Below are 71,719 nucleotides of genomic sequence, written 5' to 3'. Positions count from 1 at the left end.
TGTGTTGCGAGTAATGGCGTAATTAATGACGAGAGTGTGAACGTAATCATTTATTCATCAGCACCTGTTTGTGTTATCGTTGTACCTGACGGCCACAATCACTGCCTTGTGATCGCTAAAGTGCACGGTCAAAGGGTCTTTGAGAAGCATACGCGCGTCACAGTTTCGCGTAAAGCAGTAATGGGAAGGTGCGCCGGACGAGGAGGGTACCGGTAGCCGAAACTCACGCTCATCGAAGGAACGCGCCCGTTGACCAGAGACTCGCGGCACGAGGCACACACCAGGTACGACCTGAACGGCGCCAGACGAGGGTTGTCGTCACAGACCGCGATGATGGCGTCACCGTTCTCATCACCTCCTCTTCCAAACTCGTTCCAAAGAACCCGAAGCGCCTTCAAACCACTAGACTCCTTCTTGATGTTCCCGAGCGCGTAACGCGTTCGGCATTACGCGCTCTTCGCTTCGCAGGCTTGTCTTCTTCTTCTTCTCCAACCGATGATGATGACGTGGAAGCAACTGCAGTGACGTCACCGCCAGGGAGAGGCGTAATGCTCACGTTGCATTGTGTGAACCCCCGACTAAGAAATGCATTCGAATTTACGACGACGACGACGACGAAGGCAGAACTGCGAGGCGCGCGCTCACGTGCGCTCGCGCTGGAGGAATGCAGGCGCACGCCGGCCAACGGAGCAAGACAACCCCCGGCTAATAAATGCATTCGCATTTAAAATTAAGAGGAGAGACCAAGGACCGAGACGTCCCGGTGTTGCGATGGTGGTTCTATTAACAAGATGGCGGATGGCGAAAGAAGAAGCAGCTCGAGCGAGAGCTGCTCACGAGAGATTACGGGCCCCGATGATGATATTCACATCGGTGCCGCGATGATGATTAGAAAGTTTCTACATGGACCATGCAGATGTTAAGCCCCCTTCTCCTATTGAGTGTTCTGCGATTGAAGAGGCTCAGGATCCCCAAGCAACAGGTGCTTTGTATTCGGCGGTTCTGGAGAGGCCTGACTGTTAAAAGCCCAGGCCTCGTAACGAAATTCTCCATGATCCCTAAAACTGGGCTGAGTCTGTTTTCGAAGATGATCACTTCGATGATCGCATAGAACGCCTGTGAAAACAGCTTGAAACGCTCCGCCAAAAAAAGTCACGCATGGGAGCTCTTTGTAGGGAACGCGTTGAAGTGCTGTCATTACAAGGCAGGCAAAGCTTGCCTGTACAAATGTGGCTCAACGCTCAAAAGACAACCCCTAGTGATCCAGCCATCTGGATGGTTGTACTTGAAGCCCTCTTCAAGATGATGCACTTGACAAACGCTCGAGTGTGCAATGGCAAAGTGCCCTTCAAATAATCAACCGGTCATTTAATTCAAATGATCAACCGCTCTGGAGTTCTAATACAGACTCCAGATGCATTTTAAACCGATTAAAATGGCTGAATACCAAAACCCGTTCCATAAACTTCATGCGTACGCTCTCTGCCCTTTCCCTTGCTTCCTTGATTACCTTGGTCCTTCCATTGTGGTTTAGCTGGATGGTGATGCACCTAGAAAAGAGACGATATGCATATAGTCATAAGTGCGCCACAAACTCCAATCAGTCTCCAGAAACGGTGCAACCGCCAAGACACTCCTTCCTGTGTTCTTTTTGTGAACCAGAGAAGTAGAAAGGAACCTCTAGCATTTCCAGATCCCAATGGCGTAACGTTTCATTAGCATTTTTATAATGCTCAGGTGTTACTGTGGCGCTAATACACTCTCATGTCAGCTGAATGCAAGCTACCCCACACTGTACTCATCACCATATTGCCCGTGCATGTGGTGCACAAGACACCATCACTCATCTTATATGCGATTGCCCTGAAGACCTATTTCCACAATACCCACTGGCAAGCCCTCGGAGGAAGCGCTGGTCAGCTCAGACCTGCAGACTCAGGAGAACCTAACGGAACGAGCAGCCGAGGTCACCGGCGGGCTGCAGCTGTCGGTCATCACACCTCGCTAACCCAGACTCTTCAGAAATCTCTCTCTCTCTCTCTCTCTCTCTCTCTCTCTCTCTCTCTCTCTCTCTCTCTCTCTCTCTCTCTCTCTCTCTCTCTCTCTCTCTCTCTCTCTCCCTCCCATGAGCCTCCCATGACTAATGAGACCACGAAGCTTCGTCACCCTGTTCAGCCACCGCAACCACCGATACAACGGTCCCTGTACCGATACAACTACACGGATACAACTGCGTGCTGCACACAGACGCAGCCCTTCTACTGCGGGGAGGACGAACCTCCTGCGCTAGTTCCACGCATCCGAGTTCCACGAATCCGAGTTCCACGCATCCGAGCTTCAAGTCAACGCTGATATGCGATCAACACCCAATACCCGATGCTACTGGAGTTACGGGCCTTGCATAACGCAATCAAAACCGCAAGCGCACTCCCTAAAATCGCAGGCAGGTGCACATATACACCGGCTCGAGCGATACTTTTAAGCACATGAAGAAAGTGAAGAAGGCACTCAAAACTTGCCGTAAGATACCCTGGCTTCACAAGACAGCACAGCATATGATACGCGCACGTTGGCAGCAGGGGCACGGTCAGAATATCGTGAACCAGTTTGTGTACCATATCTCCCACTGGCCTTCCTTGATTGATTGATTGATTAATTAATTAATAATTATTTGATTGATTGATTGATTGATTGATTGATTGATTGATTGATTGATTGATTGATTGATTGATTGATTGATTGATTGATTGATTGATTGATTGATTGTGGGGTTTAACGCGCCGACCCTATGCATGCCATGAGGTGCGCCGTAATGGAGGGTTCCGGATTAATTTTGACCACCTGGAGGGTATCTTTAACGTGCGCCGAAATCTCGTACACACGGGCATTTTTGCATTTCGCCTCCATCAGAAAAGCGGCCGCCACGGCCGGGAATAGAACCCGCGTCCTTGAGCTCAGCAGCACAGAGCCACAAAAGCCACCGCGGCGGGTATTCGCCTTCCTTACCTGTACCTTCCAGAGCCCCCTTCCTTGTGTTTCCCGCTCCCATTCTGACCCGAAAATCTCTCGTGAGACGGGACCCATGTGACCTAATTCCCCAGCGTATCTTCCCCTTCCCCTTAAAGGAGTACTGACACCAAATTTTGACGCCTAGAAAATGATATAATTGGCTTCAGTAGTTTGTACAGATGCCTCACAGAAATTTTCGCAGCGATCCGAGGCCGGAATCACATCTAAAATCGATTTTGATTGTCTAGGCCACGAGCTTCCACAAATCGGCAGCACTAGCGAAATCGCTTTCGGCGTGACGAAATATCGGCCTGCGTGTCTGGCCGGTTCAGGGTGACGTCATATAGTCGTTTTCGGAACCGGAAACGATATCCTGCGCTGCTGTTGTCGGTGGTATTCGTTTGGGCAGGAGACGTGGGCGTAGCTGTGTGAGCAATGCTTGTAAACGTTGCGTGTTCGACGACCTTGCTCTTCAGTTCGTGGCCGGCGCATGGTGTTCCCTTGCACTGGTGCCGAAAACTGCGCGGTGCCGGCACCGCGCGGTGCGCGATGTCGACGGGCACCGCGGCGACGCGGCGGTGCGCGTCGCCGAGCTCGCCCAAGTTGTGCTATGGCAAGCTCGCGGTATGCGAAGTACTGCTCGTGGAAGCCTGTCCGAGCAAATCGACGACGACGCCAAGATGCATTATTTTCCACTCGACGACATGCAGCGCTAAACGTGGACTGAGGTCGTGCGCGGCGGCGGCCGCAAGAACTGTCGCCCAAGCCAGCGGGCTCGGGGTTGCACGGGTCACCTTGGGTGTTGGGAACTTTACGCTTAGTATCGTGGCGACTATTTCATCGCTGGTATCTGTACAACTGCGAATGACCATCCTTTACACAACTTTTCACCGCACTATCATCCCCTTTTTTGCATATGGAGCTTTATTTTGGCAATAATTTCCGTTTCAGCGATTGGTGACCAAGACATCTGCCGCGGCCTGTTTTGCTTCTAGCGCGCAGGTGGCGCCATCTTTCGGCCGCTCGCCGCACCGCGGTGCCGGCAGTGCTGTGTTGGAGCGCCGAACCTCCGCTGCTGGTCAGCGTAGGCTTACCATCGCGGCACATATCTGAACGCCACTTTTAAATTCAGCGCTGATAACAACCCCTAGCACAATTTTTCAACACACTAGCATCTACTTTCTCGCATGTGGAACTTCTTTTTCGCGATCAGACTGATTAGAAGAGTGGCGACAAGCTGTTGCTATCACGGTCTGCGCCGCTTCGAGCCGCAGTGATTTTAAAAAATGGACGACGGCGAAGACATCGCCGGCCTAATCGCCTGGCCAAATAAAGTTGTTCTGTCTGTCGGGTGGCAGCGACTCATCCGAGTCTGACGACTCAGACCTGTCGACTGCGCGGGCGAGTGCGGACCATGTGCAATCGTAGCAGACGATGCGGCGAACGCATGGAGGAAAGAAAAACGTCCCTGACGTCACGTGTGAGACCGTGACGGCTGGCCTTCGAACAGCCATTTTCCCGCGCGGCCACCAAATTTGAAATTGGTTGCAATAAACGTGCTATAATTAATTCTGTGTTGGCGGCTGACGGCTTTCGGTTCAATTTTCGTAATTACTGGGCCAATAGGTATTCTTTACAGCATAAAAACTGAAAGCGAGAAATTTCGTGTCAGTACTCCTTTAAGCTTTCTCGGATAGAGAAAGTTTCTTTCCCAAGGCTTCACTCTGGGGTTGCAGTCACCTAGACTTGGGGACCTAACCACAAGATGCAGGCACCTGTCCCAAGGGTCCGGCTCCACTGGCTGAGGTTGATGCAAAGTATCTGCTGTGGATCTTCCTGCGTACAAAGACAGCTCGAGAGAAAGCAATCAGAACGTCTTGCCTCTGGTTGGATAACCCACATGGCCATGACCGCTAGGTGCCGGACAACACATACAAGTCACTACCAAAGTTTCACCCAAAGCTGGATTAATTGCCTTTATTGGACCCGCCTTCCCACACGACCGCTCTTCTTGCTTTCCTCAATATCTATAATTTTCCTTTCAGCTTACTTTCTACTTACTTTACTTTACTTTCTACCCTTACTTTCCTACTTCCTTCTTTTACATCTCGCTTCATATCCCGCATGGCAAAAGCAGGAAATAACAAATGTCTTCATTGTGAGTCTTGTACGCGAAAAATGGTTTCAAGCACAATTCGTCCGCCTTCTACACAGACGCATGCAGCAAGCCTTGTTAGAAATGCATTCTTAAGTTTCTCTATCGCATCTTCCTTATTTTCTTCACTGCGTGTTCCGTTGGGTGGTAGTGATTGCGCACTGACTGCAATGTTTCTTGTTGTATGTGCTCTAAAAGGCGACGACGAAGCCACCAGCAGCAAGTTTTGGTCAGCCTGACGGAAGGTAGCAATGACCTGCCTTGTCGTTATGGCAACCTTCTACCTTCTACTTATTCTTTTCTGTACGCTGTCTACAGTTTCCAGGATGCATCTGTCTGCCTCTTGGGGGGCGAGGGGGGGGGGGGGCGCTTCCCTGGATGTCGTTATGACTGAGGGTAGTAGCTCGGTTTCAACCAGCGTAGGTTAAAAGCACACGCGCCAACTGCTTCAAGGATCAACAGCAACAATAACAACAACAACCACTACCGCTAAAACAAGTTCGCTTCTGGTTACAGAGCTTAATTTGCATCCAGAGGTAAGACAGGAAGAGGATCTTCAATGTACACGCTTGCTCACATGGACACACATATATCTACAGGTATTATATAAACCGACACAAAAAAGTAAAAATGACAACGAGAGCCGATTATCTTTATAGGTGCTATTTTGTTCTGCGGAAGATAACTTCAGTTCAGATTTCATCATTTTTGTTAATAAAAGTACCCATAATTTTTTTATGTAAAAGTCCGAGAGTTCCGGAAGTTTGCCTTTTGATGTGCGGTAGCCGCAGCTAGCTTTTCCAAGGTGCTTCTTCCAAATTTAGTCCTTCCATGTCAATACATTCGGGTTCTTTTACCTAAATAGGCAAAGTGCGCTAGAAAGTTTCTATTATTTTTTATTTCTGTTTTATAGCTTAAATCGAAACGGTACGGCCAATGTTTTGTATTTTTTATAGCTGCGAGTTTATAAAATATCATAGTTAATGAATGATCGTGGGGAACTCTGTATTTCGTGGCATTTTCTTTCTTGTTGCACATGTATCCCTTATAAATTTTAATACTTGTGTTACATCTCACAAAACGACAGCAATTAATTTCAGAATAAACTAGTTGCATATACCAAGCTAAAGTCTGGTCACGAAATTATTTTCGTTAACATGCGTTCCCGTAACTACATTTGCCAATTTCAAAACAATGTGGTTAGCGCGCTTCTCCCAACTCCTGTTTACTGTGAATTATGCAGCAAGTGTCTTGAAGGCGTTAAGGTATGTCACCACCTTTTTCCATTTTTTTCTAAATTCCGCCCGGTAATGTTTATTTCCCATGGACGTTATAAAAGATCGTCGTTTATGATATTCAAAAGTTAAATATTGTGAAAATGTTATTATTCATGCTTGTTAAGTTGCTATTGACAAAAATGCCCCAAACTTGGCTGTTGTTAAGTTCGGGCTCCGCATGTAATTAATGAAGGCCGCCGGTGGCCCATGTATTGGCGTCGCCTCCGCTGGTAGCTACGATCCTGTGTCTCTTTCATGTAGCCGCACGGGCGCCAAGTTCGGAGCCGCGGAGAGCGTGTGTGGGGCCCGTCCTTTTGTGTGTCAAAGGACGGGGGTGTTTAGCCTGAGTACCTCTGTCGCGCCGGAGGTGGCTGGGTCATTCGGCATAACAAGCGACGGGAGGCCAGATTAACGTATCTCTTAGTGTTGAAAGCGCGCGCGGTGTAAGTTTGGAAAATATTCGACTCCGGCGGCGGGCGCTCTTCGTCGACGGGTCGTTCGCCTCGACGATGGTCGCCTCGGCTGGCGGCGTCTCTCCCCGTGGTCTGTTCAGGTGGGTGGCGGCGCCCCTTTAGTCTGGGAGGGAATTAGCAACCCTCATTGTCCCGCCGCGCGCGCAGACGCACGGCGTCGTGGGAGGCGTCGCGCGGAGGGAGGTCAGCCGCGCGGGGACCGCTCCGGGCCCTTGGCTTGGCTTTTGTGCAGATGCCGCCCGCCGAACGTAATGTGTGTCCACTTAGGCCACAGATGTCCTGTATTTGCTTGTCGGGTGCTATGGCGTTCGTGGGAAACGCACTATGAGTGTGTAAGAGATAGTGTTAGGTCACGTGACCGCAGGTGGGGACATGTGTGTGATTGGCTGGTTCCTGTGGCCAATCAATGGTTTGTAATAATTGTTTTGAAAGGTTTTTCTCTCTTTCTTGAACGCCCCCTTTTTGGAGGCGGGATTTTTGCTATCAAAACCGAAGTTTTGTTTTTGTCGAGGGTCGGTCGAGAGGGGATCTAGTTCAGTATAGACCTCGGCCGAACAGGCTGCTGCTGTCAGAGTGACAATGTAACCGTCACTCTGACCTGATGTAAACTTGGAGCAATGTAAATAGTGTAAATAAACCTAATATCCAGCAAGGAAGGCAGTCCTCATCCCTAACCCGCTCCAAGCATCGGTCGTCGGTCATCGGAGCGAGTCGAGATCGTCCTCTCGGCTCGCGCATCAAAAGAACATCACTATTTCGTCTCCATCAGTTCGCCAAGAAGATGGAGAGGCGGAATTTAACTGCTGTTACGCGAACATTCATAACTATTCGATGTTTTGCAGGAATTGCAAAATTTTTAGCACAGAGGTAGGCAACTAACCGTACTGTGCAACTACTAGGATCCTTGCATCGGATATTCGGGAATTGCGTTATAGTGAAAATACCAAAGACAACAAAAAATGTGTCGTTTTTGCCAGCTATCCTTCAATTAAATCGAGGTTACATCAAAACTTAACGTCAGTTTTTAAAAATACTGATTCATTGCACAGTATATTAAAAAACGAAGGCGCCGGGAAAATTTTATTGAAAAAGAATTAGTCATTTCGAAGTTACAACTATTCGCGCAAAAAAAAAGTGCAAGAAATCTTTTTGAGAGAAATAAGAATAAAGCATTTCGATTCGTGTACAAACCAGATGATGTTGCCCTGAAAAGTTAAAATTCACCAGGTTCATAGCTAGGGCCCTTCTTAGCTGCTGCGAGCTCTTTTTTGGCTTTTGTTGCTGTCCTTATTTTGTTGCGGAGATGTTTTGCCCCAGCCATTCATTGGCGCTTACCCCTCTTCACGCGCCACTGGTCACTGGTACAACATGTTACGGGAGTGTGGTGGCCGGGTCCGGTGTCTGCTTCCCTCAAAATATCAAATTATCTTCCGTACTTCTCTCGCTATCGTTGAGGCGTCACACGGCATAATATAAATAAAAATAGGACAGGCAGGCTCACGTGAACGTTTTTTGCAACCCAGGCCATTTGGGCAAAAAACGGATGGTAGAGCCCGAATACCTATACTCCACCTAACGTGCAGTAAAGGTTCTCGCAGCGGCACTTCATAATTTTTCTCCTCCAAGTTCCGAAGTTTTGCAGCACTCGCCGATATCTTCACGCCCACATGATCTTCGGTTGGAGTATTTACTGTGTACCGATTGTCACTAAACTTTCACTTCTGTCGTCTTTTTAGCCGGGAGTTGACTACGCCTTTTTAATAAAACGTCGGGCCTATATTAATACTGTTTCACCTAAGAATAGCACCTATAAAACTAACGAGCTCGGTTGCATGCACAGAGGGATCATAAAGCGCGCGCAAAGTAAACAATAGAGATTCTTGTGGGGTCATGCACTCCCTCACGTAAATTTAAGGCAGTGTTTAGGAAAAAGAAGCCTTACAAATGGTCTCTGAATAATCTTTTACGTATCAGACAAAGATACCAAAACGTTTTCAGTTTATGCTGTTGAGATTCGCTGCGCTGTCAGTTTCTGTTACTTCACCACTTAGGTTTCGGTTTGAGAACCATTCACCAGCTGTTAGAAAATTAGCTATAACTTTTGAACTGATTAATATAAAAACATGATTCTTTGTAAATAACATTTTCGAATTTTTGGGGATTCCCAAAATGTAAGAAAGAAAAAAATTGTATGTTTAAAAAATACGACTTTTCAAAGGTGGTGACATTCCTTTCACTATTTTTAATGTCGAGTGAGGCGTTTATAAATAATTACATTCTTCGCTTAAGGTTTTGAAGGCTGGCTTTAATTTTGGTGGTGTTAATTTTAAGAACGCTGAATTTTGTCCATTTGTAAATGTTACGGAGCGTGCTGTTTGCTTTTCTGAATAACTGAGTGACCGATGTAGCTCGGAATAATAAGGTCGTATATTCCGCGTATATAACAAACTTCGCTCCTCTGTGGTTAATGTGTCAATTTCGGAAAGCCTAGGATACTTTCTTACGGAACACTAAGAAGATTCGTTCCCTTTGTAATGAATGGTCAGTAAAACGTACATTTTGTAGACTAACCAAATATGATTTTATTAATAAGAGTTTTCTCTCGGGAACCATAACGCGAAATTCTTGTAGGAATAGCAGATGATTAATATTGTAACGGTGGAGGCTTGAGCGAGTTGCCATGGCATAACTGGACACCAATGCATTAGAGGAAGGAGGATACAAACAGGACACCAAATCAGCGTCTCTGTACTTTTCCCCTCCTGTTTTCGTCCGTTGGCAATGCTTTTACAGTTATGATTAATATAACTGAAAATTTTTGTAAAGCCTACATACGCCCCTAAAGATGGTTCTGCTTCTTTAAACGCGGTTAGAATGCGTTTAGAAATATGGCATGTTCGGTAGACTTGTACACCAGAAAGGCAAGATGTTAAGGATTCATAACTTTATACTCATTACACAAATGGGATAGCCATAAAAAAACGATATTTTCTGGACCTTTCGAGAAAACCGGTAATATTGATACCGGTCTTCAATTAGCAACATCGTATCTGGCCCCTTTTTGTGCAGCGCTGCAACTTTCGTTACTAACATGCGCTGAGAGAATACTTCATGCAATAAGGTTAAATATGCATGAGCAATTTACTCTCTGCATTTCCTTCTTTAATACAGAGCTCTCTCTCTCTCTCTCTCTCTCTCTCTCTCTCTCTCTCTCTCTCTCTCTCTCTCTCTCTCTCTCTCTCTCTCTCTCTCTCTCTCTCTCTCTACTGCAGTACTAGATATAGGACATTAAATAGGCGTAATCTTGACACCCTCTGCATCGCTGCTTTTGCTGTTGTTAAAGCGTAAAATTGGAGTTTTCACCTAAGTACGGGTCACACGGTTACAAAAACATCGTGACCACCATCTTGACACTGAATGACACAGTGACCACTTTCACCATCGCTTCACCAGCCAGATGCACTCATATCATCATCTTCGCCTTCATCTATGCACCCCTGACTTTCATCATCGCATCCCTTGTCTCGTGCGACCGCAATCATCAGCATGCGAGAGAGAAACCCCGCATGATCTTTTCAGGCATTCAGTGGCGACTGGGACCTGCACAGCACCAATAACTAGACGAGGGCGCTTTATAATTGGAACACAGAAACATATACTCTTGGACGAACACCATGAAAGCAAACACGTCAAGACTACATACGGCATAACACGGCGTTTATTCCGTTGGATACTCGATCGGGAAAGCCCGAATACACGCTGCTCTTACTTATCCCTGCTTCCCTCTCTCATTATCGTTACACCACTGTTTAAAACAAAATTAATGGCACATATCAAGCTCCTTCATGTCCATTCCAACCAACTATTAGTATCATTCCAAGCGAGAAAAAACTCGCTGTACAGGTCCCTTCGGCACTGTCTGTTTTGCGCCGTCTGTCCTCCTTTCCAAGCACACGCGCGCTCTCCTTCACCGCGCCTAATTGAGGGGGCGAAGCGCGGAGCAGCACGGCTCGATAGCTGCCCGGCGACGCGGGCATTCGCCGCGTGACCCCGCTATGCAAATGGGGCCCCCGGCTCCGTCGGGCGTGGAGAGGGGAAGCGAAAACGCGCAAGGAAGGGGAGTCGCGCAAGATGAGCAGCCACGGACATTCACGCAGGAGGCCGGATAGCACGTGCGCGCACTGGAGCGCGTGTTTTCCCGCACACAGCGGCGCCGGCCTCGCACTTGACCCCGATCCTCCGATCGCGATAACTTGGGGCTACCCGCGGACCCGCTGACGGCGGCACCCGCCTGCAGCGCTCACCGGCAGGCAGATATGGGGAGGTGAATTAATTGGATTATCTAACGGCACCGCGGGTTCTTGTACCGCTACTTAGCACATCAAGCGCTTGTTGCTGCCTCGCGAATCTCGATGCCACGGATCTTGGCTGTACGCGGATACGCCCCCTTTGTATGCATAAACAGATGCGCGGACAAAGTTGTGTGCATGGTTGTGTAATCTGCTCGTAAACAGAGCCTCGCGATAATTTTTTTTGTTGTTGTTTTCTATCGGCAGCGCGATGAAACCGGCCGACTCCGATGCAGGACAGTGTTGTGGAGAGAGTTAGAACTGAGCAGGTGCTAAGTCTTGCGCGCTGTGTCAGCGAAATTCTTTTACGTGTGCGACAACCAGGAAAGGCTCCGCAATGCGCTCCTGTTTATGAAATGAACGCTTATTAAAATGAGAGGTGAGCGTATTGTATACACCGAGCGAACAGGAAGAAAAGAGGTAAACGTAAAAAAGAATAAAGCCGTTCCACTCAATGTGAAAGCCGCCGGAAGTGCAGCGCACTGATTCGCCATAATGGGCTGCAGCGCCGTTATCCGCTCAATGCTGCCACCCAATGCATTTGAAATTTGCCGCCTTCGCAGTGTTTGCGCGCCCCTGCCAGAAACTGCGATAGCGGGGGCTCTGTTCTTTTCGTGCTTGCTTTAATTTCGTATGGTGGAGCTTTTAGCGTCCTTTCGAACGAGTAATTTTTTTTCTTGCGGGGCTGGGGCCTTTCTGCGGCATTTCGAACGCGCAAGTTTTTTCTTGCGTGGCCGCTTGTTTCGCTTACGGCGGTAAAAACCAACCCAACGAGCGTTCCTAACTAAATGAACGCGGACGCTGCCGGTTATAAACACAGATTTTGCCTGACATGTACCTGCAGATTTCTTTGCGTTAAACAACGGGGATATGTATGACAAGCGCTAGCGGTTCACGAGGTTGGAACGGATATGTCTACTTAAACCGCGTGGTTTTCGAAGCCTCAGCGTGACCCCCTGACGATGGTACACCAGGCTCTACTTGGGTCCGTTATCTCGCTGCGCCGCCTGATTCCGGCAGTCGCATCGACCGTTAGCGAGCTATGACGACAAGGCGAGCACATAAAGTGGTCTGCACTTAAAAGAAACACTCTTCTCATCAAGATGTGAATGATGAGCCAAGCTGAGGCCTTGACGGATGTCATTCAGAACGCCGTTGATATCTGTGCAATAATATGAAATTTTGGGTTTTAACGAGCCAAAGCTACACCTGTCCTATGAAACGCGCCGCAGTCGAGGCCTCCGGGTTAATTTTGACCACGTTTTACGTGCGCCGACATCTGTGCAATATTATTAATCATGATTTCATGTAGCGTGCAATAGGTAAACAGGGTTCAAAGAGAGAGAGACAGAACAACTTTATTGAAACGCCTGCGGAGCGGTTTAAAGTATACTTGTTCTTGTAGTCTTCTGTAACTGCAAAGTCAACGCATGTGTTAGTTTCGTAGAGGGCACGTTGACACCCGCGTTGAGCAAGTTGCCAAGCTATCCAGAGAACGAAGTAAAAAGCATTAATTTCCGCTTTACTTGGTGTGCACATTGAACTCTCCTAAAGCGTCGACACGCCTGTTACTGGCCACCCAGGAGTAAAATATGCACGACATTGAAACTTTCCTTTTTGTTGAGTAACTTTTCGTGATATGCGTGCACTTGCCAGGATCGATTTCAGCTTGCCTTCCCGTAGATGGCGGAACACTCTAGTCAGCGGGCGTGGTCGGCCGGATGTTTCCGAAAACGTACGCACACTTACGGAAGTGGAACCAGACGTTGCGATCACACTCCCAGATTGCATTATCCCGTTCGCAAAAATAGAACTCTTACGAATATTCCTTCGTTGGGGTGTCATCGAGGAAGAAATTACCGAATAGATCTGGGGATCAAACAATTACGGGGGATACTTAGAACACTTCATGAATGCGAAAGTGACAGCCTATAGTTAGACCTTCTGCCGAGCTGCTTCGAGCTTTGCCTTGAACTTTGCGGCCATTCCGATGCCCATTTGACCAGCCTTCTCGATGGCACCCTCTGAAGCTCGTTCCGCTCGTTGTCCATCGTCAAAATAAAGTCATTGAGAAATGAACCGTGAACACGAAAATATAAACCAGAACACATAAATAGCGCGATGTCTTTCCGTGCAGGTTAAATTACCGCGTCGCTTTATTACAGTAACAAATATTGACAATGCTCCTTTCCGAATGTACCACTAGCGAGTCATTATTTTATCTCCACTATCCATATTCTTTGACTTTGCGTCGTTTGCTTCATATTTTCGTGTTCTCATTTCATCAGTCCATGACTGTACATCCTTTTCACCCCCGTCGGTACCGTCACCTATCAAGCTAGATCGTATTGCACCTGCGGCAGTGGCCTACGTTCCTTCGGTTCTGCTGTTTCCCTTTCCCTGCCCGTGCTCCCCGGCTCGTGCATCTAATCCTTGTGCCTCAGATTTTCTGTACCTCGCAATGCGCGTGCTTGTAACATGGAGATCTGAGGCTTTCGCCTAAAAATTGTTTTGGGTGTGAGGTGACGGGCGATGTTCTTGGCGGCCTTTGGTAGGGCTTACGGCATGGGAGGAATAGGCAGAGTAGGCAGGTTTCAAAAGACCAGCCATTCGCTGCCGCTGTACCTAATTCGCCATTGCTGCTTGCCGATTTCACTGACTGCCGCTGATTCGTGTGAGCCGTCACCTCTGCCGCCGAATTTCCATGCCACTGACATTTTATTCGAACCCAAACAACAGATCACATGTCACTAGGGTGAATGTTCCGCATTGGGCACTGAGCAAGCACTTGCAGGGGTTGAAGTGGGCCTGAGCCTTTCGGAGCAGCTTAAGTGCAGGAATAATGCTGTTTTGGAGCAGCTTTTGAGCGCCAAAAGGCGATTTGAGTGATTAAATATCGATGGAGTATAAGATTTAACACGCCGATGCTACACAGGCGATTAGGCGAACCGTAGTGGAGGACTCAGGACTAAGTCTGACCACCTGGGGATCTTTACGTGAGCCCAAATCTCGAACACACGGGCGTTTCCGCTTTTCGCCTGCCTAAAGGCGACTTTTTGAGCAGTGCAAGTGTGTTTTGGAGCAGATTTCTATAGTCAAACATAATTTATTGGCAATTTTTCATTTCTGCTATTCACAAAAAAGACCCCCCCCCCCCCCCCAACCCCCTCCCGGGACCGCCACTGCATCCTGTTCGATTTCAAGTGGACTCGCAATAATATAAAATGGTGTGAGGGTCCGAGTGAAACGTAAAAACTTTTTTTTTTTTGCATTTTTCAGTCAGCCTGAAGATTCCAATGACTGCTAGTGACTACACATGCATTACGACGCAGCGCGGTGTGCGGGGAAGCTGCATTTAGGGGCAAATTCTGCGCTTTGATTCTCGTGGCCCGCACCGCAGATTCATTCCCAAGCATTGAATTCGCTCCTCCAGTTGGGCACCGGAACATTGTGACGAGTGATTCAGAGGGTTAGTTCTCTGGAGGGTCCACCGCATGCGCTGCACGTCACAAATTACAGTTTAGCTAATGAGCCCCTACTGCTCCCTGCGCAATGCGACTGTCACTGAACATCATCTAACAGTTGCCTCACATATTGCGGCACTGCTCGGGAGCAGCATAGGCGCAGTTCTGCCTTTTGCAGGATGGTGCAGAAAAAGCTGATTGGAGCAGAGTGGCGCAAATGGCGCAGCACTTCCACCCCTGACTTGTATTACCCACGCAAGTGCCTCTCCATTCAAAAGGAGGCCACCTATAAGCGTGGTGGTTGGTTATCATAGTCTCAAGTTCCCTCATTACCTTGCCTGTCTTTTTGTTCGCCCAGGTGCAATGACGTCTACTTTCATATCGTTTCTTTTTTCTTTGTTTGTCGTTTTATACTTGTTAGGTCAGCGGTAGTCCCTGTATTTCTTCCTACTGTCTTTGTTTCAGTGACGTTGCTTCCACTCAAGGGTACGAGTGGACACTCCATGAAACATTTCGCGTTTTCATTAAGGCTGGCACATACGACTCCCAAATCACCAAGCAAATCACCCACGATTTTTTCTGTGCACGTTATCTCACTCGTACTCCTACAATCTCGTACACGCTTGTTTCCTTCTGTCGCAAACCCTGTTGAAGGAACGTAATATGAACGAGGGGAATTGCTCTGCTAGCTTTTGTAGAAGCATAAACCTACAACGGAGGTGAATTTCGATGCGCCCTTTCGGAGGAACGTAACTTTACGGTGGACGATAATTGCGCTACGCCCTTTTGGCAGATCGTAACTGTAAGGTGGATGCGCCTTTCGATTCACCCTTTTGGAGCAGCGTAACTTTTCGGTGGAGGAAAAAAAAAACGCCCCTTCGTCTAACGACAATGATGGTTGAAACGCTCAGCTTTCTCGTGAGGGAACCGTTCGCTGTCGTTGGAGTCGTAGGGGTTCACAGAGTTTTCGGGACGGGACGGTCGCCATCAGTGAGACAACGAAAGCTTCGCTTTAAATTCAAACTGCTTCTACCGCGTCGTAATGGCGCAATCTGATAAGCGTCGGCTTCATAACGCGAAGGACCAAGGTTTCATTTAGATAAGCGTGTTTTTAAAAAACGATAGTCTTTCTTGGGCTACTTGAACGGGAAAATTTTGGTCTGTCTGTCTGTGTGTATGTCTGTCTGTCCGTCTATCACTCGATTCAGGCAGCCGGCCAAATTGAAACGTTACCGGCGCAATATTATTATATACTCACAGCCAAATTTAAACGTCTAAGTCTGGTTTATATGTCCATACTTGCCAACATTTTTTAACAAGATCAAGACATTAAACAAATGTAAGGCCGAAAATCAATACATTAGTTATATTTGCAGTGTTCGGTTATTAAAAAATTACGAATGCTTCCTTTTTGTGATAGCAAATAAAATAATACATCAACTGCAGAAAAACGTCGCCTGTTCTTGCCTGCGCTACCTGGCGGAACCCTCAGGTTGCACCTGATAGGTTTCGCGTTCCGCTTGGGACGCTCTTGGAGTGGGACAACGTGGTTAGTCGGGTGCCTCGATTCACGCACGTCTCCACCGTACGGCAGCGCTGGCACATCAAGGAACCCGACTGGGAGCAGTGGAACGCGGTAAATTTAAATTGACGTGAGTAAACGTCTAGCGTGTTATCTTAGAAGGAACGAGACGAGAGATGAACAGCATGAGAGGTGAGCGGGAAAGAGAAGGGACGCATTTACTTGCCAGGGGCGCCAGTCGACTATCGTCTTGCGTCGACATTTGCAACGAAAGGAGCAGATACGCGGCTTTTTTTTTTTTTTTTTTTATGTGCTTGATGTGCCTGATTTTGACGGTACGTTGCGCTTGCTGTGAACACAAAGACTTGCACGGGAAAAAAACATAGACTTTCACGGGAGGACGGCGCTGTCCTCTCGTCGTCTCTCTCGTCTCCCGTCCTCTCGTGAAAGTCTATGTTTTTTTCCCGTGCAAGTCTTTGTGTTCACAGCAAGCGCAACGTACCGTCAAAATCATGTTACACCAACTACCCCGACATCAAGCTTTACTGAACTTGATGTGCTTTCTCTTATCATCATCATCGTTTTCTGAAACCCATTGTGTGATGTTGTCTTTCTTGCAGTTCTTTTCTTGACGGGGTGGTCGCCATCAGTAAGGCCCAGAAAGTTTCTTTAATAAGCGCCCTTTTGGAGGGGCGTAACTCTACGGTAGAGGTGACTTTCGATGCGCTCTATCGGGGGCGCGTAACTCTACTTTGTCGGTGAACAGCGACTCAAGGTGACTTTTTCTAACCACGTTGCACATTCTCCATCCACAAAGATCCCGGCAGGCGGGTCCTAGAAAGAACAGCCAAAAAAGGAGCCAAAAAAGTCCTCATGCTTCACCAACCGGCGCCTCACGCATAAAAATGCAAGAGCAAATGCAAATACCGGCTTGGGAATAACGGACATCCTCACCCTATACTCCCTCTCACTCCGCTGTTCCGTTTCTCTTAAAAGGGGCCCGTGCCTTCTAAGAGCAATTGCCGCTTTTGCCGATTTCTCCGCACTATTTCCTTCCTTCGCGTATTCGCCCTTCCCTTGGCTCGGCTTGGCTTGGCTCACACGCGGCACGCTCGCTCAGTTTAGCTCTTTAAGTTCGGGGTCACGGAGCAGGCGAAACGGAACCGAACTCCCCAGGCAGCGTGAGTGTGCGCCAACGTTCTTGGCCCCAAAATAGAAACTAGCCTCTTCTTCATGGCTGTACCATTGTTATCGTTTTCGTAGTCCCTTTTCTTGTTCCTGTTTTTCTTTTTTCTTTTTTCACGCCCGAGTCAAAATCTTTTCTGCGCACTAAGCGCCCTGGCTGTCCCCTCATCCGTCCGTTTCCCGCCCTCAAAACGGCGCGTGCGCGTAGAGAACGCGCATACGTGTGCGCGTATTGAAGCATGACGGACAGCGCGCGGATGCGCGTGAGAGGCTTCGCGCCGGTTTACTGGGCGTGCGTCGACACTCATAGGCGCTGGAGGCCCTTTAAGGAGCGCTGAGGCCTAACGCCATCCGGACAAAAAATACACAGTAGAGAGATCGGCCAGCACCTCCCGTTTCCGAGATCCAACATTTGGGACACTAAATGACCCAGAGCCCCCACACTTCGGGGCTGGTAATGACAACCTATACATGTCACGTAAGAATTCCCTGGGCTCGCGCCGAGTGGAAGCTTTCAACGAGGGGGGAGCTCCGGCAAGAGGTTCTGCCAAGCTCAAGTTGTTAATTGTCTACTGCCAATTATAAAATTCCTGAAGCCATATAGCTCCTCTCTAGAGGCTCCTGTGACACTTATTTATTTCGTATATCCCTCTAACCACTTCCTTCTCTCTCTCTCTCTCTCTCTCTCTCTCTCTCTCTCTCTCTCTCTCTCTCTCTCTCTCTCTCTCTCTCTCTCTCTCTAACTCTGATTTCTTTTTTTTGTCTAGGCGCCAAAGAATGCCAAATGTACACTGTCGTGTATTTGAAACGTGACCTAACCATTTCCTTTTATCCCCATCGCCACATCACTATGCGCGAAGGGGGAGCGCCGCATTTATTTTAGAAAATATTGCAGTAGTCAACTTCCTTAAGTGCACGCACACACGCACACACACACTAATTTAAAAACAAAAAGCAGCCAACACCCTATTTTACGGCGAGAAATGGTTGGCTGCACGGAAAAGTTTCTAAATTCGTATTCATATTGTCTAAGCCCCTTTCAGTTTTCGTAAATCTTTTCCCTCAGGCTCAAGTGTGCGTAGCGCTAACGGAGTTTGAATAGAGGCGTGCTTACGCTGTCTTTCCACCACTTTGCAACAGCAGTACCAGCAAATGCACACAGCAAACGCGAGCTCTCCATGAGCGCCTTTTAAATATGCAGAGAAACGTACAGTGTACATCTGTATCTTCTGAAGTAGCAGGCCCTGCCGTTAGTGGGCTGACTTGTTCGCTATTCATACAAGCTGCCTTCTCCTCCTTTTTAAGTTTAAACAAAAAAATAATAATAGGCCGGTCAAATGAGTTCTCTCTCTCTTTTAGGCCTACAGCAGGGAATCTTAACCTCAGCAAGATCATAGCTGCCGCGACACACTCGCTTGTGTACGCAAACGAACTACCCACGTAGGTCGCGCCAGCGTCTACGCCCCATATCGGTCCTTGCCCTTCCAAAGTAAGTACACCGGCTGCCTAACGAGCCCACCAAATGTAGCACGGGCCCAATTACGCCGTCCCATTGTCTCGACCAGCGAGACGCGCGGGGACACAGAGGACGGAACGGTCTATCGCCGTTTTCTTTCGTGTTTCTCTCCCCCCCCCCCCCTGTTTTCTTTATCTTTTTTTTTTTTTTTTTTGCGGCCCCTGGTTCTTGCGTCATACACGACAGGTCCGGGTCACGCGCCGCATATAGCTAGGTATTCCCTCGTCCTCCTTACGATGTTTCTCCGTGAAATGCGCGTCTCCGCAGCCTGTTTTCTCTTTTACGGAACACTGCACAGATGAGTGGGCCAGCTCTCCTCCCTGCGAGTGGCTGTGTACGCAGCTTGCTGCAGCCAACATTACGCCACGTCTCTGCAATCTCCGTGCTCTTTCTCTATCTCTCTCTCTCTCTCTCTCTCTCTCTCTGGATCTCTCCCTTCAACAAGCGTAACAGTGCGCCCTGAGCATCGTCCGGTAGATTCTCGTCTTTGTGGCCCGGTCCCGTTTAAAAGGCGCCGGACTTTCCTACCTTCAAGACGCCTCCACTCGAGCAGCGCAGATATGAAGACAAGCGCGTCGAGCAGGAATAAATGAAATGCACAAAACACGGCGGCACAATGCGCAGTCGTGGGAAAAACCGGCGGTCGTTCCGGACCTCGGGCGGGCCCTGGCGGTTCCGAATCACTGGCAGGCCCAGTGGTGGCGGCCCCGCGGCAGATTGGGAAAAGTGGCACACGCTGCGATGACGTCATTGCACTTTTGAAGCGGCGTGTTTGGTGCGGGGAGGTAGAAAGGAGCGGGACGAGAAGTGTAACGGGAGTTTGTGTCGAGATTTGGCCCGCTTTTTGGGGTTTTTCTTGAGGGGGTTGGTGGAGACGCGTCGTGAACGACCCGGCGACGATGAATGCAACTGTTGCTGTCACCATTATATTTCGGGTATACACACAGACGGTCGATTCCACGGTGTCAAGAAACGGGGAAGACGATGCAATGCTCCTATAATACCGCATCACTTAACACTGTCACTGGCTTTACTGACAGTGGTTAAAGGAGTACTGACACGAAATTTCTCGCTTTCAGTTTTTATGCTGTAAAGAATACCTATTGGCCCAGTAATTACGAAAATCGAACCCAAAGCCGTCAGCCGCCAACACAGAATTAATTATAGCACGTTTATTGCAACCAATTTCAAATTTGGTCGCCGCGCGGGAAAATGGCCGTTCGAAGGCCAGCCTGCAAGCGGGCAGCCTTACGTCACGGTCTCACCCGTGACGTCAGGGACGTTTTTCTTTCCTCCATGCGTTCGCCGCATCGTCCGCTACGATTGTACATGGTCCGCGACTCGCCCGCGCAGTCGACATGTCGTCTGAATCTTCAGACTCGGATGAGTCACTGCCACCCGACAGACAGAACAACTTTATTTGGCCAGGCGATTAGGCCGGCGATGTCTTTGCCGTCGTCCGTTTTTTAATATCACTGCGGCTCGAACCGGCGCAGACCGTGATAGCAACAGCTTGTCGCCACTCTTCTCATCAATCTGATCACGAAAAAGAAGCTCTACATGCGAGAAACTAGATGTTAGTGATGTTGAAAATTGTGCTAGGAGTTGTTATCAGAGCTGAATTTAAAAGTGGCGTTCAGATATTTGCCGCGATGGGAAGCCTACGCTGACCGGAAGCGGAGGTTCGGCGCTCCGACCCAGCACTGTCGGCACCACGGTGCGGCGAGCAGCCGAAAGATGGCGCCACCTGCGCGATAGAATCAAAACAGGCCGCGGCAGATGTCTTGGTCACCGATCGCAGAAACGGAAATTATTGCCAAAATAAAGCTTCATATGCGAAAAAGGGGATGATAGTGTGGTGAAAAGTTGTGTAAGGGATGGTCATTCGCAGTTGTACAGATACCAGCGATCAAATAGTCGCCACGATACTAAGTTCCCAACACCCAAGGTGACCCGTGCAACCCCGAGCCCGCTGGCTTGGGCGACAGTTCTTGCGGCCGCCGGCGTGCACGAACTCCACGAAGTCCACATTTAGCGCTGCATGTCGTCGCGTGGAAAATAATGCATCTTGGCGTCGTCATCGATTTGCTCGGGCAGGCTTCCACGAGCAGTACTTCGCATACCGCGAGCTTGCCATAGCGCAACTTGGGCGAGCTCGGCGACGCGCACCGCCGCGTCGCCGCGGTGCCCGTCGACATCGCGCACCACGCCGTTTTCGGCACCAGTGTCGAACACCATGCGCCGGCAACGAACTGAAGAGCAAAGACGTCGAACACGCAACGTTTACAAGCATTGCTCACACAGCTACGCCCACGTCTCCTGCCCAAACGAATACCACCGACAACAGCAGCGCAGGATATCGTTTCCGGTTCTGAAAACGACTATATGACGTCACCCTGAACCGGCCAGACACGTAGGCCAATGTTTCGTCACGCCGAAAGCGATTGCGCTAGTGCTGCCGATTTGTGGGAGCTCGCGGCCTGGACAATCTAAATCGATTTTAGATGTGATTCCGGCCTCGGATCGCTGCAAAAATTTCTGTGAGGCATCTGTACAAACTACTGAAGCGAATTATATCATTTTTTAGGTATCAAAATTTGGTGTCAGTACTCCTTTAAACGGTAGAAAACCTGTGTGGTTTATATTACAAACCATTTTCTTCCTTTCTTCCTGGAACTGTATCATTCAGACATAGTTTGTAAGATTGAGCTTGGGTATAACACAAGAACGGACTGGAAAGAAGAGCACGAACACTTGCCGCAAAGACTGCACACGGACAACTCACGTCAATACGCAGCACGCATACATGTACACTTCAAAACACGCACCCTTGACTTTACGTCAAGTGTACATGTTCTGCTTTGTAGTCCGACTCTGTGTTCTACGAAAATGCAATCCTAGAAATATTATTCCAATAACTAGCCCGACACCAAGGTTTATTCAAATAATTTTTAGAAAACTGGTTTGCTCGATATTCTTTTAGCGATTAGAAAACACTTATTTGGAACAGCTTTCTCGGCTAACATTTACTCAGCTTACAGGATCGTCATCGTAATTTCGGCCCACATGAAACGCGAAAATTTGGTCTATTCACCCAGCATCAATATTGTCACGAAGCCAGAGACGACGCAGTTGTCTCCTAGGAAAACGAGTTTATTGTAGCGAACTTGTGCTCCCCTAACAACTCAAAGAATTCACAGGCGGTTATTAGAGATTTGTCTGGAACAGGAAGTGTCTAATAACAGCCTGTGCATTCTTTGAGTTGTTAGGGGAGCACAAGTTCGCTACAATAAACTTGTTTTCCTTGGAGACAACTGCGTCGTCTCTGGCTTCGTGACAATATTGATGCTGGGTGCATAGACCAAATTTTCGCGTTTCATGTGGGCCGAAATTACGATGGATGACGATCCTGTAAGCTGAGTAAATGTTAGCCAAAAAAGCTGTTCCAAATCCTACACTCACCAGCATGTCCCAATTGTCCCGAACCATATGCTAATTTAGAACACTGCATTTTCGCCTGCCCCATTGCAATTCAATCCCCACATTTTCCCCACCCACCTACTTCAACGTGGCGGACTTGGCTAGCCTCGGACCAGCTCTCGGACCAGTTGGCGTTGGTGAACCTGGCCCGGGACATTCTTGACGCTTAATGTTGCGTTTGAATAAAGTTTTTTCCTCCTCCTCCTCCTCCACAGGCTGCGAAACAGCAATAACAAAGTGACGTGCGAAGGCGAGCGTCGACGATTCGAATGCCACGGCGTCTGCTCGGCAGGCTTTTATCTTTCGGTGCGAGTGTTTCTGGAACCGTCGATTTACATCCAGAAAATTGTACATCAAAGAAGATTAGTCTGGGCTAGTGACGTTAGGGCGGAACAGTCTGCTTATCTGAATGAGATAGCCCGTTCGGCATAAAAATAAAGAATGGAAGACGCGCTTCGCTGGGGACACAGATAACAGGCCCGTGCGTGGCAGGGCAGTAAAAAGAAACAATAAATAAACAAACCCATACATGGTTCGTGGCAGTATCAACATCAAGCGCGTTGCAAAAGGGCAGTTACACGACGAAGTTACCATCCGAGGAACCACATGGACATATATTTACAACTTTACTGTATTCGGGACTGTATACGGGATTTATAGTGCCAGCAGTAAAGCAAGCGAAAAATTTCAAATATCCTCCGTCTAACAACGATGATGGTTGAAACGCTAAGCTTTCTTGCTTGCGAAAATAAAATGGCGAAGTGCCATCGTCGAAGCTGCTGCAATCAAAGTCCAAGCGTCAACGACCAAAGTGTAAACTGCGTGCCAGTCAAAATCCAAACTCAAAAGACAGCAAACGAATCCCTCACGAGAAAGCTTAGAGCCCCCCCCCCCCCCTCTAGTAAATTCGTTTTTAGTAAATTTAGTAAACGAATCTCTAGTAAATTCGTTTTTTTTTTTTTTTTTTTTTGGGGGGGGGGGATTTTGGACACATTGTAATCACTCTGGGCCGACTTTTTCCGCTAGGAGCGATGGAAACCAGGGGATCATAGTTCGAATTAACCGTTCTGGATACCGATGCGTTCGAATTATCGAGAGTTTTCCCCCATTGAAATATACAGGGCTGTGCCAGGACCAGGGCGTGAGTTGAAATTAACCGGAAGTTCGAATTAACCGAGTTCGAATTAACGAGCTTTTACTGTATAGCCTAAACAATGGCTCTGTAGGAGCCGTGTCTATTATAAAGCACAAAAGTCGGTCCTAATGCTGACAGCGCATACAGAGCGCATAGAGATAGAGAGAGTGAGAGGAGTGAATGCATAGTGTGCAAAAAGAGTGCCCTGACAGATCTACACAAAAGTATACAATAAGGAATGAAGCCCTTTGTATACGCGGCTCAGTACGGCCGCTCGGATTGCTTTGTGGTGGTCGCCGTAGACCATCGGGGCGGGATGCTTAACTCTGCCTCGGTCAGGAAGGTCTCCGTGGCGGTGGCCGAGCAGGTCGCCATCGCCTTGGCCATGAAGGACCCATCGCGTCCAAATCTCTTTACGGACTCGCGGGCTACGGTTCGGGCATTTGCCTCGGGATCGATCTCGCGGGAGGCTGTGGCAATCCTTGGTCGTGAGGGGGCCGCTGGACATCACACAATCAAATGGTTCACGGACCATATGGGGACCAACGTCCATCCCGACGTTCCCAACGCCAACGAGTTGGCCCATGACCGTGAGCGAGGATTACCTGACCGCAGCGGTCTCGGCGGATTCGCGGTGGAGGGGGGAGGGGGGGGCACTTTGAGAGGTTCAGGGATCCCCTTCTAACATTTCACGAGGTCGTAACTCCCTATCTTTTCTCTCGGAGGATCTACCCACCCCCTCATCCAACGCTTACTCGGTCTGAGTCGTCGGCCGTGAGAATGCTCCAGACGGGGTCCTTCCCTTCGCGGGGCAGCTTTAGTCATTTTGCGCCCAACATTGACCCGCACTGTCCTGACTGCGGAGAGGCGTATTGTTCATTAGATCACATGCTCTGGCAATTCCCTGCAATACGCGACGCTGTGTTTACGTACAAAGAGGATTGGGAGGAAGCCCTTAATAGCGGCGACCTCTCCGTCCAACTCCTGGCCGTCCAGAGGGCCTGCGACAGGGCGAAGGGCCACGGCCTTCCTGTCCCTACGTGGTAGCGGCCCACAACTACAACCCCACGTAGTTCCTCAGGACCAAAAATAAAAGTTCTTTGTCTGTCTGTCTGTCTGTCTGTCTGTCTGTCTGTCTGTCTGTCTGTCTGTCTGTCTGTCTGGCGACCAGACATAGACCACAGCTCATGGTCCTCCTCTACACTCGCCTTTGGCGTTTCCGAAATTCATCTCGTAAGTTTCAACTTCCCGAAACTTCAACGCCATCAACTGCCAACTAGAACACGCGCATGGTGTGACGACAAAACTATATTTTAATTCAAGGCAAAGTCGGCGAGCTAACAATAAACCATTTGGACCAGCAATCAAAGTGTTTCAGAACAATTAATTATTGAGGATGGTTTCCATTTGCATTGGCTGTGTTTTAGCTAACTTGTGTCGCAAGCTACGTATGCAGTACGTTGTACATATACCGTTTTGTTAAATTAAAAAAAACTATATTTTCAGTCAAGAGATGGCCTCAGAAAAGTTGATGAAGGACAGGAACAACTGACTATATTTTTACGCGCATGGAATAACTTTTGGGTGTTTAACCGACGTGAAATAAATTACCTCTTCGCCTAGTGATTATACAACTTCAGCATTTTCGAGATTCTGCAGAAATTATTTTAGATTACTGCTTTCAAATATGGTGCGAAACGTAGTTTAGCGCCAGAATAAATGGAATGAATGAAGCTAACGACCGTATTCAGGGGAAATAGGTCCTCAAATACGACCTGGCTGCATCATGTCAAGTGCAACAAGACACTGACGCCTTGAGCGCATACTTGCAGCGCGTTCTATTTGCAGGACGTTTTTCTTCTTCTTTTTTTAAAGTATATTTATGTGTCTTTTCAGCAGTTCATATTCATTTCATAGAGGTTTGGAAATAGAAGACACTCCTTGCATAGAAATCACATCTTGTTATCACCCATTTTCGGTATTGCTTTCGCTTAACGAAAGCTTTACAGTAAAGCTTGATGTCGTGCTAGTTGGTTTAACATGGTTTTGAAGGTACGTGGCGCTTGCTGTGAACACAGAGACGGGCACAGGGGAAAAAACGTAGACTTTACGAGAAGACGGCGCTGTCTTCTCGTGAAAGTCTACGTTTTTTTTTTTTTTCCGTGCCCGTCTCTGTGTTCACAGCAAGCGCCGCGCACCTTCAAAACGAAAGCTATACCAAAGAAAGAATATCTTGGTGTGATGCTCCATCCGCTGCCTTTACTTACGCTTGGTCGCACGCTTGTAGATCGCGGACAACGCACAAATAAAAGATCTGTTGTCACTCCGGAAATGGCGGGAACAAAATTGCATAAACTTCCAATTGGGAACTGCTAAATAAATGCTTTAGCCTCTTCGCCATACACCGAGTTCCTTTGTAATCAGCTTCACTACAACACACACGTGCGTTGCTGGAAATACATTTTCAGGCGCCGTAGAAGTCAGCGGATACCACAGTAAGAAGGCTCTGGGGCTCTAATTAAGGCTTCCATTAGACCGCATCTGTAGTCGTGTAACATTTTCTCTGGAGGAAGGGGCCAATATAAGGGGTCTTATAAAAATATATGAAGGCCCTGGGCTCGTATATTAAATATTAACTTCACAACACCCCATGTATCCGCAAAGAGCGCTACCCACCGAGCCCCTTTAAAGTCGGTTTTACTAGTTTACTCAAATTCGTTGCTGCGAGAACATTTTTATAGGGGCAAGGCAACAAATCTGATATCAAAAGAGATTGTACACGGACATTTTATTAAACATCTTCGCAACACATTATGTATCCCTATTAAGACGTATACCTTGAGTCATTTTACAGTGGGCTTCAGAAATATACACAAACACATTGCTGAGAACACATTTTTAGGGGCAGTATAGGTAATCTGAAATCAAGGTATGAACGCTATAGCGCCTTTTATTGTTAGCATTGTCGTATGAGAAGAAAGAGTGACGCATCTTGCATTATAGACAGACGGACAGACGTGTTTCCTTGTTTAGTCCCCGTAGAAATGCTTAGGAACCAAGGCTGAGAACCAAATTAATGCGGCAAAAGAGTGATGCATTCTGTCGACATTGACTTCGTAAACTGGCAAAGTTGGGGTTAGTGCACGAAATACCTGAACTCATTGCGGTGTTTTTGAGGTGCTTATGTATACGACAAAAACGCAATTAGACCACTACAAATAAAAATTAAAGCCGTTCCACTCAATGTGAAAGCTGCAGCAGAAGTGCAGAGCAGTGATTCGCCATAATGGGCTGCAGCGCCGTTATCCGCTCACTGCTGCCACCCAATGCAATCCAAATTTCCTGCCTTCTCAGCGCTCGCACGCCCCCTGCCTGAAACTGCGCCAGCGGCAGTACTGTTCTTTTTGGGCTTGCTTTACTTTCGTATGCTGGAGCCTTTCTGCACCATTTTGAACGCGCCATTTTTTTCTTGTGCGGCTGTAGCCTTTCTTCTTCGTTTCGGACGCGTTATTTTTTTCCTGTGCGGCCGCTTTGTCCACTTACTATCGTAAAAACCAACTCCACTGGCGTTCCTAACTAAGTGAACGCGGCGTCTGCCGGTTATACAAGCAGATTTTGCCTGAAATGTACTATCGGCGTCAAATGAAACGCGAACACGAAAGTATGAGCCAGAACGTGCAAAATTGAAAAATACTGTTCGTAGAGTTCATATAATGGCACGCTATTGGTATATTTGGAAATCTACATTTTACAACTTTGTTTTTGTAACTAAGCCACGCGTAATTTTGGCTTGCATGCCCTTACAAAAATGGATTTTGAGTTTCAATTCTTTTCCTGTTGAGTTTTAATTGAATCAACAGAAACTTAATTCAAACTCAATTGGCTATTGAGATGTGTCAGTAGAAACTCAAAAGGATTTGTATTGAGAAAACGCAATACAAAAGCAATTGACACCAGTCTATTGAAACTCTTTGGAGAACCAATTGACAAAACTCATCAGGCTGAAACATACACTTTGAAGGGCTATTTTTTTCAGCGCTGCCCACTGTGTCTGCTGAATTAAGACTACTAGGTTACTTTTATGTTTTTTTATTATACATTGACATTTCTATTGAGTGCAGTCAATAAAAAGTCAACAAGGTTTCAATGGACAAAACTCAACAGAATATCAAATGACTTCGTTTAATTGAAACTCAATAGAGTTTCTACTGACAAAAATCAAGTAAAATTGAGAGTCGAGCTAGTTGGTGCTACGTTGTTTAAATATATACCAGTGTCCTTCTTTTTTGTCCATGTTTTATGGTTCGAGCTTAATTTTCAAAGCTGATAAAACTCCTTAGGCCAGTAGCCTTTACCAGCAGCATCTTCGATTGATTGATTGATTGTAGGGTTTAACGCGCCGACGCAACGCAGACGATGAGGCGCGCCGTAGTGGAGGGCTCCGGATTAATTTTGACCACCTGGGGATCTTTAACGTGCGCCGAAATCTCGCACACACGGGCGTTTTTGCTTTTCACCTCCATCAGAAAAGCGGCCGCCGCGGCCGGGAATAGAACCCGCGACCTCGTGCTCAGCAGCGCAACGCCTGGCAGCATCTTCGCCCAAATAATAATTATACCTGCTAAGTGGGGAAATCAATTATATTGGACAATTTTTGACTGCATTTCCTCAAATACTGCCGCAACATGCTTTGCACAAAACTCTAGTGACTCATCTCTTCTGGCACGTGACTCCCGCGGAATCGTTTCCTTGCTATAGCAGCGCATTTTCTTCTTTATACCTTAGCACGCATTGACATAATAAGTGAGCAATCTCCACTACTGCTGCTAAGCTTCCGCTTTAGCGGCAGTGGACATATTCGAAGTCAGTCTTCCGGGAAAGTTGGAGCGGAATCATGAAGCATGCATATCTCGCCGGGAAAAAACGGAAAGGCGGGGGGGAGGAGGCTACACATCTCGGGTCCCAGTTCTGGGGACAAAAAAAAGTCGTCACTCCCCCTACCTCTTTTCACACATACAATGCTGTGATACCTTGTGTTCCGGGAAGGTAGGTGGGGAGGAGGTACATTTAAAACGCGATTCAATCTGCTACATCTACAAAAGGCATATGTGACATCGCATCCTAGTGCGATGATTCAGTGTTTTTCTGTGGAGGCGCGATACTAACAGCGCTGTTTTGCAGAAATGAATACTTATCTCACAAACCCAAACGCACAAGAATATTCCAGTGACGAAATTGTGCCTATAAATACTCAGAAAAAAAACAGCAAAACTTTGGTGTAAATCCCTAAACTTCGAAAAAAGAACAATTAAATTTTTGTACAAAGCGAACTTTTAAAACAAGCGAACGCAGGCTTGGCCTCATCGTCGTTCACTCGTGAACTTCATTACTCCAGTTATCACTCGCGCACCCCGCCGTGGTCTGAGCCCAAGGACGCGAGTTCTATTCCCCGTCATACATAACTTTCCTTGAGGATACCGTGAACTGTCTATGATAACAACAGTAGAACAGCAATGTGGAATGCAGAGAATTCCACAAGGAGCAAACGCGCATCTACGCTCTATTAAAGGGGTCCTGAAATGCCTTCCGCCGATGCATGGATGTACATGTAACCAAATAAAGCAATGTATTAGCAATCTCCTCCTGCAAGAATTTTGTTAAAGCGATGAGTATTAGCTGAGAAATCGTAAATCAAAAACCGCGAATTATCGTCGCGCCGTATTTCCTCCTCCTTTCAACTGTTTCTTCGCTGTTGGCCTCCCCTCCCATGATGCTCCGCTCCTCAGCGGTGACGTACTTCCGCTATTGCGCTCCCACAGACTGCCGTCTGCTACGGGCCAGCTCTTTCGGCTTTTTCATCTCTGTAGACACCATGGACACAGGCTGGAAAAGCGAACGAATGACCTGGCCGCATGTGTGCGGCCTGGCCTTGCCCTTTCGCGGGGTACGTAGCTGCAGTTGGTATCGGCGGCGAACTCGCAGCCGCGTGGGGAGAATCGTGCGCTCGTTCCCTTTGGTGCACCGCGCACTGTTTATCCAAAAAGCGCGGTCTCAGATGTGGCCCCGCTGGTGCCGGGTGTTATTTTGCGGAGGTTGTAATTCCTACTACCGGCGGCATGTGAAAAAAGACATTTTCAACCGACACAGAACCCGTGCACAAAACGCGCCGGATCGGATCGCTTTATCAGCGGCGATGAACGTGAAGGCGAAGAGCAAACCAACGCTGCACTCGATCAGCGAGAACCCGTGTTCTGACAAGCTGCACCCATGTGTTGCATTCAACACTGACGGGAAAGCGTTTGTTTGCACTTGTTTGGATAGTCGTAAAATGTCCAAACACTCCGGCACTCCGCTAGCAGATCAGCCAGCGAGACATTTCGGAAAACATTTGACAGATGGCGCCGTATGCATTAGTGTGTCGCTACGCAAAACTGATGAGACGCTCTACTAAAACTCCCATCGCGGTGTCACGTAGCGGGACGCAAAAATTTAGCGTTTAGCGTATGCAAAGGCCACAAACGCTGTACTAAAACTCTATTAGCAGCAAAATAGCGTGCGTATGTGAAACCGCTTGCGTTTACAAAGCTGCACGCCGAGCGCGTACGTTTCAAACCTAGTGACATCGTTTAAATACACTGGCAAGCACAGTGTAACGTAGTCAGATATCAACCGTATGCTCAGGTGACAAGCAAGATCTTGTTTTATGTGGGGCGGAGATTGCGCATAAAGGCCCGTTCGCACTTGCGACGAAAGCGAGTGAGAGCGGCAGGAATTCCGTCGCTTTGTCGCGCGACGATCGTTTTTGTCGAATGGTCGGGACAAATTTTGGTTGCGCGACAGAATTCCCGTCGCTTTCGCTCGCTTTCGTCGCAAGCGGGAATGGAAAGTTCTGCCGCTGCCGTCTGCTACGCAGCTCGGAGGTAACCGCGCGATCTGCTCGGGCCGGATGAACGCGCAAACTCCCGCACGGCAGCGCCCCAAGCGGCAGACGGCCGCGTACATCGCTCCCGGCGCCCGCCTGGAGCCCGCCCTCGGCACACTAGCCAGTATATTTCAGGCACTATAATGGAGGAACGATTTTTTGCTTCCGGTGAACCTAGTTATTTGCCCCTGTGTTTTTAAATACGTGAAGTGGTTAGCACGTCGTCCTCACGCAGCTCTGTATCGTCGTAGCATCGCTGATTGTCCGAACGAAGCTTGCAGCTAAGCCAATGCAGCGACCGAAGCTGTGTGTGTGTGTGTGCATCGCCTCCTGTGTGTTGTGGACGCGTTCATTTCGCGATGAAACGCGACATTGTACTTCTGCGGGTGGATAGTGCTTCCCATGGTCTGGATTATCTTTCTCGAACGACGTACCACTCAACCTCGCATGGGGTATGTGCAGTGTGCCTGGCTAAAAGCCTTCTCGCTTGCGCGCCAGAGTTGTGACTTGCTGCTCGTCCCCGCAAACCGGGTGTGAGGTGAGTGCCGAATTTACGACGGGCAGGAGGAGGCAACTCATCGTCTGTCAATCGCGGTTCAGACTTGCAACGCATGTTGTGACGTTGCGTTCGTTCGAAACGCATCTCTGGATTGTTTTGAAGTTGAATAAAATGTACGCGTCAAACCCGGGCATTCGGCTCAGGGCGTTCTCTGCGATTGCACCAAAGAAGTGCCACGGGACTTTCTTTATGGTACGTACTCACGTAAGATAAAATCCACATCGTGTTATGGCCGTGTTGCATTCAATACAAACGGTTAAGCGTTTGTTTACACTTGTTTCGTTTGTCGTAAAATGTCAAAGCACTCCGGCACTCCGCTGGGAGATCAGCCGGCGAGCCGACGCTGAGCAGACGACTCATCTCTTTGCCGGAAGTGCGTGAAAAAGCCGCCCAATAGCAGGATGTCTAGCTCATGACGAACATCTGGGAATCGATGATGTAGACATGTGAAGATGGCGGCGTCCAAAAACACGAAGGAAAGGGTGAGAAAAAAGCGACAAACTTTGCAACAAAAGTGTGAGCTTTCCGCTGCGCGTAAAAGAGTAATACTTGGCACAGGTGACGTTGGCGACCCAATCTAGCGATTGCGCTAGTTCATTTAGTGTGCTCAAAATGCCTTTCAGGGCCCCTTTAAAACAGGTGAAAACAGTTCTTTCACTGCAAAAGAACTCCGTACGCCAGTCCAAGGCGCCGCCGCTCACACGAACTGAACGAACGAACAAACGAAGAAAACAATGAAGAAAGACAAACTGAAGCGCTGATTAACAACTCATCTTTACTGCACAGGGTCACAAAAAGAAAGAACGAGCCTGACACTGCTTCACGCCACTACAAAAAAAAAAAAAAAAAAAGAAACCGAACAAATTAGTGGGCTGGCGTGCCGCTTGTTACACTCCGAACCGCTCTCTTGCTAACGATGTCAACACGTCCGCGGACTACGTTTCTCAAACACAAGCGCCTAGCAAATATCTTGCGCCCGCAAGCAGATCAAGAACTTTGAAGCTGTTTTCAAAGATTGGACTTTCCAGAATTCTTCCGTCCTCTCTCCTGCTGCAGTTCGCCGAAGCGGGCGCCCGGACACAAAAGACGTGCCATCCACCTCCACACCCGGCGATAACCAGTTCTTTTGGTTCCTCTGGCACCCTCCCATGCTAAGCTGAAGTGACCGCGCTGTCACGAATGTCTAGTACGCGGCGTTGCCACTGCCGCCAGTGGCGCTGACAGCCAACATTCGCGACCTCGGCGGAGTTCGGTTATCTGCAATATAATATTATTACTGCTGCTAGAGGGGTTGGTAATAATTCTATAAAAGATTATTGTAAATATTAACATAGGACTCACAAGCCGCCGTAGTTTTTTTTGATATCTCGTGTCAATGTTTTCACGCTCAGTTTTCACAAGAATGCGTAGCTGTGGCATAGCCATCGCAAACCGACTTGAAACCAAGCCAATGTCGCTTGGTCGCAATCCCGGATGTGCGGGGTCCGGCGTGGTGCGGTCGTGCGGTCGTTCTCGCTGTTCTGTGCAAATTTATAGCTTTCCTCGTGTTGTTGGCGATTTATGTGCCGTGTGCGAATCTTTTCAACCAGCATCGAAGGTCAGACATTGCAGTGCAGCTGGCGATACATCGAATTTATTGAAGGAAAAGCCATCGTATGCGCTCTTCTACCGCCGGTAAACATCCTTTGTGTGTCGTGTTGTGTTTGTGCGCTGTGATCGTACGGTGAAGAAGCTTGCGAAGTGAGGTGTTACCATCCCTGTTAGCCACGCTTTGGAATCCGTCAATTTCACCACGCTGGGAGCCCCGCTGGGAGCGACGTTGTTATAAGGTAAGTTCATTCTTTCCGAGCGCTCCTGTGCAGTGCGCGTCAGGCTTGTCAAGGGCAAGCAAGCACGCGGCTTCGGAGCATGCTGGCGACATCTGCTGATAGCTGCTGGGTTAGAGATAGCTTGCCTTTGCGCGTGCGTGGATTTCGGACAGGCCCTGGCCGGTCGTCGTTCAGCTTTGGCCTCTAAAATTTGGAGACACCACCACCCGCAACGGGTGCTTCTTTTCTTCGTGCCAGCCGTGAGCGGTGACGCCGGAGATCAGTGCGTAATTTGACGCGGTGCATTATCACCCCAGGGACTTACGTAATCGCACAACAGGTTCGACCGAAATCCCTGCAGTGAATTCTTGTTGCGTGCTTTCCGTTTGGTGCGCTTGAGATGCAGAAGATTGGCGCTCGTTGCTTTATGCGATTACGTAACTGCCTGCGATAAACGCGTCAAACGGCGCGTCTATCTGGCCTGTCACCGCTCATGGCTGGCACTAGGGAAGACCAGTGCCCCTCGTGGGTGGTGGCGTCTGCAAATAACAGTGGCCCTGGGAAATGACGACCGGCCCGACCCTGTCCGAGATCCGCGCACGCGCAATGGCAAGCTATCTCTAACCCAGCAGTTATCAGCAGATGTCGCCAGCACGCTCCGGAGCCGTGCGCTCGCTTGCCCTAGACAAGCCTGACGCACACTACATTTCATCATGACAAATGTTGTGCAGACCTTCCTGAATGGCGATACTCACGACTTGGTTATTTGTCGGTATATGAACAGTGTTTTTATTCCCGCCGTCTCCAGATCGACCTAAAGGGTATGATTTCACTTCAGCCTTGCAAAAATACTGTACGTAAGTGTAACAAATTGAAGGGGGAGGCTATTGTACCGGCACACAACATTTTGACATCAATCAGTGTTTTATTGTCTTCCGCGCTGCTGTATTGCTTTCGCGTGTTCTATATTTGTATGTATCTTAAGCTAAAGATCTAACAAAACCTTTGAAGGCAATTGACGAATGAATAAAATCCCAGATGCAGTGCCGCTACAGAACGGAGCAGCAGCCATGAATTACCTAGTACGAAGTGTCATAAAAAAAGAAAGAACACCATGATGAAGATAAATAAAATGTTTGACGAAGTTAACGAAAATGAAAAAAAAAATGAAAGAGGTTGAATCGAACAAGTGCCTGTCGGATCAATAACAAACGCACGAATACTGTGCCATGCAAGCACACCTGACAGCGCTAGGCTGAGAGGCAGATCTACCAGTCACAAACAGGATAGTGTGTTCAACCAGTTAGGAGACATGGCGGTAAAATATACTTGCAAGCTAAAGTGCTGGCAGCCAGCAATATATTTGCGTATTAATTTGAACGATTGCTTGGAGAAAGAGCATTCCCTGAGTGCAGAGCAGTGACAAATGTGGCCTAAACCGTACTTCATCCCAGCTAAAAAAATAATGCCCAAGAATATAACAAATTCATTGATTGCTTTTGGAAAATAGAGACTATGTATCCGCAGAAGGTAGGGTTTAAACCCAAAACATCTTTACACAAGTCTGATGTGTTACCTCGGCACCCTAAAGGCAAGCAGACACTTTGGCTTTAAAACCAATGCAGAAAAAAACCTGCTGCATTAGTAGTAGTTGGAAACAGACTGCACACTGTTGTCATATATTAGTCTTTTACCACTAAGTGCCAATTCTCTCCATGTATCTTTCCGTGAATTTCTCATTTGCCAATTTTTGTCACAGGTGCTAGGCAGCTTGCGCTAGAACATGCACAGGCGTCAAACTTTCAAACTGATGAATACCAGTTTTGACTTAAGCACTTGCTCGACTTGCTAGCGTAAATTGAAATTTGCCATTGCTTCTAATCACAACCTGATGACTGCCTTTCTCGGAGCAGTTTTGAATAAGTTGGGCTGAATGTGGTGTGAGTAATAGCAAAATCACTGAATAACATTTTGGCTGAATGTGGCATCAGACGTGCCACTGACTGATGCTACACCGGCATTGCGCGAGGGCTTAGTCAATCTGTTTTGACAGATGTTCTGCCTCTAGGAATTACCCAAATGATTGGTCGGCATGGTATCACTATACTGTTTTAGTGCTGCTAGTGTATAGAAAATCTCGCCAAGCAAAGGGATACAAGCTTTTAAATTATTTCTCATTTACAGAAACTGATGTTTTTCCCCTCACCAAACAAAACTGTTTCGTGTTCTCCTTGTGTGTAAACTGGCATTAGACGGCCTTGTTATACTGGTATACCCCTCTGGCATTGTTATGATGAAGGCAAAAATGTGGATATACCCATGTCTCATATGATCCCTTTAAGCTGCTGCTTAGTGCTACTTGTTTGGTAAACGTACTGCACACACCATACTGCACACACCAAACGTACTGCACACACCATACTTCAGCGTTACAAGAGTGTAAAAGACGTGAAATTCAAGTTATGTATTTTTCCTGTCACGTTCTTTTTGCCACGTTTTTTTTTCATCACGGTTCATGTATTTTTTTCCACTAGTCGGTAAGCACAAAGTATTATGTGCTCATCCATTCATAAAGCCATTTGCGATGATTGCCTGATGTAGTAACTTTAGATTACAGTACCATCTGATCCTAGTTTTTTTTAATCAAGGCTTGTTTTGTAAACAAGTTCATGCAAGTTGACAATTTTCTAATTTTGTTTTACGAGATTTCAAGCATTAAAATTTCAAAAAACAAAATCCACAGGTTGACGGGTATGCTTTTGCACAGGTTTGGGGTTTCTCCTGTCAGGTAGTGGCTCTACCAGTCTTTATAGGCCTATTTGGATTTCTTTTGGGCCTGAAAGATGTGGAAGACACGATTACGGACCCATGCGGGTGATTTTTTGGCTCCCTGCTGCCTTGAAACGTAGTCGTTCCTGTAGATTTCAGGCGCCTTAATGCGGAAGGCATTCAACTAAAGGCATTCCACTCCCTACCAATTGTAGAATTAATTGATGCGGCTAGCTTGGCTTACGGCATTAAAATCTGAGGAAAGCTTATACATTTGTTGAACTGCTATCTCCCTGCTTTCCAAACATACAAGCCAGGTAACTTTTAAAATAGCCAGGTACTTAAACCAGCATGCTTAATGAGAAGGGATGCAATCATCATTTCGTACTTGACTGGTGCAAACAAACAAGTCTGTTTCTCGTATTTTGCAGGCTACACAGTCAAGTAGGCAAGTGGACCCTGCGAGGCTCCAGCCCTCCCGTGATGCTTTCGTGAGCAATAAAGCAAGCTTTGCCATGCAACACCTCACTATTTCGCCTGCTCATTGGACACCTTGACGACAGTTTTTAGAATGTTTTTGCAATATTGAAGCATACTTAGTATATATTTAGTACAGTTAACTGAACTTTACTATGCAATTGTTGAAATAACTTGACAAAAAACTAACAGGAAATCAAACGGGCTGTCTTGAATATGCTCAGTAGGTTTTCATTTGACATTTCTCAACAGGAACTCAACAGGAGAATGAATAGAGAGTCAACACAGACTCAACTGGAACTCAACAGACTTTTCTCAATAGACTTTCAATTGACACGTCACAACAGGAACTCAACAAGAAAGTGTATTGAGACTCAACAGAAAGTCAATTGAAAATCAACAGACATGTTGAATATAGTCAATAGACTTTCAATTGAAACTCAGCGTTGAGTTTCAATTGAAACGCGGCGGCCAATTTTCAACGAGAACTCAATACAAAATTTCTATTCAAAGTCAATTGACTGTCAACACAATGTACTGAGTAAAGTCAATTGACTTTCAATTCAATCTCAATAACCATTTTTGTAAGGGTGGAATTAAATCGCGCTATTTGTGTGTTCAGGTTCATATTTTCGTGTTCGCGTTTCATTTGACGCCGATAGTACCTGCAGTTTTTGTTGCGCTAAACAACTGGGATATGTATGACAAGCGCTAGCGGTTCACGAGGTTGGAACGGATATGACTACTTAAACCGCGTGGTTTTCGAAGCCTCAGCGTGACCCCCTGACGATGGTACACCAGGCTCTACTTGGGTCCGTTATCTCGCTGCGCCGCCTGATTCAGGCAGTCGCTTGACATCGACCGTTAGCGAGCTACCACGACCAGGCGGTCCCATAGATTGCTCTGCACTTAAAAAATTCGATAAAACGGGTGGAATGTTATGTTCGTGGGGAGATGAATTTTTTCATGTTCTTCTCCTTTAAGGACTTGGAACTCTTCTTGCCTCGTCAATCCTCTCTTCTCGCGTGCAGTCGGACACACAAGTCTCCTGTACCGCCAACGATTCTGTGCTGGGCCAAAATGGAAGTGCTCGGCTCCACGGATAGCTGCGTACAGAAGCAGTCATTCGAGCGCGGAGGGGAACCGACTTCGCGAGAGAGCACAGCCTGGATGTATGTACACACGCGCGCGCGTCTCCATCCGTGTTTACTGACCCACATTGGAAAGTGTAGGCTTGCTCGGCGGACGTTTACATTTCCAAGCGCCCCCCTCCCCCCTTTGTTTTCATATTTCGATGCGCGCGCTTATAGTTCGGTAGCCACGCGCACGCGATCTTGCTGGTTCATCCATTGCCGCGGCGTGCATGGGCCTGCCAGCAACGTACAATCCACTCTCAAGGAAGGCTGACAAGCAACTTTGCGGAACGTCTATATTGGTTTAGAAGTGACCATCGTTTCAGGTTCCGCGCTGCTGCAGATGGAGCGCCGCTGCCGGTGGCAAAGACACGTCGAGATATGACCTCGTGGGCAGCGTGCGTGCTTCGGCGTCTGCTGTTTACACGCAGGTTGTGCGGGCTTTGCCTTACAAGGTGATTGCCTGTGTTGGCCTAAGTTGGGATGAGATGTGGCGATTGGATCGGTCGATGACTCGTGGTAGTGATGACTGTCTCACTGATCGACGACACTTGGCAGACGGTGGTGTACTCCAAAACAAGTAGAATATATTGTATATACGAGTGCTATTTATAACTCATAGCATAGAAGATCCGATGTCGGGTAGGGTTCACATCCTGCGGGCTCCCTCTCTCCATCTGAACACCGAACACCTCGGTTTTATTAGAAGAAAAAAAACTTTCCCAAGGGGGCTTCACAGCAGTGAGTGACAAGGGCTGTCAATTAATCCACACTAGTGCGATGACTGGCCACAAAAGCACAATCAATCGTACCCGCCGAGGGGGCTCAGTGGCTAAGGCGTTGCGCTGCTGAGCCCGAGGTCGCGGGTTCGAATCCCGGCCGTGGCGGCCGCTTTTCTGATGGAGGCGGAAAGCAAAAACACCTGTGTGTACGAGATTTTGGCGCACGTTAAAGATCCCCCGGTGGTCAAAATTAATCCGGAGCCCTCCACTACGGCGCGCCTCATCGCCTGCGTTGCGTCGGCGCGTTAAACCCTACAATCAATCAATAATCAACAATCAATCGTAGGTGTGTGCACAGCTAGTCACGTGACCTAACTCTCTCTCTCTCTCTCTCGCTCGCTCAAGTGTGAACGCAAAGGTGTTCATCGAACACACGGTAGCGACGAACGAGCCGAAACAACAGAAAACAAGTGACAAACTCTGTGCACTCAACAAAAAACTTAGGTCCGTTTTATGTGCCCCCTAGGAATTCAACACAGACAATCACATTCCGCACATAAGATCACCCTTTTTTGTTAGCGCTCCGCCGTTTTCTGTGAAACCACTCTAAGCCGCCTGAAAAAACGACCGCCCGTTAAACTGATGCAGCCCCGCCGCCGAGGCCACACATTCAAACGTGGAAGGAATGTGCATGGATCTTATCAGTTTGTGCGGTACAAGCACGCCTAACTCACTGCCGCGTTTTCCCATTCATACTTTCTGACCCCTACAGTGACCTCGCAGTTCCCGTCTCTCTACCGAGGGTCTCTAATTACCGTGACCCCTTCGTATGCTCACCAAATTATCGGCCCCTTCTGCCCGCAAGAAGACAATGGGGCCGCTCCGAAATGCAGTTGATGGCAACTATTTGCAAGACTGCACGCCCTATCGGCTACCCTATCTCTATCGGCTACACGCCCATCCATGCCTTCCAAGAAAACGACCAAAAGCGAAAAGTGTTCTTACGGCTGTAAATTGCAACTCTTGCACACTATGACGCACGGCCGACATAAAAACAACGAAACTCAACAACACTAAACGAGTTAAACAACATCGGTGAACAAGCTGCCGGCGGTCTCCATCAATTGAGTGAGTGAGAGAGTCTGTCTGTCTGTCTGTCTGTCTGTCTGTCTGTCTGTCTGTCTGTCTGTCTGTCTGTCTGTCTGTCTGTCTGTCTGTCTCTCTGTCTGTCTGTCGGTCTGTCTGTCATTCTATTCAACAGCACAGCCAAAATACAGGTGAAATAATGCTCAAACACGAGGCATATATAAAAAAATGAATAGGAAAAACTTTGTTAAAACGCAACTTTAAGCATCGTGGATGTTCCGGGCTAGGTTCACCGAAGCCAACTGGTCTGTCAACTAGTCCGAGGCTAGCCCAGCCGGCCAAGTTGATGGTGGAGTGTGCGGAAAATGTGGAGACTGAATTGCAACGAGGCAGGAAAAAATGCGGTGTTTTAAATTGCCGTATGGTTCGGGACAATTGGGGAGTGCTGGGGAGTGTCGGATACGGTAGAGAAAGGAACGAACAGGTGTAAGGAGGGTACTTAAGTGTATGCGTCGAAGAATGCGTAGTTGCGGGGTGGTTAGAGTTTCTCTGAAGTTCTTACATTGAAGATTTATTTCTTTTCTGCAACGAAGAGTAGTTCACCGAAGCTAAGCAGCATTGGGCTCGATCGGTACTTGGGAGTGAGGCGTGTATAGTGTTGGGTCCGTGAAGGCCGACCCGAGCCGAGCTCCGTCTCCTCCGACATACGTTTGGTAGCGTGGTGTGAAGCGAGCGGCCAGCCGCTGTTGCGCCGTGAAGAAGTCCAGAAGCCGTAGGCTAACGTAACTGTTTACTTCATAGCGAGAGGTGAGCCGAAGCCAAAGAACAACGCCCCGACGGGCGAGGTAATAGTACAGGACTAGAGCAGAGTGACAGCAATGATTCACTGCTCAAACAGGAATGGGTTACAGCGCTTGAGGGGCTCGTATTTATACACAAAAGCGCTAACGGTCAAAACAGCGTTCCCTCTAGATTGTGCACACGCCACGAATGACACAGACACACACCACACTCTTTCCCGAGTTCGCTAGCCGTCGGTAGTACCGGCGCACATTGAGTCCGAGAGAGGGGAGAGAGGAGGACTCCGCTGCGAACGCGGGGCTCTCGTGTCCTTGGGGCGCGTCTCGACGTGCCTCGCCCGCAACCACCGAAGTTTGAAGCGCGCCGAAAGCGAAGCGTCTGACCCAGGCTTGTCGAGACGTGACAACGTGAGTCACCGACACGGTGGCGCTTGTTTGAAAGGCGCACGTAGTGGAGGCTTCGCCGCACAGCCGAGGAGTATTAAAACGAAGCCCAGCGGCGATCTCAATCGTAACAATAGGCAAGACTTTTCCAAAGTGCTGGAATTGCTTCTGTGGTTTCTTCACGTCTACATTATTCGGCGCAAAGGAAACATCAATCATAAGGATGCACAACAAAAGTGTAAAGCTGGGAGCCCCGGCAATATGTCAGTTAATAATACACGTTGTCTTATTTGTGGCTTCTACGATAGCAAATAAAAAAGATCGCGTTAACAACGGCGTCCAAACGTGGCCAGATAAAAGCAAACACTAAAACAAAGCGTTTTGCTCAAGCTGCTGCAGACGACGCGAAAAAAAAAAAACAAATGGACGCGGACAGTGCGAACACGGGCAAATTCAACAGAATTGAACAAACGTTCATTGCATTCATCATAGAAGAAGCGAGAAGGAAGGAAAATAAAGCATGAGGGCTGGGAAAGGAGACAGGAGAGGGTGTTACGAGGAGGGGTGGCAAAGGTCTGTCTTCTTACGGTGACATTTGCAGCGAAGTGAGCGCATACGCAGACAATTTGTTTTATCGAATGTGCAATGGCTGCATCCCCCTACATCCCTGAACCATCTCGAAGAGGGGGAGAATATAACGTTTTTCAGAGTTTAGGGTTGTAAAAGAGTCTTATCCACTACATTAACTCCTGCGCTGCGCAGGAACTGCCGGTCGCAGCGAACCGCTTCTGCGGTCGAATTCGAGGTCACCCATTTGTGTGCTTATTGCGTAAACTACACGTGAATACGCGTTACGCCGTGAACACCTACTTTTTTATCCAAAAAGCGTTACGCATGCATATGCTTGACAGGAGCCGAAAGTGCGAAGAGTGAAGGACAGCCATGATGCAGTGAACGATCATTTGCTTCAAGGCAACGGTGTCGGTGGCCTCTGCTACGCCATTACTTTTTGTAAACCCCTGCAAAGTACCTTTGAGCTGTTTTGCTGGAAAGCGTCGGTTTAAAACGCGATCGGGGACAGATCGGAGCGATGTAACAGCTACAGTTAGTGAGACTTAGTCTGGTACAGGCAACAGGTACGTTTACACTCTACTTTACTACGATAATACGAACTCAGTCCCTGTTTTACACTTGTATTTAAGATCGGCCCTGGCACGTTTTATGTAACATTTAACAGCCGGGGTAACTTTTGTTTCTCGATGTAGACGAGTGCCTCCGGTGTCGGGAATGAAAAAGCTTTCATGGCAGCGTGTGACGCATACAGAGAATCATCGCCCCACGCATGCGTTGTTATGGCGGTGTGTCTAGTCACGCCATGACTTTCATCCTAATGCTTTGTGAAATTTCCGGCTGCCTCTGCCGACCAACGAGCGCTTCACTTGGTGAAGAATAAATTCTTGGTGAAGAATAAAATTAAGATCTAGTTGATTGATTGATCGATCGATCGATCGATCGATCGATCGATCGTCGATCGTCGATTGATTGATTGATTGATTGATTGATTGATTGATTGATTGATTGATTTATTGATTGATTGATTGATTGATTGATTGAGGGCACACGCAGACCCCCCGCTCCGTGCCTCTCCTTGTTATAGGTTTCCGCACCTCCACACGTAAACAAAAAAAAAATCGAGAGTCCTTCCACTTCTCTGAAGATGGAAGACCAGCGAAGCTGTATTGTGCAGGAGGGAATTGCACAATATTTGCAACTTCACTATAGACCAGCTAATCCGCCTCTTTCATTGCGGTGTGCTGCCACCTAGCGTGCCTAGCGGAAGTTGAAGCAGTAGGGTTTGCCGGCGCTTCCTCCGGCTGCGTTCTCGTTGTATGCACGGCAATCCCACATTACGGCGAGGAGCAGCCGAAGTTTTTCTTCTGTGTTGGTGTTATAACGCCTTAAGACGACAGCCCCTGGTCATCACATAATACCAGGCGGCTTCTTATCACTGAATGAGGGCTGGCAGAGAAATCTCGGACAGATCCGTGTGCCGTCCGAGTAGCAGAGCGAGCAGTACTTGTAGTCGTCTGGCATGAAGTGCGATCGCCAGCTCAACAAAGGCCGGCAGTTCGCTGGACACATGTACGATTGGTACACGCGATTCGCATGCGACTGATCGTTACGACTGTCGCCACTAGTCGTACGCGTGAATTTGAGACAGCCCGATGCGCGCATGAGATGCGTCGTCGGCGTCGCTCCGCCCACTGTTTTTGCTCCATGGTCAACTACGATGATCGATGAGCTGAATTTGTAGATTCTGCGCGTTTGTTCGCAAGAAATGGATAAAGCAAGCAATCGTGAAGCGTTTTCTGCCTTCGGAAACAGTCCGCGCACACGCCGGCCGCGCCTGCCAGCTCGGCACACTCAGCGGCTCGAACCGGCGCAGACCACGGTAGCAACGGTAGCAACCGCGCTTGTCGCTGCTCTTCTGAATCAATCTGATCGCTAAAAAGTTCTACATGCGAGAAAGTAGGTGTTCGTGTGGTGAAAAATTGTGCTAGGGATTGTTGTCAGGGCTTATTTTAAAAGCGGCGATCAGATATATCTGCTGCGATGCAAGCCTATACGCTGACCGGTCGCCGCGGCGCGCGGTGCGCCGAACGGCCGAGAGATGGCGATACCTGCGCGGAAGCATCGAAGCAGGCTGCGCAGATGTTTCGGTCACCGATCACTCAAACGGCAGTTATAACTTAGAGTTCCACATGCGAGAAAGGGGATGATAGTGTAGTGAAAAGTTGTGTTGCGGATTGTCATTCGCAGTTGCACAGATAGCAGCGATCAAATATCCGCCAGGATGCCGAGCCGACGCGAGCGACGCAAGCCGCCGTAGCCGATCGCGTGCGGCCGACGGGAAGCGATAGAAGCCGACACCGTTCCCTTTTCGGCACTCCGAGTTACAGCGGAACGCAGCAGAAGTTGCGGGCATTGTTCCGCGCACAACGAGCACACACAAAAAATCAAACGATGTAAATACAACCACGACCCCTTCCCGCTTGTGCGGGAGCTGTGGGGAATGTCGTCTGCTGCCCCTACTGGACTGCTTAGGGACTTGGCCGCTAGGGGATTGCGCATGCGCAGTGGGGTTGTGAAAGAGGCGGATTGGTAAAAGTAGATGAAACTCGGCCTAAAGGCCAACTGCACTCATATTTTCGAGAACGTAAAAATTCACCTAACAGCCCTTACAAAAATGGTTATTGAGATTGAATTGAAAGTCAATTGACTTTACTCAGAACATTGTGTTGACAGTCAATTGACTTTGAATAGAAATTTTGTATTGAGTTCTCGTTGAAAATTGGCCGCCGCGTTTCAATTGAAACTCAACGCTGAGTTTCAATTGAAAGTCTATTGACTATAGTCAACATGTCCGTTGATTTTCAATTGACTTTCTGTTGAGTCTCAATACACTTTTCCTGTTGAGTTCCTGTTGTGACGTGTCAATTGAAAGTCTATTGAGAAAAGTCTGTTGAGTTCCAGTTGAGTCTGTGTTGACTCTCTATTCATTCTCCTGTTGAGTTCCTGTTGAGAAATGTCAAATGAAAACCTACTGAGCATATTCAAGACAGCCCGTTTGATTTCCTGTTAGTTTTTTGTCAAGTTATTTCAACAATTGCATAGTAAAGTTCAGTTAACTGTACTAAATATATACTAAGTCTGCTTCAATATTGCAAAAACATTCTAAAAACTGTCGTCAAGGTGTCCAATGAGCAGGCGAAATAGTGAGGTGTTGCATGGCAAAGCTTGCTTTATTGCTCACGAAAGCATCACGGGAGGGCTGGAGCCTCGCAGGGTCCACTTGCCTACTTGACTGTGTAGCCTGCAAAATACAAGAAACAGACTTGTTTGTTTGCACCAGTCAAGTACGAAATGATGATTGCATCCCTTCTCATTAAGCATGCTGGTTTAAGTACCTGGCTATTTTAAAAGTTACCTGGCTTGTATGTTTGGAAAGCAGGGAGATAGCAGTTCAACAAATGTATAAGCTTTCCTCAGATTTTAATGCCGTAAGCCAAGCTAGCCGCATCAATTAATTCTACAATTGGTAGGGAGTGGAATGCCTTTAGTTGAATGCCTTCCGCATTAAGGCGCCTGAAATCTACAGGAACGACTATGTTTCAAGGCGGCAGGGAGCCAAAAAATCACCCGCATGGGTCCGTAATCGTGTCTTCCACATCTTTCAGGCCCAAAAGAAATCCAAATAGGCCTATAAAGACTGGTAGAGCCACTACCTGACAGGAGAAACCCCAAACCTGTGCAAAAGCATACCTGTCAACCTGTGGATTTTGTTTTTTGAAATTTTAATGCTTGAAATCTCGTAAAACAAAATTAGAAAATTGTCAACTTGCATGAACTTGTTTACAAAACAAGCCTTGATTTAAAAAAAACTAGGATCAGATGGTACTGTAATCTAAAGTTACTACATCAGGCAATCATCGCAAATGGCTTTATGAATGGATGAGCACATAATACTTTGTGCTTACCGACTAGTGGAAAAAAATACATGAACCGTGATGGAAAAAAAACGTGGCAAAAAGAACGTGACAGGAAAAATACATAACTTGAATTTCGCAGTCTTTTACACTCTTGTAACGCTGAAGTATGGTGTGTGCCTTGCAGTACGTTTACGAAACAAGTAGCACTAAGCAGCAGCTTAAAGGGATCATATGAGACATGGGTATATCCACATTTTTGCCTTCATCATAACAATGCCAGAGGGGTATACCAGTATAACAAGGCCGTCTAATGCCAGTTTACACACAAGGAGAACACGAAACAGTTTTGTTTGGTGAGGGGAAAAACATCAGTTTCTGTAAATGAGAAATAATTTAAAAGCTTGTATCCCTTTGCTTGGCGAGATTTTCTATACACTAGCAGCACTAAAACAGTATAGTGATACCATGCCGACCAATCATTTGGGTAATTCCTAGAGGCAGAACATCTGTCAAAACAGATTGACTAAGCCCTCGCGCAATGCCGGTGTAGCATCAGTCAGTGGCACGTCTGATGCCACATTCAGCCAAAATGTTATTCAGTGATTTTGCTATTACTCACACCACATTCAGCCCAACTTATTCAAAACTGCTCCGAGAAAGGCAGTCAGCAGGTTGTGATTAGAAGCAATGGCAAATTTCAATTTACGCTAGCAAGTCGAGCAAGTGCTTAAGTCAAAACTGGTATTCATCAGTTTGAAAGTTTGACGCCTGCGCATGTTCTAGCGCAAGCTGCCTAGCACCTGTGACAAAAATTGGCAAATGAGAAATTCACGGAAAGATACATGGAGAGAATTGGCACTTAGTGGTAAAAGACTAATATATGACAACAGTGTGCAGTCTGTTTCCAACTACTACTAACGCAGCAGGTTTTTTTCTGCATTGGTTTTAAAGCCAAAGTGTCTGCTTGCCTTTAGGGTGCCGAGGTAACACATCAGACTTGTGTAAAGATGTTTTGGGTTTAAACCCTACCTTCTGCGGATACATAGTCTCTATTTTCCAAAAGCAATCAATGAATTTGTTATATTCTTGGGCATTATTTTTTTAGCTGGGATGAAGTACGGTTTAGGCCACATTTGTCACTGCTCTGCACTCAGGGAACGCTCTTTCTCCAAGCAATCGTTCAAATTAATACTCAAATATATTGCTGGCTGCCAGCACTTTAGCTTGCAAGTATATTTTACCGCCATGTCTCCTAACTGGTTGAACACACTATCCTGTTTGTGACTGGTAGATCTGCCTCTCAGCCTAGCGCTGTCAGGTGTGCTTGCATGGCACAGTATTCGTGCGTTTGTTATTGATCCGACAGGCACTTGTTCGATTCAACCTCTTTCATTTTTTTTTTCATTTTCGTTAACTTCGTTCGTCAAACATTTTATTTATCTTCATCATGGTGTTCTTTCTTTTTTTATGACGCTTCGTACTAGGTAATTCATGGCTGCTGCTCCGTTCTGTAGCGGCACTGCATCTGGGATTTTATTCATTCGTCAATTGCCTTCAAAGGTTTTGTTAGATCTTTAGCTTAAGATACATACAAATATAGAACACGCGAAAGCAATACAGCAGCGCGGAAGACAATAAAACACTGATTGATGTCAAAATGTTGTGTGCCGGTACAATAGCCTCCCCCTTCAATTTGTTACACTTACGTACAGTATTTTTGCAAGGCTGAAGTGAAATCATACCCTTTAGGTCGATCTGGAGACGGCGGGAATAAAAACACTGTTCATATACCGACAAATAACCAAGTCGTGAGTATCGCCATTCAGGAAGGTCTGCACAACATTTGTCATGATGAAATGTACAGTGTGCGTCAGGCTTGTCTAGGGCAAGCGAGCGCACGGCTCCGGAGCGTGCTGGCGACATCTGCTGATAACTGCTGGGTTAGAGATAGCTTGCCATTGCGCGTGCGCGGATCTCGGACAGGGTCGGGCCGGTCGTCATTTCGCATGGGCCACTGTTATTTGCAGACGCCACCACCCACGAGGGGCACTGGTCTTCCCCAGTGCCAGCCATGAGCGGTGACAGGCCAGATAGACGCGCCGTTTGACGCGTTTATCGCAGGCAGTTACGTAATCGCATAAAGCAACGAGCGCCAATCTTCTGCATCTCAAGCGCACCAAACGGAAAGCACGCAACAAGAATTCACTGCAGGGATTTCGGTCGAACCTGTTGTGCGATTACGTAAGTCCCTGGGGTGATAATGCACCGCGTCAAATTACGCACTGATCTCCGGCGTCACAGCTCACGGCTGGCACGAAGAAAAGAAGCACCCGTTGCGGGTGGTGGTGTCTCCAAATTTTAGAGGCCAAAGCTGAACGACGACCGGCCAGGGCCTGTCCGAGATCCACGCACGCGCAATGGCAAGCTATCTCTAACCCAGCAGCTATCAGCAGATGTCGCCAGCATGCTCCGAAGCCGCGTGCTCGCTTGCCCTTGACAAGCCTGACGCGCACTGCACAGGAGCGCTCGGAAAGAATGAACTTACCTTATAACAACGTCGCTCCCAGCGGGGCTCCCAGCGTGGTGAAATTGACGGATTCCAAAGCGTGGCTAACAGGGATGGTAACACCTCACTTCGCAAGCTTCTTCACCGTACGATCACAGCGCACTAACACAACACGACACAACAAGGATGTTCACCGGCGGTAGAAGAGCGCATACGATGGCTTTTCCTTCAATAAATTCGATGTATCGCCAGCTGCACTGCAATGTCTGACCTTCGATGCTGGTTGAAAAGATTCGCACACGGCACATAAATCGCCAACAACACGAGGAAAGCTATAAATTTGCACAGAACAGCGAGAACGACCGCACGACCGCACCACGCCGGACCCCGCACATCCGGGATTGCGACCAAGCGACATTGGCTTGGTTTCAAGTCGGTTTGCGATGGCTATGCCACAGCTACGCATTCTTGTGAAAACTGAGCGTGAAAACATTGACACGAGATATCAAAAAAACCTACGGCGGCTTGTGAGTCCTATGTTAATATTTACAATAATTTTTTATAGAATTATTACCAACCCCTCTAGCAGCAGTAATAATATTATATTGCAGATAACCGAACTCCGCCGAGGTCGCAATGTTGGCTGTCAGCGCCACTGGCGGCAGTGGCAACGCCGCGTACTAGACATTCGTGACAGCGCGGTCACTTCAGCTTAGCGTGGGAGGGTGCCAGAGGAACCAAAAGAACTGGTTATAGCCGGGTGTGGAGGTGGATGGCGCGTCTTTTGTGTCCGGGCGCCCGCTTCGGCGAACTGCAGCAGGAGAGAGGACGGAAGAATTCTGGAAAGTCCAATCTTTGAAAACAGCTTCAAAGTTCTTGATCTGCTTGCGGGCGCAAGATATTTGCTAGGCGCTTGTGTTTGAGAAACGTAGTCCGCGGACGTGTTGACATCGTTAGCGAGAGAGCGGTTCGGAGTGTAACAAGCGGCACGCCAGCCCACTAATTTGTTCGGTTGCTCTCTTTTTTTTTTTTTTTGTTTTGTAGTGGCGTGAAGCAGTGTCAGGCTCGTTCTTTCTTTTTGTGACCCTGTGCAGTAAAGATGAGTTGTTAATCAGCGCTTCAGTTTGTCTTTCTTCATTGTTTTCTTCGTTTGTTCGTTCGTTCAGTTCGTGTGAGCGGCGGCGCCTTGGACTGGCGTACGGAGTTCTTTTGCAGTGAAAGAACTGTTTTCACCTGTTTTAATAGAGCGTAGATGCGCGTTTGCTCCTTGTGGAATTCTCTGCATTCCACATTGCTGTTCTACTGTTGTTATCATAGACAGTTCACGGTATCCTCAAGGAAAGTTATGTATGACGGGGAATAGAACTCGCGTCCTTGGGCTCAGACCACGGCGGGGTGCGCGAGTGATAACTGGAGTAATGAAGTTCACGAGTGAACGACGATGAGGCCAAGCCTGCGTTCGCTTGTTTTAAAAGTTCGCTGTGTACAAAAATTTAATTGTTCTTTTTTCGAAGTTTAGGCATTTACACCAAAGTTTTGCTGTTTTTTTTCTGAGTATTTATAGGCACAATTCGTCACTGGAATATTCTTGTGCGTTTGGGTTTGTGAGATAAGTATTCATTTCTGCAAAACAGCGCTGTTAGTATCGTGCCTCCACAGAAAAACACTGAATCATCGCACTAGGATGCGATGTCACATATGCCTTTTGTAGATGTAGCAGATTGAATCGCGTTTTAAATGTACCTTCCCGGAACACAAGGTATCACAGCATTGTATGTGTGAAAAGAGGTAGGGGGAGTGACGACTTTTTTTTGTCCCCAGAACTGGGACCCGAGATGTGTAGCCTCCCCCCCCCCCACCCGCCTTTCCGTTTTTTCCCGGCGAGATATGCATGCTTCATGATTCCGCTCCAACTTTCCCGGAAGACTGACTTCGAATATGTCCACTGCCGCTAAAGCGGAAGCTTAGCAGCAGTAGTGGAGATTGCTCACTCATTATGTCAATGCGTGCTAAGGTATAAAGAAGAAAATGCGCTGCTATAGCAAGGAAACGATTCCGCGGGAGTCACGTGCCAGAAGAGATGAGTCACTAGAGTTTTGTCAATGTTTATTTCCATTGTTTTGTGCAAAGCATGTTGCGGCAGTATTTGAGGAAATGCAGTCAAAAATTGTCCAATATAATTGATTTCCCCACTTAGCAGGTATAATTATTATTTGGGCGAAGATGCTGCCAGGCGTTGCGCTGCTGAGCACGAGGTCGCGGGTTCTATTCCCGGCCGCGGCGGCCGCTTTTCTGATGGAGGCGAAAAGCAAAAACGCCCGTGTGTGCGAGATTTCGGTGCACGTTAAAGATCCCCAGGTGGTCAAAATTAATCCGGAGCCCTCCACTACACTCTAATCCGGGTAACCCATAATGTAACTTCTAAACGGATGTAACCTATAAAATAAAGGTTACAATGGATTCATTTTGATGTTTTCTTTATCCCAGTCCGTTCTAAGGGTTACAAGCGTGAGGTTAAAAGTGATTTATAGGTTACAATAATGATTTATAGGTTACATCAACAAAATCTGACATGTAACCTCTACGTTGTAACCTATAAAACGCCCTGTAACCTCTAAGAGTGCTCGTCGCGCCTTCTCTCCCGGCGGCCGTTGATTTCTCCGTTGCATGACGGGATATAGAGTAATGGCGGCGCCGGCAGGCCCGGTGGCCGCGTTTTCGCGCCACTCGAGCCTTTTAACCGCTGTGATACCCCTACGATGAAGCGAGGATTGCTGTAACAAGACTTATTTGTCGGCGTGAGTCGCGGAGGCTGCGGCGAGCCCATTTGTGACTGGCAGCGCTTCACGGACCGTTCTTCTACGACCAGCATCAAGTTCGCATGTTGGACCAATGCCCCGGCGCCAGTGAAAGCGAACTCGGTGAGTATATTCCCGTGACGGTTTCGGTGTTTTCATTGGATGTATCTTTTCGCTGGGGGCTTTTCAATTTGAAATTGCAGCATTCGAGAGGAATTTTCGTTACCTGACTGGTTGCTTCGCTGGACGTTTTCTGTTGTCCGCGACGGCAATTGAATGAAATCACGGGCTTGCGTTCGTTGCGTCAGACTAGAGCGGACGATCGGGAAAGCACAGACAACGGCGCCCGTGACCTGCTTTCTGCTCTGTTTGCGCGCCTTTGTCATGTGTTGAGCGTTTTGTTTACGCTGTTCGCTGCATCGGGCGCACTTGACGAGTTATTGGACCATGTAATTGCCAGGTAGCTCTGTTTGAATAATTGAGTTTTTTCCCATTAAAGTCTTATATTATCGCGCTATTCTCTGAGTATTATCATTTTGTTTCAGTCGTCGGAAAGTGTTCATTTTTCTCGCTGCATATATTCGGAATGGTGTTCATTTTATTGGTCTTGTAGTAATATATCCGGATAAACACAAGGTGTGTGCTGCAGAAAAGTAGTCCACTAAATGCTGCCCGAAATTTCTAAACTCACTTTTGTCCAGCACAAGCCTATTTTTTGTGAAAGTTTGCCTTACGGCACAATAAAAAGTATTCGTATGTACAACAGTCCTCATTTTTTTCATTCTTTTCCTTGAGTGGGTAAATTTGGTGTTAGTCATTTTGAGACAGCGGGCCATTTCCACCATGTTAAGTGGTTTATTATTCTCATTCGCACAAATCAGTCGTTTATTTATTCGCGTGGTATTGCAGGGCAAATGATTGTCTCGCGTGATCCTAGTGTAGTGCAGTAAAGCGACTTTACAGAATGGTGGTATGTATGAGCCAGCATGCAGGCTGCTTGATTGTTTTTTGATGATACAGAAATTGTGACGAATTACACAGAGACAGGTGCAGGTGTAAAAATGGGTTCTGCACCCTCATCGGATCCTGGCTGTTCAAAAAGTGTGGTTGCATCTGGCTACCTATGCTATGACTTATCAGCACTACTGTTTTTTCTTACAGGCAGTGTTCCTTGAGCTGACAACCAGGACTCCCCTGCGTATGACACAAGTTGAAATGAAGTCTGATTTCAGCGGAAACAACGGTATGAAAATGCAATAACTAAAACACATTCATTAAAATATTCTTTGTAAAGATGGCAACCAGGCCTGCACAGACAAAAGTATGATTCACTTGTAAAAATGCGAGGCCTTTCTTCAAGTGTTATGATGTTATATTTCGTATCTTATTTTGCCTCATGTTTAGTGACTCTGTCTTTCAGTTCGTTACTACATGAATGTTATGAATTCACATAACGATTTCCTCAGTATGGAGCTTTGTAGTTTTTCAGCAACTCTAGCTATTCTATAGGATGCGTGGTTTTGCAGAGCCAACAAGAAGAACTCTTTTTCTAAAATAGCTCTGTAAGAAATCTCCAGTTGTTAGTGAGTGCTTGTGCTGTGTTCTTTTCTTCGTCTTGTCAAGTTTGAGGTGTTCTTTCATTATGAATGTATACCAACTGCCCAGCTCTAAAGCCTTTTACATTTTAACCCAAATAACCCTTCGAGTCATTACAGGTACAGACCTCCTGGGAATGCCACTTGAAGATCGGTGCAAGTTCTAGATGTATCCTCTCCCACAACACATCTGGACGAAGAAAAAATGTAAGTTGGCGATTCGTTTTTACTGATGGCCGAGGAAGAAACCACCGATAAGAACACTTTACTTAAATGAAAAACGTTTCGGCTTCCACGTGGGATCCTTGTTCAAAATGAAACTGCCAGTACGAGGGGGGGGAGGCGGAGGAGGATGTTTAAGTACAGCCAAAAATGTGACGCAGGTGGCGTCAGCATCGTGAAAGCACGTTTCCTGGGTTTAGTGCGACGTTCGCTCTGTTGCGTGTACGAGTGATTCCACATGAAGGCGCGGAAACGTTTTTGTTTTCTCTTTTGCAAATGTATGTCAGTTTATCTCGTAGCCCAAAGTTTCTGCCTGTTCTGGGTGAGCATGCAGAAACATTTCGCGAGATAAACTGGAACACGGCACGATTAAAATTTGGGAAGGTTGGCCGGTATGACTATAGTGGCTTCGCGTTGTTCTGAACAATGCGGCCAAATTACTCTGTGTAATGATTATATTAGGAAAGGCCGTAAATCACTCCTCTGGTGTGGCCTTTCATTTCATTCTCTGGTCTCCGTCTTCATTTCCGTGCAATATATTTTTCGTACTTCACATGCCTGTGGTTTGGTGTGAGGGGCTTATGGTTGCACTGGATTTTGCTCTTTTTCTGAAATTTTCTGTAGATGGCTCTTCAAGGTGGGGAAATCCAAGTGACGGCCCCTCACATATATACCTCCATCTGCGGCAGCAGGGAACAAGCAGGGAAATCTTCAACGTGCCCTGATTTTGTGCCTGCTTGTGTACTACGTAAATTGCGAAGCTTATCTCTGAATTTTTCCAAGCGCCTTTTTTCATGCAGGAAACTATAGATACCATTTAAAGTTTGTCCAAAAGACAGATTGCAATCGGCCTAGAAACTTGTTAGTGCTGCATAAAAAACGATAACTTGGCGAGGAATCACAACTCAGGTGGAACTGTAAAGAGGAACCTAAGAGGGAAGTGTAAAGATGGATTCGTAAAGACGAGTGAATTCCAAGTGTAATATTAGACTGAGTGAAACGGAGAATGTAGGGAACATAGCCATAAACACTGCTTTGTATGAAAAAGTGAATTTGTAATAAATGTTCTTTCTACTTTCCCACATTCTGCGTTTTTTCTGTGGGGAACCACGACAACAACGCTGTACTGGGAAAGTGCACCCCTGAGAACCATCTTATCAATGTACTTCAAACTCGAATTCGTCTGAAATTGTTCAATGGCAGTATCCAAACAATTCGGAATGCTTTGCATACATCCGTGCAAATATTGAGGTAAAGAATTTGTATATTTGGCCATGTTTGTGAACCTGTTCACGCAACATTTATTAAATAGGTTTAATAAGGATATATGAATAAACCGATTTTTACCTGGAAGTCTAAAGCAATATAGGAAACACCAATTCGCCCAGGAATCCGCACTCGTCTAATACTCATTAAGGAACGATAATAACGTTGGGGTGGTTCGCAGCTTTGCTTTTTAATAAATAGCCCACATGTGTTTCATAATAATAAATGTGAATGTTCAAAACTACCGATGCCAAACTTCTGGAAATGTGCTCCTGTTAAATGCGCAAATATGTGTGCATGTACTGCAATTCTCTTTTGATAATCATGGCCTTGGTTGTCAGACAATAATTTTTGGCTTAAGGCTATGTTATCATAACTTTGGCGTCCTTTTGAAGTATGCTATCAAGTGCATGTTTCCACTCAAGCTTGGTTTCACTAAAGCCTAATGTTGTTTAACTAAAGCTCAATTTAGCAAAAGACCTATCATGCATGTTTGATACTGGTTTCTTAAACGCCACAAAGCTGATGCAAACATCAAATTTAGTTATGCCTGTTTATAAGACTTAAGCGTCGCCAATACTCACGAAGATTTTTGGGTGACAGGGTAACAATTATCGAACAGGTAATGCAATGCATATATATTAAGAGAACATTTTCAAGCTTTTTGGCACTGCTGTTTTAGGAATTATAAAAGCAACTTCTCTTTTAGCCCCAGCCGTGTGGCCGGCAGTTTATTCAAGGGACGGAGAAAAGACACCCGACGCAAAAGTTTAGACGGCGCAATGGACAGCATGGTCGCACATATCTTCCACTAACGCAATGTTTGTTCACCACGCCGGAAAGGCGCCTTCGGAGTGTCGCCGCAGCGGCGCCGGCGAAAGCGCGCCTGGCGCGCAACATCGCACCTTCCAATTTGTATGGCCTTGGACGGCGGTAGATGTAACTTATATAAAGGTATACAAGCTGCAAAGGAACCCATAACGGCGTAACCCTTACGTGTATACGTATATAAAGGTTACGAAGATATAGGTTACATTTGTACCTTATAAATTATAGGTTACAAAAATTCGAAAATGTATACCTCTATTAAGGGTTACCCAGCTTAGAGTGTACGGCGCGCCTCATCGTCTGCGTTGCGTCGGCGCGTTAAACCCTACAATCAATCAATCAATCGAAGATGCTGCTGGTAAAGGCTACTGGCCTAAGGAGTTTTATCAGCTTTGAAAATTAAGCTCGAAACATAAAACATGGACAAAAAAGGACACTGGTATATATTTAAACAACGTAGCACCAACTAGCTCGACTCTCAATTTTACTTGATTTTTGTCAGTAGAAACTCTATTGAGTTTCAATTAAACGAAGTCATTTGATATTCTGTTGAGTTTTGTCCATTGAAACCTTGTTGACTTTTTATTGACTGCACTCAATAGAAATGTCAATGTATAATAAAAAAACATAAAAGTAACCTAGTAGTCTTAATTCAGCAGACACAGTGGGCAGCGCTGAAAAAAATAGCCCTTCAAAGTGTATGTTTCAGCCTGATGAGTTTTGTCAATTGGTTCTCCAAAGAGTTTCAATAGACTGGTGTCAATTGCTTTTGTATTGCGTTTGCTCAATACAAATCCTTTTGAGTTTTTACTGACACATCTCAATAGCCAATTGAGTTTGAATTAAGTTTCTGTTGATTCAATTAAAACTCAACAGGAAAAGAATTGAAACTCAAAATCCATTTTTGTAAGGGAGTACACATAAAAAGAGTGCGAAGTACAAAATACTACTTTTCAGACATGAACAAGAGCGACGCAAACGGCTCACGACATCGGCGTTTTCGGAACCGAAACTGAATAGATAACGCGGTCATCACCGGTGGCTGGACGTGACGTACGTGATAGAACGGAAGTGGCCGCGCTGGAACCGGCGGCCGCTCAGAGCCGCCTTCAAATGCGCGTGGTAGCGTCGCGTTTCGCACTGTTATTTCCACAGAAGAACTCCCACTAACGTTTGCTCATGATATTGGAGTTAGGCGCAATTCTGACGTCGCGTTGCTATCAAGCGAAATGAAGTAGACCGTAAGACAGTTATTGTTACATCAGAATAACTGCCGTTGTAGCAATCCTTGGCATTGCAAGTAAAGAAGCGGGCCCTGATTTACAAAGGTACTTACTCGTACGATATTGAAAAGCAGCCTTGGTTAGCCGGCGCCTCGGCTGTCACATATCACTCTCTTTGGAATAAACCGCAGGCGGGTGGGTGGAGATAAACCACTATTTTCATTATGTATTACGTGCAAACAGCTTCGTGAATGTCATATTAGTATTGATCGCCTTGCTGCTCATCGAGAATCGAATTATAAAAGAGATCTAAAACTATAAGCTAGCTTCAACAGCTAAATGATGCACTAAAACACGAAAAAAGTTACCTATCTACCGCTCTTTTCTACTTTCGCCAGAAACATGTGCTGTTAAAAACATTTTAATTTGAAGTAAACTAAATCTATCGCTCTACTAAAGTAAATACCTCATTTGGGAATTGAAAGAAATCAAGTTTATTGTTTATGAGAGGAGAAGTTTTGGTAGCTTTCGCCCTTCGCGAAGACGACGGCCGATATTTGTGAGGATGTATTTGTCACCACGAGCAAGGCTGATTTTGGTTCACTTAGCGAGTGAGGCAAAAGTCCCTCAAATGTTTACACCCGCGTGTACAACAACTCCAGTTAGGTCGTCAAATTTTTAGAAAGGTCTCACGGATCGGGGTGGCGTTGGGCCTGCTCAAATATGACAAATATTGGACGCGGAAGTGCACGTGGTCAACTATTTATAAAATAGCCGTTTCTTCTGTGGTAGATGCAATCGGAATGACAAATGTAAGGCAATTGTGTGTGTCGCGTTATTTTTTTAGTAGAAATATTTTCAAGTAAAAATAGTTTTGCTGGCTCCGGAACGTTCGCAAGCGTGTGAATATAGTATGTAGGCTTCTAATATTTTTTCTTGCGCTGAAAAAAAGGCGGATATTGCTACCTATGCTGTTAATTTGAAGAATGTGATGACGACGGCGGTACAGAGTGGTGCTGTAGCAGAGAAATCCCGGGCGAACACGTTCCTGCGCCCGGCGGAGCGCTGTGCAAATCGCCGGAGAAGCGCGAGTCCTACGGGACGACAGGTTCCCCAACCTCCGTCACAGGCCGCTCGGAAGTTGTTTCGGCGACTCTCCGCCACGTGCAAACATCGTCTGCACGGAGATACTTTGAACGACGGTACCTTGTGTTCTGTGCGCTTACAAAGTTTATGATTTCTCCATGGGGATTTTAAGAGCCTAGACTACTTATTTGGATCAAATTTGGACAAAGAAAAAATTGAGTTACAGTCACCGTTGAGGCCAATAGTCATATCATTTGTTTCGGGGTAGTTTTGATAAAACAAGAGTTACAACACTTTTCTCTAACCATACTCCCACAGTAGACAGCCATGTACTGACAGCATACGGGGTTCATTGACCTTGACAACTTCACTGAGAACTATAATTGTCACAAGTAAATGAAACTCGACGTGATGATCCAGTCGCCATAGTGGCCAATTTCAGTGGAATTTTTTTTTAAGATACCTATGTTAGAGCTACAGAGCATTTTACACTAGCTGTGAAGACAAAAATCCTTACTCTACGTGGCTCTGTCGACGGACGCAGGTTTGATCGGAACTTAGCCATACACAGCTTCGAGGACAGGAGGAGGAGATAGCCTGTATTACATTAGGAAGACTTCAGGCCAAGTGGGGGAAGTGGGTATAGAGGGTGGGATATTCGTAGCTTGGGACATCTTGAAAGCTCACGGCTCTCAACTGCTCGCGCTAGACCGCTTTCTAGAGAGTAGTGCGCAATTAAAGTCAGCGTGGAGGGTTCCAGTGTTCGAGGGTCGATGCATGAGGAGGAGGCATTTGGAGGAGGCTTGAAGTTTCTGTAACGCGTAAATTTCGGACAGTGCCAAATTAGGTGCTGGAGATTGGCGGGTGTGAGGGAGGCGCAGAAGGGACATCGAGGCGGCAGGGATGGGGTGTTCCATTTACGGAATGTCTCTGGGGTTAAGCTAGCATTTGCAAAATATTTGTTCATAAAAATTTCGGCTGATCTTGAGAGCGGGGGTAGAGCAGATAAAAAGCCGGTTGGAGTGAGGGTCTTGAGGCGGTCTTTTTTGTCTTTTTTGTACCGTAGAATCTGTATGGCTGGCGGTAATGACTCAGGAGGCGGAGGAGCCAAGTCGGGTAGCAGCGGAGGACTGGAGGTTATACACTCCGAGTGAGCTGCCTGGTTCCCCGGTGAAGACTACTCGTGTCCAGGCGACCAGTCGATGCGAAGATGGATGCCGCTAGATTTTAGGATGGAGATCTGATGCAGGATTTTGTTGGCAATGGGATTGGTGGATGTGGGACTTTGTAGTGTCTTTAGGGCTTCGAATGAGTCCGTCAGGATGCGTATTGTGAAGGGACGGAGGAGTGAAAGTCGAACATGAGGAAGTCGATGGCTTGAATGATGGCATGGAGTTCCGCTTCCAGAATGGTAGCACATGGAATATTAAGGGTTCGTTTGCCTTGGATGGAGGGGAGATCAGGTGATGTCCATGCGATGCCAACTACTGGATTAGCTATGCTTGCGTCGGTGTAAATGTCAATTTCTTGGGGGCGTTTACTGTTCCGGAGGGCGTTGATGCGGGCTGCGCGGACGGGGTGGGCGTTACGCGGGACGGGATGGGTGGCTGTAGAGTCCGTGACAGAAGGGCGGTTCCAGGGAGCCAAAGGCGGTGGGATGTCGTTGGGTTGTAACGGCTTCAGATTGTCCCAGGCGATGATCGAGACACCTTGATGAGTTAGTGAGCGTTTATGAAGGTATTGATGTACTTGCTCTTGAATGATATTTTCCAAAGGGGGAAGAGCAACTGCAGCTTGCAGGTTCTCAAGACGAGTATGTTTGGGTAGTCCACTGATGGTGCGAAGGGTGGCTCTGTGCAGATTTTGAAGTATTCTCATGTGCGTTTTGTTAAGGTCGTAGGATTGGGCTGCGTAAGTTATAGTACCAATGGCGACAGCTTGTGCTAATGTTTGGGTCGCCTTCTGGCTTGCTCCACCAAATTTGTTCGACAGGCGACGTATGGCATGTTGAATTGTTTTCCATTTAGGTTTGAGTTGTTGTAGCCATATTGACGGGCTATTTTTGTGTCCGATTGGGATTCCGAGTAATCGCATGGGTCGGAAACGAGCGGTTATAGGGGTACCGGCGAGAAGAAGAGTTAGAGGATTATAGTGCGGAGGGGGTTTGTGGCCAAATACGGGTACGAATTCGGTTTTTTCAGGGGCCAATTCGAGACCAAGAGTGGCCAAGGAGCATTCAAGGCTATTTACTGCGGCTTGGAGTTCGGTTTGCATGTCTTCCGGGCATAAAAAGTCGGCTGATTCAGTCCATATGGTTACGTCATCAGCATATATTGCGAAGCGGGCAGCAGAGTCACGCTCGAGATTTCGAGTTACCACTTATTTCATCGTGCATGTGTACGTGACGCACATTTCCCGAAGGGAGGCCACATCGGCCGCTATCTCTTGACGTCACACGCCGTGTAAGGTTTCAAAGCCGGCTTTCCGTGACATCAATCCCACTGTCGCCATCTGTCGACGCCCGCGGCGTAACTGTACCGATTTTCCGCGCAAGGTTGCTCAGAGACCTGAGTGCCTTTCAGTGTGGCGGGAATCTGTGCGCCTTGAAGAGGATACAAAGCCATAGCCAGAGCGCCTATGGCTTTGGCTAACCGTCAGGATTCGCTGCTATGCTATCACGCAGTAGTTCCTGAAGGTTCCAGGGATACTATAAAAAAAGTTTTATAGTCTCTTTCGCGTGCGGGTTCAGTAGGAAGGACTTTACAATCAAACTTTCAGCTGTGTGAGCGCCTAGTAAAAAATGAAAATCCAAAGGCGATTCCGCCCTTTAAATGTGGATAACTGGCGGATCGCAAATGTCGCGGTAAGAAAACGTGTTGTAGGCCCTCCATTCCACCACTCACTGTCGCTAATAAGAAACGACGGCCACAGTGGCTTCGTTGCCGCTATGATATCCGCTGGTCAGCACACTCGCACCTACGGACACATTCTTGCATAATGTCAAATCGATGCACGAACGCCGCTGGGTGGTCGGTTGGACGAAATCGCGAGCCAAATCTCTCCGGCAAGAAACGCGCTCTCGCCGTTCCCTTTCCGGTTCCCACAGAGCCGCATTGGAATCACCGACGACGGGCACATGGGTAGTGTCATTGCAGCCAACCCACATTCCCAAAACAATCAGAGGACACCCAAACACGTCTTAAGGGGGACTCACCTTAGTACATTTCTTTGGGGCTTGCTAATTCATGACCTACGGTCTTAAAAGCCATCGTGTACTGATACAAAAGGTTTTACAAATTCATATAAATGTCCCTAACGGCCTAGTTTGCTTATTTTAGAAATATATAACTTTTTTACTTAGATCAAAAATAAACAGGAAACGCATTTTAGTTTATCCAGTTTTGACTTGATGGATCTGGCTATCTAGCAAGCAAGAGGTTAATTTTTTTTATTTGAGACTCTTTGCTTCCGGCCCGCGTTCTCCAAGGATTTCGTTTTCTCGCCACTTAAGACGATTTGTTTCGCGATCCGTTTCCGCCTCGCGCTTTCGAATGGCTTCCATCTGCTTCCTAAGCGTTGCGCCACTGCTCTTTCCTTTTCGCTATTGCCGAGTTAAAGCGCGTGCTATGAAACTCTGGTCGCTTGAAACAGACGCACAGCCGCTCGTCTGTTTTGATGAAGGAACATCGAAAAATGCGTGGAGATCTAGTCCAATACAGCTTTGCTGTGCGACACCTTCCGGAGAACAAACATTTCACACTACGGCGTTACAGTACCCCAAACGGTAAAACCTTCTTCGGTTTCGTCATGGCGCTAAATGTATTTACATGTTGGCAAGGCTGCGTGGAATAAATCTGCGTTTAGTGAAATATTGCGCGAACCTGCTCAACCATTGTGGGCCTGCCTATCATTAACTGAACACGCTCACCCCCCCTTTGCAATACCAATTCAGTGTCCTGAGAGGCACCGTATTCGCAGCTCCGCTCCGTGTCGCCATTTCTGTTTGGTAGCTTTCGCGTGAACTTTTTTTCTATTATCCACGAGCTGTCGACAAAAAATGTCGTGTGGTTTCGAGATTCCGTTATATACGCAAAACAATTCAACTTCGTAGCTTTCGCCCGAACTTTTTGTTGCAAACTAGCTGTCGACAAAAAACGACGTGTGTTCTTGAAATTCTGTTATATACGCAAAACAATACAACTGAATATTTCTCTTCACCTTAAACTTCTTCATTGATGAAAAATCAAGCTGGTTATGTCAATGACCTTCATGTAACCATCTCAACGCTAAAGACGTTGATGGCCACCAGCAAGAGATATTTTGGGACAATAAGCATAAAGGAACACCTTACATACGCCCATTTCTCGCAAGCGACCAACATTTTTCAAATTTGGAATCATATAATGTCCACAGAGCAAATTCCGACTTACCTGTCTGGCGGGGTCTGTCTGGTAGTATACGTGTTAGAAATTATACTGGAAAGATGCGATTTTTGGGGGAGGAAACTTACCCTTATGGTGTCCGGCTTGCGCACATACAAGTTTCGTGATCGTTAGAGTAAATGTAGGAGCTCCTTTTGTGTACATTGTGATCAAGCTGTTGCCTTTAATTTCGTGTCACGATCTCTAAAGAGCTTTATTCTACCGCTGGGCATGGTGGGCCTCCCTTTGGTTTCAACCATTGCGGATTGGATTTCATTATCCACCTCTGTCTTCACATTACAGTCACTTAGCGATTTTTGAACACTCCTGTTGTCTGTACTGTGAAATTCACTGAATGTTTCTTGTGCCCTTATACACTTTATTCTGTAATATGTTGCTAGTTACACTTTAAATTGTCTTGAAGATCTGGTTAACCATGTTGGAGGTCCGCCTCACAGCTCTGTACAAGTTGCTAACTTTTTTCTTATGTTTGTGCACGCGTATTGTCCTTTAATGTTATCCCGCTGGCGTTTGTTTACTAAAAGAATTTGTACCTCTCCTGCTTGGTCTTTTCACAAAATAAATAAATAAACCGCACCAAAATGAAAGTAAACGAAACTTAAGCTATGCAAACCCTCCATACGTTTGGGCTTACTTATTTTTTGAATGGCGAGTTCCACTTTTGGCGCTGTGTGGTTCAGAGTATACCTTGGTGCAGCGTAGATTTCCGGGTGATTCGTTGTTATGCGGATCATACGAGCTAGCCTCGTTTGTTGCTGTCTGCAGCTTGTTGAGGGACAGAGTACAGGACTGCTGGGCTAGATGCAGCGCTATGGTTGCAGAAGCTGAAAAACGAGCCCGTCGAATTCATAACGTAGGTCTTAAGTGCCTAAACCAAGCCAGCCACAGTCACTGTGTACTCACTTTTAATTGCTACAAGAGACGAAACAGGAACAACAACGACAGCAACAAAACAAACACGCGACTCACACATGTTCGCGAGCAAGATGTGCTCGCAAAAGGGCAAATAAATAACTTTTTTTCTTCGTTTGTTTTTATGCGAGAATAAAACAGAAAGTAAAACACGTACGAGTTTCTAAACGGAAATACAAAATGTCATTGAGATACGAGATTGAAGGCGAAATTGAACACAAGAAGACAAAGCGAAGAATCGCCTGCGACACGAGACGCCGTGAAACTGAGCTGGAACGTCGGCAAGAGCGTGTATTTCCTTTTAATAATGCTCCGGTGCCGGTTGTATGTCTGTGCTTGCTGCACCAAGGAAGAGCTTAGTCATAAATTACTGAGCACGCGCACAGCGCAGACATTAAAGGAAATGCAGGAGGGAGATGTGGCACGGGACATTGACAGGCGAGCAAAACCAGTTTGCCCTGAGATTTGGGAGTTCGTGGATGAGAAAGGAAGATGATGGGGGAGGAAGAGGAGGGCAAGGGAGGAGTAATGGTTGCAGAAGTAAACAAGAACGAACACTTCACGAACACACTTGTGACCAGCACAGACAAGCGACGAGAAAAGTGAGGCTCCAGCACAACAGGGAGGTCGCTGGGAGGCTAGTCGGTCTTGAGGTGGATGAAGTTGGCGTCGCGGTGGACGCAGCGGTTAGTCTCTCGGAAAGTCACGGTCGTCGTCTCGAACAGGAACTGCAAAAATGTAAAAAAGGCGGTGGAGCGGGAGGATGAGAAGAACTTTACCATCCTTCCGTAAAGAAAGTTGAAAGAAGCGTGAAAGCTTCTAACATAAAAACTGCACCAAAAGTGCGTCAAAACCTTCTCTAGAAGTGCGCCCAATCGATCGTCAAACTGTCAAAGACCCAAAACGCATACGGAGAATCGAACCCATGGGACAATTTTTCGCGCACTATGTAAACGCATCTACGAACGATCTTCGATGCGTGGTTTATGAGCTAAAGGTATAGTATTACACTCCTTCTTTGTGGTCGATGTGTGGTATTGTCTCATCTACAATCGTTCCTTTTTCGCGATTTCAACGTAACCGTTTTGACACAGTGCAAGCCCGCTTTCACGCGCGCGCCGTGTGTCCAAAGCTCTCATCAGCCCTTTTCGGTCGACCAACCGGTTTGTGGGGAAATGCGTGAGTTTTCTGACAGGACGCCACCGGTCCCACTGGGAAAGGTTTCGCTTAAACAAAAATACATCCATGTAGAGGACCTTCCGCACGGCAATCAATTAACTTTGGCGCATGCGGTGCCCGCTCGTGCTGCCCCAGTGTACCACCAGTGCTGAGTCATTGCAGCAACAGTGCAAGGGCAGCGACCAAAGAGAAATCAGTAGGGCAAACGCTGATTTGTCGTCTCTATATTCTTCGTATCTTTGGCTTTTCTCACACTCTGTTTTTGCACGTGCCAACCACGCCTTCTGAGAATTGTGAAAACTTGTCATAGCAAGGCAACGAAGCGTTCACAGGAGGAATTAAACGGCCCCAACAGTTTTCGGGTGTTATCATTTTCTTAGTTTGGTGACGGCTGAAGGATAAAAACAGGACGTAGTTTTTTGTAGCTGTTTTAAGCGGCCATTCGAGAACAAGCCGCATTTTATTGTGTGTTTTTTTTAATAATTCAGGCTTTATTTTCATCAATCAGCAATTACTATTCAGCAGTAATCTCTTGAGAACGGAAAAAAAATATTTGACGTGCGCGAACCTCATCAAGGAGCTGGTACACAGTGGGAAAAATGGACATCCTCCTACTGGAGCCACCTCTGTTGGCATTCTACACAGGTCGCTGTCGTAGTCAGGCTACGACACCGGAAGTCGTAATGAGGAATAACATCAGTGGTGTAATTCCTCTAGGCTTATGAGCTCGTGCCCACTAGTTTTGTTTCGAGTTCACTTGCTGTGGTTGTTCTTCACAACCATCTGAAGGCAAGAGAAGGGCGTCTTGATTTAGGTTTGCGAAGGCCTCCAAAGAAACAAACAAAATTGTCATCGTCAGTCATTCGCGGCGATATTCTACGTCGAGGTTAGGAATAATTCTTTTGCATTAGGCGCGTTTTATATTTCTTAGGGTCAGAACAATTGAGTTTCACGCAAAAGCACTATTAGCGGGCAGTAATTGCTGATGGCGAGGGTTCATTTGTCTGGGGGACAACTTGGTTTTGCCTGATATGTTATAAAAGCCTTTCGGAAGGGAGGGGGGGGGGGGGGTTGTGATCGGGTGTTACCCGAAAATGAAGGACACCTGCGAGGCAATCACCGACCTGTCAGAAGGACCACCACACTACCAGAGAGCAAACAGCGCTTGTTCCACCCCCTCCCCCCCTCATTTTTTTTTTTAATTGAGCTTTCGTACAACAATATATGCGCAAAGTCTCGAGGCCCCTCGCTCCGCGGGCTTCAGGGTCGGGGAGGGGAGCTTCCGTTAGTGACTCAACTTCATCCCGAGGTCAAGGGTTCGATAACCGTCCCTGTGAATACGAGAGGGACAATGTTCGCTCCACACGTGACCGCGGAGTTTTCGCAAGATGTTTCAGGTATCTCAGTTCAAGATTTTTTGTTTCTAATCCAGCTTCTTCCTGGAGGATTGCACGAGGTGCGCCCGGAATTCCCGACTGAATGGATCAGCAAAGCTTCGAATTCTTATTCCTCATACTACTGCCGAAAGACAAAAAAAAAAAAAAAGAACTTTCAAAAGAAATACGCTGCCCGCGCGAACCAGGATTAGATGTCTCGGTCTAACAGGATCCGCTTTTCGGCTTTGCATTCGGCTTGCGCGAACAGGGATATCGCGAGACGAAACCTGAAGGCACAACTGCAATCCAGCGCGCTCATCGGGAGCAGCGTTTCACCGAGCGCCCTAGTTTCCCCGGCGTTACAAGCCCGTGTAAGCGGTGATTCCGATATCCGCAAATCGGGAGCCGACTCTGCGATGAAAGCTTCTACTGCCTCCGCCTCCCAAGCCCCCATTCCGGCGGAAAACGAGGAGAGGAGGGGGATGGATCTGGGTCACCCGGAGCCGTCGACCGGTGGCCCTGACCGAGACCGGCGCGCGGCGCCCCACTTGCAAAGGAGGCCCCGAGGCGAACGCCAAGGTCAAGGGCGGCGACGGCCCCTGTCTGCCGACGCCGCCGACGCCTAGGGGGCGACACCGTCGGCGCTCTGCCGCCTCTCTCGACCGCCGTTTCCTGGATGCCGCCGCACCGGTGCAATCGCGGCGCGCGTACTTGCCCGGCTCTGTGCGCGTGCGTGCGTGCGTACGTGCGTGCGTACACGAGTACAACGCCCCCTGACCCGGACGCAGGGCCGTCGTCAGCGCCTCGGGGTTTCTTCTTATTTTCTTCCTGGCCACCCCGGTTTTGGCGCCTTGCACCGGCGTGCCCCGTTTAATTACTCGCTCGTTTGACTCGCCTTGCCCTGCCAAGGAATTCGACCTGCAATCGGCTCTGGTTGAGGACCTTTGGAGACACCCTGCGCCGGCGTGTGTCGTGCATTCCATCTTGCTGTTTTATTGTGCACAGGTAACTTGGACAGCATCAGCTACATTTTCAGCCGGCCGGCATCCAGATCCCTACAGTTGCTTCACGGCCTCGCACTTCCTTAATAAAATAAATTACCGGGCAGTGAGTCGCAGCTTCATCTGTAGTTACTGGAGAATAAAATTCACTGATTGGTTGATTCGTCTGATAATTTCTTAATTGATTGAAAGCCTAGCGACTTCCCTTACATCTGCTGCCGCTGCAAAATAAAATTGTGTTTTGCTTCATCACCGCACTTCGGCAGTCGCGCTTTTTCTTTATTTTGTTTTGAAGCTGGCTTTTGTGCAGAGCACCTGTGCGCTGCTAGGTAGCCTGGTGCAGAAGTGTGAAAAACGCGGGAGAGTAGACTGCCGGACGTCTGAGACGGGAATAAAATATATCTTGTGCCCCCCGACGTGCCTCGACTTTCCCCCGCACGCGCAGCAGTGAAGAGGTACAAATCAGGTAAAAATACATGGAAAAATCAAGGCTGCTTTCTTAAAAGAAAGCTGGTTAAAAATGAGAAGCTTTCTCCAACGCAAAGTCAGAGTCAAAGTCAGAGTCTAAAATCAGAACTGCTTCGACCGTGTTGGAATGACGCAGTCGGTTAGGAGTCGCCTTCATATAACGCAAGGAAACCCGGTTCGATTCCCACCCCACGAAGCGTATTTTTTTTTTCTTGAGGCGCTTGATGTGCCTTCGCTTATCATCATCATCATCGTTCGCGAAACCGTTTGCCTAAAGTTGGCTTTCCGGCAGTGCGTTATGTAGCAACATCACAGGCCACTAGTCAGGCATAGCAAGCTTCGCTTTAATATAAAAGGCAATAAAAGAGAAACATGCGGTTGTAGCAATGACCAGCTATTTTGTCAGAACAGTAACTCCGCTGTTGTGTACTGCCAAATAAGGCTTACCCCCCGCCCTCCCCGAAGAAATGAACGCCATGCGACTACATGTAACCTTGCTGTTCGCTGTAAGAGAACAAACAGTACAAGTTTGCAACCAAAGGAAGGAGAAGGTACAGTCTTCGTCAAAATTTTCTGGGCCACGTCGAAAGTCCACAGGACGCAAAAATTCAATGTACAAGCTTACGCCCCGACCGAGGCTGAAACGTTTTATGCCGGAAAGCTAGAGAAGGCAGCTTTTTTTTCTTACTGTAATAAAATAATTTTGTCGTACTTAAAGATTAGGCTTTTTCTTTGAATTTTTTGTTGACCAGATGGCTTAAGTTTGGCCTAGAAAATTTTGACAAAGGCTGTACATGAACATAATAAGAAAGAAAGAAAAAAAGCCAAAGCAGCCCACTGATAAAAACGGCTGCTCACAAACAAAGAAATAGGAATGGTCTATACGTTGTGAAACGATTGTGCCGGCGTACACTAAGTACTACAGCAAAAGCCTCAGTCGTAAATGTATCGGAGACAGTAAAACCAACCGCAACTGAGAACGCGAGAGGATGCCTGTAGCTCGCTGCACCGTGACGCGGACGCGAGTTTCAGGTAAAGGCTGTTCTCTCACAGCACGTTGCATGGGTGGCAGATGTTCGCGGTGTCCGTGGGAACTCGCATGAGAACTGGGTGACCCTCTTTGCGGCACTGCCTTGCACGTGACGGGCTGCACTGGACTCTGGGTGCTTGTAATCCTCTTAGCTGTCGTCTCCTTCTTAGAGTGCTTAGGCAAGAAAATTCCGCTTAACGTTCAAACCGACACAGAGGATGACCGTTGCAAACCCCGTGCTCTAAAGCAAGGGGAACGCTGCATTTGCCCGACTTAGAAAGAAGGGGGGAAAAAACGCCGTCGCAAGTCAAGTTTTACGCGTCCTGGAACGAGATCTATAGGGTGACATTCTCGAACGCGGTGACTGATTCTGTGACGCGTATAGTCCAAGAGAGCGCGTGGAAAAGTGAAATATCCTCAGCTCACCTGTACACGACGTAGAGTTTGGCAGCGTCCTATTTACAAGAGGTGGCGGTGGTGGCGGTGGTGGCGGTGGGTGAGGGCGTCCTCAGTTGCTGTTCTTGGTGGCGTACTTTTTCTCGCCCTGCTCGATGGCCTTGGTGACGCGGTCGAGGACGTCGGCGAGTCCGTCCAGGATGGCCGGGTTGATGGAGGGCAGGCTGAAGGTGCGCTTCTGGCCCTCGCGGAAGAACAGGCTCACGCCCAGCAGCGGCAACAGCAGGCCGCCCAGGCCCAGCATAAGCAGCATGGGCACCGCGTTGGTCAGCATGGACGGCAGCGAGGTCACCAGGCCGGACATCAGGCCGGACAGGCCCTGCACGCAAAAAGGGGAGAATGTTTCGGTCACCGCACGCAGGAAAGTGGCCAATGCCAGGAGGCATTTAAGTGTCTGTCAGGGTGTCACCCCATGCACTTACGGAGGTGTCCTTTGGATGCACCGGTTGGAGGGCCGACAATGGGCAATTCACGGCGCCAACTCCGGCCGCAAGGTTTTGATACACGAGTTGCTAGCCGCATGTATTTGGATTGCGTGGGTTTATTTGGGTTGCGTGGGTTTTTAGGAAATACGGTTGCGGGGTAATTGAGGCGGGAATACTGGCCAGAGCCACAAGAGCTGCAGCCAGAGCAACGCGAAAAAGAAATTGCTGAGAGTCGGTTCCAATTTCCTCACCTCACAAAAGTCTCCCCATTTCTTCATTCCCGAGGTTTGGATGGAAAACATCCACTGTACTCTTCTTTGTTTACTTGCTGGTTTGTTTGTTTGTTTGTTTGTTTGTTTGTTTGTTTGTTTGCTGGCTGGCTTGTTTGTTTGCCTATTTTTGTGTTTGTTTGTTTGTTTGTTTGTTTGTTTGTTTGTTTGTTTGTTTGTTTGTTTGTTTGTTTGTTTGTTTGTTTGTTTGTTTGTTTGTTTGTTTGTTTGTTTGTTTGTTTGTTTGTTTGTTTGTTTGTTTGTTTGTTTGTTTGTTTGTTTGTTTGTTTGTTTTGAAAAAGCTGCACCTGGCGTCGTTACCGCACATAGTTGAGCACTCATGTGTTCCGATAGAAGCAAACTGGAAGTGTTGGTGATTCAATGGCCCCACGAGTCACCAGCTATTTTAGAATGGATGTGGTGCCTGCCACCCAGGGAGACGGAAGCGCGAGCCCAAAATTAGAGCCAAAATGCGCCAGATTTGTGCAAGTGCTACTTAGGTATCGTTGTTGCATGTCTGGTATGCACAGAATGACACCTGTGCAGCTTGTAACCTCTTGTGAAGTATTCGCGCTGCATATGTACACAAGAATATGAGGAACCATCCGCATAATAAATACTTCCATTGAGCCCATAGTTGCCGGCACCGATTGCAATTATTACTAGATATGTTCAAATCCCTTCTAATTGTTTTTCTTACAAAGGAATTCAAAAACAGCAAGAAATGCTTACGTAATCGAATAAAGTAACGAGCGATGTAACACTGCGCAGATTTAAAATGTGTGTCAACAATGACATCTTCTTAGTGGAAGCGTTGCGTACTCTTGAACGTTCGCACCATCTTGGATACCTAAATCATAAAAATAAATTTACTGTCATTGCTATGCGCTCAAGACAACGTCCAACAAAATCATAAACTCTGTTACTCTCCAACGATATCCTTTTCTGCTGCTGAGTGTTACGGGCGGGTGCTTATGTGGTACGAACTGAAATAAGCCACGGATATAGACTCTCAAACGGCGAGGGAATGTCCATGTCAGCGCTGTGGATTCAAAGTAGGGGTCTGTTCGAACACACGTGAACATGCATCGCTACGGTTAAGAGCCGCGCATTGAAAGGTAGCTTCAGCCTCGCCATATTGCCCAGGGAGGGCCAAACAAAATAACGAGTCGAATAACACCCCCACGTTACGAGTTGACGAGCAAGCCGGCACGACGCCAAAAAGCGCGCTTGTAGGTGAACAGGCTAGTAAGTTGAATCCACGCCATCACCCACACAGATCCAACAAGTAAGGGTCTGCAGACCAGTTAACCAACAGACAGACAGACAGACAGACAGACAGACAGACAGACAGACAGACAGACAGACAGACAGACAGACAGACAGACAGACAGACAGACAGACAGACAGACAGACAGACAGACAGACAGACAGACAGACAGACAGACAGACAGACAGACAGACAGACAGACAGACCAATATAACTTTCAAATCTTTGTTATCCAGTGCAGTTTTAAAAAATAGCAAGGAATTACAGCACTCTATGCTTAAGGCATGGTAACTGCCGTCGCCTTGACTGAATGACCGGCACTTCGGTACGCTGTGCTATATAGAGAGAGACTCGCCTGCGTGAGCGTGGCCGCGATTCCTCCCGCGGCCGCCGATCCGACGGAGCTCTGCCGGTGGATGTTGCTCTGGTAGAGGGCGGCGTCCGGGTACACGGCCTGCGCCACGATGGACATCGTGCTGGCCAGCACGATAGCCGCCACCGCTGCCGCCTGCTGAAGCCTCATTGCGATCGAGCTATGGGGTTGCTTGCTGCCGCTGCTGCTGCTACGCTGCTTCACACTGCACGCGGTCTCGGCCGGCGATGGCTGCGGTGTCTGCACGAAGGACAGAAACGGGTTATTAGGTCCACTCGACGAGCGGGAGGCAGCTTTTCCCACCTGCAAGCACGAACAAAAGAAATGAGGGCGCACACGTACCGACGTCCCGGCAATGAACTTGCTTCGGTCCCAAACAAAATTCACAGCACTTTTTTCTCTCTCCCGAGAATTGGGCAATTAAGAAGTCGTAATCGAAGTCAAAATTTAGCGTTTCATTTCTTGTTATTTCAAAATATCTTGCGTCAATGCGATAATTTATTGCAAGTAAAAAAGGGTTGGTAATGCATAATGGCAGAGCATGGACGAAAGGACATAAAAAGCTTGATTAAAGATAGAACTCACGTGGCACGCGCGATTGCAAGCGTATTCAAAGGGGCAAAGACCATGACTGGTGTTTTACAGCAAAGCTGTTAACGTTAAGGATGCGGGTTTTCTGAAACCCGCGCGGTTAGAACGCTGTGTAGGAAAGCCAGCCTACAAAGACAAAGCTTACGCGGATAATGTGCACTAGGGCTTTCATATTTTTATGTAGGACGACTTGTATTGCACCTGACTGATTGTCTTCCTCGCATTGCATTTGTGTTCAGAGGTGAAGCCGGCTTTAGGAAGATCAGTGCAAGCGTGGTTTTTTGTAAGCCGGCTTTCCCCCGTTATAAGTCGTACAGTGAAGCCAACGCATTAAGAAAAACACGATACTCACTGGGCCCGATAACAGCTTCGCGAATGTAATCGTCGACGGCGTGCCGATACTAACGCGACGTCCGACAAGCATGCCCACGAGACGGCACGTACGGGAGGAGCGAGAACTGGCGTTTCATACCGAGAGTCAGAGAATGTCGCAACGCGCCGTCGGCGCCAAGGTGCGAACTTGGAAGAGTTCAAGGGCTCATACGGCAGGTTCTAAAGAGACATCTTCGATCGTCATTTCGGCTAGAGCTGCAACGTTGGCGACATAGTGTGGTTCGATAACGGCCTAACCGCAGACCCGAAATTCCGACACACACTCGTCGGAGAAGCACCGCGTTGACACACCCAACGCCCGCAGCTTCGCTGGACAAGAACGTTCACAGAGCGGGATGGCCGGTGATTTATTTAACAAGGCATCATAAGCTAGCTCATCTTCAACATCACCATTTAAAATCATAAGGAAGAAAAAAGGGCCCATCTCCCCGCGAGGGGGACTCGAGTAAATGCGTCGCATAGGGGGTGGGGGTATTGCGTTAACGTTTAGTGTTTGGGGAGTTGGTGGTAGTGAATGCGTTGTATCAGCAGCTTCTTGGCGTAGTTTGAATGAGTCAAGGATATAAGGCGCGTTCGTAGCCTCCCATTCTGTGTCGGCTTTGTGGCGCAGTGGGTAGAGCACCATGTACCTTGCGTTCCGCCCGCAGGGTCGTGGGACGAAACCAGGCGCCGGTAAGTATTATTTCTTTATTATATAGTGTAGGGGGAGGGGTGCGGACCTGTTGTTGAGAGCGAGGAGGGTAGCGTGATGCGGGAGAGGAGGAGTGGGGGAGAGGGCGCACCTGGAACGGCTGTTGCGGACGCCGAGGCACGCCGACAACGCCGGGTGACATCGTGAGTTAAAGAAGTGCTCTGCATTTAAAATTTGTCAATGGAAATGTCTTCCAATCGCCCAGTGATAAAGGAAAGGGTTTTGTAGTGCAAGTTTTGCTGAGGCGGAATTCGACGGGCGCGCATGAGGGATTCAGGTCTCAAAAATGTCACACATTCAGGAACGTCTAACTCCACCGTGCAGTTTATCGCAAAAGAGAACGAGGCGAAGAACCTTTTCTCCAGGTTCTGACTGTCCCTGCTCAGTTAGTATGTGTCATCTATAAAGCATCGAATTGTTATGTTTATCAAGTGTGACATATCTCCCTTTGCGGTACACAAGGAAAATTTTGAATAATTTGACCCCATTTATTAACTCAAGGTCATTGTCGGGCTGTTGATGTGTTGAAAGCTTGGTTAAACTTGCGCAGCGAAGAGAGATAGACGAAAGCGAAGGTCATGTCTACGGTTCACTTCGTCAGTGG

General features: G+C 47.4%; 1 protein-coding gene and 3 long non-coding RNA genes across 4 annotated transcripts; 2 read left to right on the top strand and 2 right to left on the bottom strand.

Moving 5' to 3' along the window:
• The first annotated feature begins 32,420 nt into the window (after positions 1–32,420).
• LOC144167276 (uncharacterized) lies at positions 32,421–36,151 on the top strand. The gene is made up of 2 exons (XR_013321915.1): positions 32,421–32,875; positions 36,055–36,151. It is a non-coding gene; the product is annotated as an uncharacterized LOC144167276 (long non-coding RNA).
• Positions 36,152–44,002: 7,851 nt separating this feature from the next.
• On the bottom strand, positions 44,003–47,946 carry LOC144169082 (uncharacterized). Its single transcript, XR_013322356.1, has 2 exons — positions 47,261–47,946; positions 44,003–44,099 (listed from the first exon to the last, which is right to left on the bottom strand). It is a non-coding gene; the product is annotated as an uncharacterized LOC144169082 (long non-coding RNA).
• A 1,940-nt stretch (positions 47,947–49,886) lies between these two features.
• LOC144167275 (uncharacterized) lies at positions 49,887–53,160 on the top strand. Its single transcript, XR_013321914.1, has 4 exons — positions 49,887–50,142; positions 51,181–51,262; positions 51,735–51,821; positions 52,461–53,160. It is a non-coding gene; the product is annotated as an uncharacterized LOC144167275 (long non-coding RNA).
• Positions 53,161–61,708: 8,548 nt separating this feature from the next.
• Positions 61,709–69,670, bottom strand: LOC144167274 (uncharacterized). Its single transcript, XM_077696597.1, has 4 exons — positions 69,419–69,670; positions 67,608–67,615; positions 67,074–67,422; positions 61,709–62,321 (listed from the first exon to the last, which is right to left on the bottom strand). Exons 1-3 carry the CDS (start codon positions 69,588–69,590, stop codon positions 67,156–67,158), a joined length of 447 nt encoding a protein of 148 aa, XP_077552723.1. The 5' UTR covers positions 69,591–69,670; the 3' UTR covers positions 61,709–62,321; positions 67,074–67,155.
• Between the last annotated feature and the right edge of the window lie 2,049 nt (positions 69,671–71,719).

Source organism: Haemaphysalis longicornis, unplaced genomic scaffold, assembly GCF_048455015.1.
Source record: "Haemaphysalis longicornis isolate Haplotype H1 unplaced genomic scaffold, Haemaphysalis longicornis Haplotype H1 scaffold_2, whole genome shotgun sequence".
In the NCBI taxonomy this organism is placed as follows: Eukaryota; Metazoa; Arthropoda; class Arachnida; order Ixodida; family Ixodidae; genus Haemaphysalis; species Haemaphysalis longicornis.
This window is presented reverse-complemented; position numbering and strand designations above follow the sequence as displayed.

Excerpts from the sequence above, each read along its gene's own strand:
- LOC144167274 (XM_077696597.1), bottom strand. The coding sequence starts at position 69,590 with ATGAGGCTTCAGCAGGCGGCAGCGGTGGCGGCTATCGTGCTGGCCAGC.